Source organism: Coregonus lavaretus, assembly GCF_964263955.1.
Source record: "Coregonus lavaretus genome assembly, contig: HAP1_SCAFFOLD_1077, whole genome shotgun sequence".
Taxonomy (NCBI): domain Eukaryota; kingdom Metazoa; phylum Chordata; class Actinopteri; order Salmoniformes; family Salmonidae; genus Coregonus; species Coregonus lavaretus.
In genome coordinates this window covers 96,065-168,153 of record NW_028157863.1, presented here as the reverse complement: position 1 = coordinate 168,153, position 72,089 = coordinate 96,065, and the positions used below count along the sequence as shown (strand labels likewise).

The window sequence follows — 72,089 nt, the reverse complement described above, 5'->3', positions numbered from 1 at the left end:
TTCGTTTTGTTGTTTGTACCGTGTTGTATAGTACACTATTAAAGTAAGATGTACGCATATCACGCTGCGCCTAGGTCCACTCCTTTCGACAATCGTGACACTGTCTCTGTGTCTTGTCTGGTGTCTCTCTCCATCATATCATATTCTTCTGTTGCTGTCTCTGTGTCTTGTCTGGTGTCTCTCCATCATATCCTATACTTCTGTTGCTGTCTCTGTGTCTTGTCTGGTGTCTCTCTCCATCATATCCTATTCTTCTGTTGTTGTCTCTGTGTCTTGTCTGATGTCTCTCTTTAGTTTTGCAATCCAAATTTGGAGCTATTGGAATTGTAACATGTTGTCCCATGTACATGGTGTAATTTACTGATGGTCCCTAACTAGCCCCATAGGGATATCCAAATTCAAACCAAATTTACCACTGGCATTACGATTGGGTCGGGTGCAGTTGCATTCTGAATTGATTATTACTTGGTGTGGGCATGTGGGCAACCTTCATTTACGTTGTGATGCAGTCACAACCACTAGTCTCACTAAACTCAGTTTTGGAAAAGACTGACTTTATGACCAAAATTATCCAATATTTTTCTGCGGAATTGTGCCATGTTTATTCTGGTGATAACTGGACCACTGGCTGTCTCATGGAGTGTGTGAGGGTGAGTGTCATGGTCGGGATGGCCTGAACTCAGAGCCTGATAGAATACCAAGGAAAACCATAGTAACTGCAGTAGAACATGGTGGAACAAAGCCAGATGGCAGTAACCTCACTTACTGCTGTTTCCTTGGTTTTTACTGGGATTTTGTAGTTACATCAAATTAGACCCTCCGTTTTCTCTGAAACTGAAGATAATTGAACCAGGACACTTTATCACAAGATATAACAGATACTATGAAGCCTGATTTAGGTCTGAACTCATCTTTGACCAAATGTGTAGCAGCAGTTTGCAATTGTACGGCAGAATAGCTGTGCACATACTCTTCTACATTTGAACACTTAAACATTTTCTTCTTTTAGGGCGGGACCTGGTATGGTGTGGTCACATTGCCTAGTGGTTAGAACGTTGGGCCAGTAACTGAAAGGTCGCTGGATCGAATACCCGAGCCTTCAATGTGTAAATCTGTTGATGTGCCCTAAAGCAAGGCACTTAACACTCACTTGCTTCATGGGTGCTGTACTACTATGCCTCCTGAACTACTGCCCTACAAAGGCAAAGAGCAGTCTATGCAAATGTCCGTGCATATCAACCATAACCACTGATCTGACCTATGACCCCTCAAATGCTGATACTGAACTCTGCCTTTGTATGACCTTAAACAAGTATATGGGTAATGCAACGGCAAAGTGCAGCATCAGGAAATCTAAATATGTTGATCCAACTTTCTTGTTGTTTATCTGTTTGATGGAAACGGTTTGATAGTTGTTACTACCTTCCAACTGTATTTAATGGTGTTATGTAGTCGTGTTTTCATGTTGTCAATGTTGTATTATAGTAGGCCTAAGGTTATTTCATCATGGAGAATGTTTATACTTAAGAAATACTTGACATTGTATGACTATCATTATAATGCTGTTTTACCATTATTTACTCTCTCTCTCTCACACACACACACACACAGACACACACACACACACACACACACACTCACACAGACACACACATATCCCCCCCCCCCCCCCCCACTCACTGTGCAGTAATTATAATCTATAGAGCAGCTTTAAGTGATACAGTCTACTGTCTGATCTCCCCTCCTCTGCCTCTCTCCATTACTTTCTCTGTCTTCTGTTGCTGTCTCTCTTGTCTCCCCTCTTCTGTTGCTGTCTCTCTTGTCTCCCCTCTTCTGTTGCTGTCTCTCCTGTCTGCCCTCTTCTGTTGCTGTCTCTCTTGTCTCCCCTCTTCTGTTGCTGTCTCTCTTGTCTCCCCTCTTCTGTTGCTGTCTCTCTTGTCTCCCCTCTTCTGTTGCTGTCTCTCTTGTCTGCCCTCTTCTGTTGCTGTCTCTCTTGTCTCCCCTCTTCTGTTGCTGTCTCTCTTGTCTGCCCTCTTCTGTTGCTGTCTCTCTTGTCTCCCCTCTTCTGTTGCTGTCTCTCTTGTCTCCCCTCTTCTGTTGCTGTCTCTCTTGTCTCCCCTCTTCTGTTGCTGTCTCTCTTGTCTGCCCTCTTCTGTTGCTGTCTCTCTTGTCTCCCCTCTTCTGTTGCTGTCTCTCTTGTCTCCCCTCTTCTGTTGCTGTCTCTCTTGTCTGCCCTCTTCTGTTGCTGTCTCTCTTGTCTGCCCTCTTCTGTTGCTGTCTCTCTTGTCTCCCCCCTTCTGTTGCTGTCTCTCTTGTCTCCCCTCTTCTGTTGCTGTCTCTCTTGTCTGCCTTCTTCTGTTGCTGTCTCTCTTGTCTCCCCTCTTCTGTTACTGTCTCTCTTGTCTCCCCCCTTCTGTTGCTGTCTCTCTTGTTGACCCTCTTCTGTTGCTGTCTCTCTTGTCTGCCTTCTTCTGTTGCTGTCTCTCTTGTCTCCCCTCTTCTGTTGCTGTCTCTCTTGTCTCCCCTCTTCTGTTGCTGTCTCTCTTGTCTCCCCTCTTCTGTTGTTGTCTCTCTTGTCTGCCCTCTTCTGTTGCTGTCTCTTGTCTCCCCTCTTCTGTTGCTGTCTCTTGTCTCCCTCTTCTGGTGCTGTCTCTCTTGTCTGCCCTCTTCTGTTGCTGTCTCTATTGTCTCCCCTCTTCTGTTGCTGTCTCTCTTGTCTCCCCTCTTCTGTTGCTGTCTCTCTTGTCTGCCCTCTTCTGTTGCTGTCTCTCTTGTCTCCCCCCTTCTGTTGCTGTCTCTCTTGTCTCCCCTCTTCTGTTGCTGTCTCTCTTGTCTGCCTTCTTCTGTTGCTGTCTCTCTTGTCTGCCTTCTTCTGTTGCTGTCTCTCTTGTCTGCCCTCTTCTGTTGTTGTCTCTCTTGTCTGCCCTCTTCTGTTGCTGTCTCTTGTCTCCCCTCTTCTGTTGCTGTCTCTTGTCTCCCCTCTTCTGTTGCTGTCTCTCTTGTCTCCCCTCTTCTGTTGCTGTCTCTCTTGTCTCCCCTCTTCTGTTGCTGTCTCTCCTGTCTGCCCTCTTCTGTTGCTGTCTCTCTTGTCTCCCCTCTTCTGTTGCTGTCTCTCTTGTCTCCCCTCTTCTGTTGCTGTCTCTCTTGTCTCCCCTCTTCTGTTGCTGTCTCTTTTGTCTGCCCTCTTCTGTTGCTGTCTCTCTTGTCTCCCCTCTTCTGTTGCTGTCTCTCTTGTCTGCCCTCTTCTGTTGCTGTCTCTCTTGTCTCCCCTCTTCTGTTGCTGTCTCTCTTGTCTCCCCTCTTCTGTTGCTGTCTCTCTTGTCTCCCCTCTTCTGTTGCTGTCTCTCTTGTCTGCCCTCTTCTGTTGCTGTCTCTCTTGTCTGCCCTCTTCTGTTGCTGTCTCTCTTGTCTGCCCTCTTCTGTTGCTGTCTCTCTTGTCTCCCCTCTTCTGTTGCTGTCTCTCTTGTCTGCCCTCTTCTGTTGCTGTCTCTCTTGTCTGCCCTCTTCTGTTGCTGTCTCTCTTGTCTCCCCCCTTCTGTTGCTGTCTCTCTTGTCTCCCCTCTTCTGTTGCTGTCTCTCTTGTCTGCCTTCTTCTGTTGCTGTCTCTCTTGTCTGCCTTCTTCTGTTGCTGTCTCTCTTGTCTCCCCTCTTCTGTTGCTGTCTCTCTTGTCTCCCCTCTTCTGTTGCTGTCTCTCTTGTCTCCCCTCTTCTGTTGTTGTCTCTCTTGTCTGCCCTCTTCTGTTGCTGTCTCTTGTCTCCCCTCTTCTGTTGCTGTCTCTTGTCTCCCCTCTTCTGGTGCTGTCTCTCTTGTCTGCCCTCTTCTGTTGCTGTCTCTATTGTCTCCCCTCTTCTGTTGCTGTCTCTCTTGTCTCCCCCCTTCTGTTGCTGTCTCTCTTGTCTGCCCTCTTCTGTTGCTGTCTCTCTTGTCTGCCCTCTTCTGTTGCTGTCTCTCTTGTCTTTCCTCTTCTGTTGCTGTCTCTCTTGTCTCCCCTCTTATGTTGCTGTCTCTCTTGTCTGCCCTCTTCTGTTGCTGTCTCTCTTGTCTTTCCTCTTTTGTTGCTGTCTCTCTTGTCTCCCCTCTTCTGTTGCTGTCTCTCTTGTCTGCCCTCTTCTGTTGCTGTCTCTTTTGTCTCCCCCCTTCTGTTGCTGTCTCTCTTGTCTCCCCTCTTCTGTTGCTGTCTCTCTTGTCTGCCTTCTTCTGTTGCTGTCTCTCTTGTCTGCCTTCTTCTGTTGCTGTCTCTCTTGTCTGCCCTCTTCTGTTGTTGTCTCTCTTGTCTGCCCTCTTCTGTTGCTGTCTCTTGTCTCCCCTCTTCTGTTGCTGTCTCTTGTCTCCCCTCTTCTGTTGCTGTCTCTCTTGTCTCCCCTCTTCTGTTGCTGTCTCTCTTGTCTCCCCTCTTCTGTTGCTGTCTCTCCTGTCTGCCCTCTTCTGTTGCTGTCTCTCTTGTCTTATCTCTTCTGTTTCTGTCTCTTGTCTGCCCTCTTCTGTTGCTGTCTCTCTTGTCTCCCCCCTTCTGTTGCTGTCTCTCTTGTCTGCCCTCTTCTGTTGCTGTCTCTCTTGTCTGCCCTCTTCTGTTGCTGTCTCTCTTGTCTTTCCTCTTCTGTTGCTGTCTCTCTTGTCTCCCCTCTTATGTTGCTGTCTCTCTTGTCTGCCCTCTTCTGTTGCTGTCTCTCTTGTCTTTCCTCTTTTGTTGCTGTCTCTCTTGTCTCCCCTCTTCTGTTGCTGTCTCTCTTGTCTGCCCTCTTCTGTTGCTGTCTCTTTTGTCTCCCCCCTTCTGTTGCTGTCTCTCTTGTCTCCCCTCTTCTGTTGCTGTCTCTCTTGTCTGCCTTCTTCTGTTGCTGTCTCTCTTGTCTGCCTTCTTCTGTTGCTGTCTCTCTTGTCTGCCCTCTTCTGTTGTTGTCTCTCTTGTCTGCCCTCTTCTGTTGCTGTCTCTTGTCTCCCCTCTTCTGTTGCTGTCTCTTGTCTCCCCTCTTCTGTTGCTGTCTCTCTTGTCTCCCCTCTTCTGTTGCTGTCTCTCTTGTCTCCCCTCTTCTGTTGCTGTCTCTCCTGTCTGCCCTCTTCTGTTGCTGTCTCTCTTGTCTTATCTCTTCTGTTTCTGTCTCTTGTCTGCCCTCTTCTGTTGCTGTCTCTCTTGTCTCCCCTCTTCTGTTGCTGTCTCTCTTGTCTCCCCTCTTCTGTTGCTGTCTCTCTCGTCTGCCCTCTTCTGTTGCTATCTCTCTTGTCTCCCCTCTTATGTTGCTGTCTCTCTTGTCTGCCCTCTTCTGTTGCTGTCTCTCTTGTCTCCCCTCTTCTGTTGCTGTCTCTCTTGTCTCCCCTCTTCTGTTGCTGTCTCTCTTGTCTCCCCTCTTCTGTTGCTGTCTCTCTTGTCTGCCCTCTTCTGTTGCTGTCTCTCTTGTCTGCCCTCTTCTGTTGCTGTCTCTCTTGTCTGCCCCCTTCTGTTGCTGTCTCTCTTGTCTCCCCTCTTCTGTTGCTGTCTCTCTTGTCTGCCCTCTTCTGTTGCTGTCTCTCTTGTCTGCCCTCTTCTGTTGCTGTCTCTCTTGTCTCCCCCCTTCTGTTGCTGTCTCTCTTGTCTCCCCTCTTCTGTTGCTGTCTCTCTTGTCTGCCTTCTTCTGTTGCTGTCTCTCTTGTCTGCCTTCTTCTGTTGCTGTCTCTCTTGTCTCCCCTCTTCTGTTGCTGTCTCTCTTGTCTCCCCTCTTCTGTTGCTGTCTCTCTTGTCTCCCCTCTTCTGTTGTTGTCTCTCTTGTCTGCCCTCTTCTGTTGCTGTCTCTTGTCTCCCCTCTTCTGTTGCTGTCTCTTGTCTCCCCTCTTCTGGTGCTGTCTCTCTTGTCTGCCCTCTTCTGTTGCTGTCTCTATTGTCTCCCCTCTTCTGTTGCTGTCTCTCTTGTCTCCCCCCTTCTGTTGCTGTCTCTCTTGTCTGCCCTTTTCTGTTGCTGTCTCTCTTGTCTGCCCTCTTCTGTTGCTGTCTCTCTTGTCTTTCCTCTTCTGTTGCTGTCTCTCTTGTCTCCCCTCTTATGTTGCTGTCTCTCTTGTCTGCCCTCTTCTGTTGCTGTCTCTCTTGTCTTTCCTCTTTTGTTGCTGTCTCTCTTGTCTCCCCTCTTCTGTTGCTGTCTCTCTTGTCTGCCCTCTTCTGTTGCTGTCTCTTTTGTCTCCCCCCTTCTGTTGCTGTCTCTCTTGTCTCCCCTCTTCTGTTGCTGTCTCTCTTGTCTGCCTTCTTCTGTTGCTGTCTCTCTTGTCTGCCTTCTTCTGTTGCTGTCTCTCTTGTCTGCCCTCTTCTGTTGTTGTCTCTCTTGTCTGCCCTCTTCTGTTGCTGTCTCTTGTCTCCCCTCTTCTGTTGCTGTCTCTTGTCTCCCCTCTTCTGTTGCTGTCTCTCTTGTCTCCCCTCTTCTGTTGCTGTCTCTCTTGTCTCCCCTCTTCTGTTGCTGTCTCTCCTGTCTGCCCTCTTCTGTTGCTGTCTCTCTTGTCTTATCTCTTCTGTTTCTGTCTCTTGTCTGCCCTCTTCTGTTGCTGTCTCTCTTGTCTCCCCTCTTCTGTTGCTGTCTCTCTTGTCTCCCCTCTTCTGTTGCTGTCTCTCTCGTCTGCCCTCTTCTGTTGCTGTCTCTCTTGTCTCCCCTCTTCTGTTGCTGTCTCTCTTGTCTGCCCTCTTCTGTTGCTGTCTCTCTTGTCTCCCCTCTTCTGTTGCTGTCTCTCTTGTCTCCCCTCTTCTGTTGCTGTCTCTCTTGTCTCCCCTCTTCTGTTGCTGTCTCTCTTGTCTGCCCTCTTCTGTTGCTGTCTCTCTTGTCTGCCCTCTTCTGTTGCTGTCTCTCTTGTCTGCCCCCTTCTGTTGCTGTCTCTCTTGTCTCCCCTCTTCTGTTGCTGTCTCTCTTGTCTGCCCTCTTCTGTTGCTGTCTCTCTTGTCTGCCCTCTTCTGTTGCTGTCTCTCTTGTCTCCCCCCTTCTGTTGCTGTCTCTCTTGTCTCCCCTCTTCTGTTGCTGTCTCTCTTGTCTGCCTTCTTCTGTTGCTGTCTCTCTTGTCTGCCTTCTTCTGTTGCTGTCTCTCTTGTCTCCCCTCTTCTGTTGCTGTCTCTCTTGTCTCCCCTCTTCTGTTGCTGTCTCTCTTGTCTCCCCTCTTCTGTTGTTGTCTCTCTTGTCTGCCCTCTTCTGTTGCTGTCTCTTGTCTCCCCTCTTCTGTTGCTGTCTCTTGTCTCCCCTCTTCTGGTGCTGTCTCTCTTGTCTGCCCTCTTCTGTTGCTGTCTCTATTGTCTCCCCTCTTCTGTTGCTGTCTCTCTTGTCTCCCCCCTTCTGTTGCTGTCTCTCTTGTCTGCCCTCTTCTGTTGCTGTCTCTCTTGTCTCCCCCCTTCTGTTGCTGTCTCTCGTCTCCCCTCTTCTGTTGCTGTCTCTCTTGTCTGCCCTCTTCTGTTGCTGTCTCTCTTGTCTTTCCTCTTCTGTTGCTGTCTCTCTTGTCTCCCCTCTTCTGTTGCTGTCTCTCTTGTCTGCCCTCTTCTGTTGCTGTCTCTCTTGTCTTTCCTCTTTTGTTGCTGTCTCTCTTGTCTCCCCTCTTCTGTTGCTGTCTCTCTTGTCTGCCCTCTTCTGTTGCTGTCTCTCTTGTGTCCCCCCTTCTGTTGCTCTCTCTCTTGTCTCCCCTCTTCTGTTGCTGTCTCTCTTGTCTGCCTTCTTCTGTTGCTGTCTCTCTTGTCTGCCTTCTTCTGTTGCTGTCTCTCTTGTCTGCCCTCTTCTGTTGTTGTCTCTCTTGTCTGCCCTCTTCTGTTGCTGTCTCTTGTCTCCCCTCTTCTGTTGCTGTCTCTTGTCTCCCCTCTTCTGGTGCTGTCTCTCTTGTCTGCCCTCTTCTGTTGCTGTCTCTATTGTCTCCCCTCTTCTGTTGCTGTCTCTCTTGTCTCCCCCCTTCTGTTGCTGTCTCTCTTGTCTGCCCTCTTCTGTTGCTGTCTCTCTTGTCTCCCCCCTTCTGTTGCTCTCTCTCTTGTCTCCCCTCTTCTGTTGCTGTCTCTCTTGTCTGCCCTCTTCTGTTGCTGTCTCTCTTGTCTTTCCTCTTCTGTTGCTGTCTCTCTTGTCTCCCCTCTTCTGTTGCTGTCTCTCTTGTCTGCCCTCTTCTGTTGCTGTCTCTCTTGTCTCCCCCCTTCTGTTGCTGTCTCTCTTGTCTCCCCTCTTCTGTTGTTGTCTCTCTTGTCTCCCCTCTTCTGTTGCTGTCTCTCTTGTCTGCCCTCTTCTGTTGCTGCCTCTCTTGTCTCCCCCCTTCTGTTGCTGTCTCTCTTGTATGCCCTCTTTTGTTGCTGTCTCTCTTGTCTGCCCTCTTCTGTTGCTGTCTCTCTTGTCTCCTCTCTTCTGTTGCTGTCTCTCTTGTCTCCCCTCTTCTGTTGCTGTCTCTCTTGTCTCCCCTCTTCTGTTGCTGTCTCTCTTGTCTGCCCTCTTCTGTTACTGTCTCTCTTGTCTCCCCTCTTCTGTTGCTGTCTCTCTTGTCTGTCCTCTTCTGTTGCTGTCTCTCTTGTCTGCCCTCTTCTGTTGCTGTCTCTCTTGTCTTCCCTCTTCTGTTGTTGTCTCTCTTGTCTCCCCTCTTCTGTTGATGTCTCTCTTGTCTCCAGTCACAACCACAAGTCTCACTAAACTCAGTTTTGGACAAGACTGAATATATGACCAAAATTATCCAATATTTTTCCACGGAATTGTGCCATGTTTATTCTGGTGATAACTGGATCACTGGCTGTCTCATGGAGTGTGTGAGGGTGAGTGTCATGGTCGGGATGGCCTGAACTCAGAGCCTGATAGAATACCAAGGAAAACCGTAGTAACTGCAGTAGAACATGGTGGAACAAAGCCAGATGGCAGTAACCTCACTTACTGCTGTTTCCTTGGTTTTTACTGGGATTTTGTAGTTGCATCAAATTTGACCCTCCGTTTTCTCTGAAACTGAAGATAATTGAACCAGGACACATTGTCACAAGATATAACAGATACTATGAAGCCTGATTTAGGTCTGAACTCATCTTTGACCAAATGTGTAGCAGCAGTTTGCAATTGTACGGCAGAATAGCTGTGCACATACTCTTCTACATTTGAACACTTAAACATTGTCTTCTTTTAGGGCGGGACCTGGTATGGTGTGGTCACATTGCCTAGTGGTTAGAACGTTGGGCCAGTAACTTAAAGGTCGCTGGTTCAAATACCCGAGCCTTCAATGTGAAAATCTGTTGATGTGCCCTTAATTAAGGCACTTAACACTAACTTGCTTCATGGGTGCTGTACTACTATGGATGACCCTGTAAAACTGCACCTATCTGGTTTATCTGACAATAAAAACATATATATTTTTTTGCAATTCCAACAGTTAATTTAATAATGCTGGTCATAACTCTTGTTGATGTTGATCCAAGGACAACTTCACTTGCATTACCCTCTTACTGCAGAAAAATATTCTCATGAAATCATGTGACTCATAGTTAGAGAGAACGATTCCTGTAAACGCACGCTGCTACAAGCAGGAAACAAGGTATGGACAAACCAGAAATGTGACATTTCTGTTTGATAGAAACCCTGAATGATGAATGTGTGATCTATCTTGTCATCTTTTTGGCCAACCACATTGGAACATTCTAATCTTTAAGGACATGAAGTATGGAGTCATTGTTTTCAGGAAGGTGTCTCCATGGTGATAGGAGGGACAGGAGGCAGACTAAGGGCAAGGGAAGCCACCTGAACTACTGCCCTACAAAGGCAAAGAGCAGTCTACGCAAATGTCTGTGCATATCAACCATAACCACTGATCTGACCTATGACCCCTAAAATGCTGATACTGAACTCTGCCTTTGTATGACCTTAAACAAGTATATGGGTAATGCAACGGCAAAGTGCAGCATCAAGAAATCTAAATATGTTGATCCAACTTTCTTGTTGTTTATCTGTTTGATGGAAACTGTTTGATAGTTGTTACTACCTTCTAACTGTATTTAATGGTGTTATGTAGTTGTGTTTTCATGTTTTCAATGTTGTATTATAGTAGGCCTAAGGTTATTTCATCATGGAGAATGATTATACTTAAGAAATACTTGACATTGTATGACTGTCATTATAATGCTGTTTTACCATTATTTACTCTCTCTCTCTCTCACACACACACACCCACACACACACACACACACACTCACTGTGCAGTAATTAGAATCTATAGAGCAGCTTTAAGTGATACAGTCTACTGTCTGATCTCCCCTCCTCTGCCTCTCTCCATTACTTTCTCTGTCTTCTGCTGCTGTCTCTCTTGTCTGTCCTCTTCTGTTGTTGTCTCTCTTGTCTCCCCTCTTCTGTTGCTGTCTCCTGTCTCCCCTCTTCTGTTGCTGTCTCCTGTCTCCCCTCTTCTGTTGCTGTCTCTCTTGTCTCCCCCCTTCTGTTGCTGTCTCTCTTGTCTGCCCTCTTCTGTTGCTGTCTCTCTTGTCTGCCCTCTTCTGTTGCTGTCTCTCATGTCTCCCCTCTTCTGTTGCTGTCTCTCTTGTCTCCCCTCTTCTGTTGCTGTCTCTCTTGTCTGCCTTCTTCTGTTGCTGTCTCTCTTGTCTGCCCTCTTCTGCTTAACCAACCTTGGTTCTCTCTCCATCTGCCCTCTTCTGTCACTTTCTCTGTGTCTTGTCTGTTGATGTCTGTGTCTTGTCTGTTGCTGTCTGTGTCTTGTCTGTTGCTGTCTGTGTCTTGTCTGTTGCTGTCTCAGGTTCTAGTTTGTTACTGTCTCCTGCGTCTATTTTCTTCTGTTATGGCCTGTTCTGTCTCTCTCCATCATATCCTGTTCTTCTATTGCTGTCTCTGTGTCTTGTCTGGTGTCTCTCTCCATCATATCCTATTCTTCTGTTGCTGTCTCTGTGTCTTGTCTGGTGTCTCTCTCCATCATATCATATTCTCCTGTTGCTGTCCCTGTGTCTTGTCTGGTGTCTCTCTCCATCATATCATATTCTTCTGTTGCTGTCTCTGTGTCTTGTCTGGTGTCTCTCTCCATCATATCCTATTCTTCTGTTGCTGTCTCTGTGTCTTGTCTGGTGTCTCTCTCCATCATCAGAAATATTGGTGAGGGTTAGGCCTACTCCAATACAACATTGAAAACATGAAAACACGACTACATAACACCATTAAATACAGTTGGAATAGAGTTACAACACTCAAACTGTTTCCATCAAACAGAAAAACAACAAGAAAGATGGATAAACACATTTAGATTTCTACATACTGCACTTTGCTTCTGCATGATCCATACAGCTGTTTAAGGTCATAAAAAGGCAGAGTGCAGTATCAGCATTTAAGGGGTCATAGGTCAGATCAGTGGTCATGGTTGATATGCACGGACCAAAAAACCCAACTTTAAAGCCATTTGTTCTCAAATTCACTGTTTGTGTAGACTGCTTTTTGCCTTTGTAGGGCAGTAGTTCAGCTGGCTTCCCTTGCCCTTAGTCTGCCTCCTGTCCCTCCTATCGCCATGGAGACACCTTCCTGAAAACAATGACTCCATACTTTGCTGAAACCTGTTCTGCCAGTTCATGTCCTTAAAGATTAATGTTGGAATGTTCCAATGTGGTTACCCCAAAAAGATGACAAGACAGATCACACATCCATAACTTGTTTCCTGCTTGTAGCAGGCCACGTTCACAGGAATCCTTTTCTCTAATTATAGGTCATATGATTTCATGAGAATATTTTTCTGGAGTGAGAGTGTAATGCAAGTCAAGGCGTCCTTGGATGAATGTCAACAAGATTTATAACCAGCATTGTTAAATTAACTGTTGTAATAAAGAAATAAAATATTTGTAAATGTATTGTCACAGACACCGGATAGATGCAGTGAAATGTGTTGTTTTACAGGGTCATAGTAGTACGGCGCCCCCTGGAGCAAATCAGGTGTAAGTGCCTTGCTTAAGGGCACAGACAGATTTTTACCTTGACGGCTCAGGTATTTGAACCAGCAACCTTTCAGTTACTGGCCCCACTAGGTAATCTTACCATACCATACCAGTTCACGCCCTAAAAGAAGACACTGTTCAAGTGTTCAAATGTATTCCATGAAGAGGTATTAGGATTATGTGCACAGCTATTCTGCCATACAATTGCAAACTGTTGCTACACATTTGATCAAAGATGAGTTCAGACCTAAATCAGGCTTCGTATTATCTGTTATATCTTGTGACAAAATGTCCTGGTTCAATTATCTTCTGTTTCAGAGAAAATGGAGGGTCAGATTTGATGTAACTACAAAATCCCAGTAAAAACCAAGGAAACAGCAGTAAGTGAGGTTACTGCCATCTGGCTTTGTTCCACCATGTTCTACTGCAGTTACTACGGTTTTCCTTGGTATTCTATCAGGCTCTGAGTTCAGGCCATCCCGACCATGACACTCACCCTCACACACTCCATGAGACAGCCAGTGATCCAGTTATCACCAGAATAAACACGGCCCAATCACGCAGAAACATTATGGTTTAACTCGCATTGAAATGAAAAAATACCCAGATAATGGTAAAAAAGATAGCAAACAAAATATTGAAACGCTCGCTAACATAAAGAAAAGGACAGCATTGATAGTAATACAAAGTCACATAAGGATAAACATTCTCCGTGATGAAATAGTTCTTACCTTATGGATAAAAAAAAGCTTGAGGGTTGCTACAATACAACATTCAAAACATGAAAACACAACTACACAACACCATTAAAAACAACAAGAAAGCTGGATAAACACATTTAGATTTTTTAGATACTGCACTTTGCTTCTGCATGACCCATACAGCTGTTTAAGGTCATACAAAGGCAGAGTGCAGTATCAACATTTTAGGGGTCATAGGTCAGATCAGTGGTCATAATAAGATGATACATCAGTGCATTTACACTTATCTACCTACGACATATTTGGCTGAACAGCAAAAACAACTTTAAAGCCTTTTTGTCTTCAGTTGGACTTTTTTCTAGTTGATGCTCTTTTGCCTTTGTAGGGCCGTTTATTCAAGCGGTCAACGGACAACAACTCTTAATGCAATCACGGGGGAAACACTTTTGAAAGCAGTTTTGACCTTTGTTAAAAAAAGAGGGGGATCCAAGCTTTCCATTGATAACACGTTTATTTCTATGCTCCTACAATTGCGCTAATGCATTGTTTTAAAGATGCAGTTACAACCGGAGTATCAAGCATGGTTTAGGAATATTCACAACAGAGCTCTTAAAGGGGCAACGGCATCTTAAAACCGGAGTATCAAGCATGGTTTAGGAACATTCACAACAGAGCTCTTAAAGGGGCAACGGCATCTTAAAACCGGAGTTTCAAGCATGTTTTAGGAACATTCACAACATAGCTCTTAAAGGGGCAACGGCATCTTAAAAGGGTAACTTTGTAATAGAAACCCCCCCAACAACAATTCTGAGTGAATAATAATAATAATAAATAATAATAATGATCAGGAAGTTGTGTCCAATGGGGTAAATGCAGATGGACAAACCCCATGCTTCATTTATAGCCACTATGCTGCATCCGTTGGGCTACAGGTGATCATGCTTATTGCTAACAAAACATCTGATAATAGACCATGTATACAGGATATATGGTTCAATATGTTAAAATCATTTAACATCATCTTTACCAATATCTTATTGGGCTCATTCATGGAGGTGGAAATGATATTTTAGATGGTGTCAGCATCATTGTATTTCCATTCATTCTGGAGTAGAACGGCCTTTTTCTTGTCACCAGAACTGAGCTTCTTAGAACTGAGCTTCTCAATAAGTTTCCCCAGGAGGACCCTGGGAACCCTGAGCAAGGGGACTGGAATTGGTCACATTTGCAGTTTAATACATTTACAGAAAATGATCCTCTTTTCCTAAAAGCATGACGGTCATGACTTGTTTACGTGAAAGGGGAGATTAATTTAGCACAAGACAATCAATCTGAGATTGACGTAAGGCTTTTTTTTGTTGCTTTAACCCCTGAGATTTACCTGTTCTATGAGTATGAATGGTCTGAGGCAGGCGTTAGATTACAAGCGTTTTCAAGTGTAACGTTAATAACGATGGTTTTGGGGAACTGCTCAGAGATTTAATGATTCTCCTACAAAGGTTCTAGCGATGAACTTAGCCTTAAGATGCTTTTGGGAAACCGGATTCTGGATGAGACCATCTGCTAAATGACTAAAATGTAAAATGTAAGGTTTTAAATACAAATATCATATTACTGTATTTTTTGAAAACATTTTTCAACATTGATTTCGCAAATATAATATTTGTACAGTTCTTTATTTAAAATGAAGTTATTTTTACATTTCACTGTGTAAAACCTAGCAGTACTACTTATTTCTCTGAGAGTTAGGCAGATATATAGCATTTTGCAAAGAAAAACATTATTTGTCTCTCTGAAATGAAACCATCAAGTGATAGATTTTAAACAAATACATGTCTGTCATTGAACAACCCCATACCATGACTAGATAGTGAAAAAACTCACCAATCTCTTTCATAATTTCTTTAAACAATAAATGCTAATATACCAACATTTTTGAAAAGTGATATCAAGCGTTTTGGAATGAAACTCTTCTCATGTTTCCCCATCTGAGCTCAGAGTAGATGAGAGACTGAGGGGCGGTTTCCCAGACAGAGTTTAATTGAAGTCAGGACCAGGTAAATTCTACTTAAGTATCTCCCCAATATCCCCACACGTCTTATTACCTGTTCTGTCTGTGTCCCGTATACTCCCTCTCCGGCGTTCCAGGTCACCAGTCTGCTCATTATTATGCACACCTGTCACCATCGTTACGCCCCCTGCGACCAATCAGACTCACCTGGACTCCATCACCTTCCTGATTACCTCCCCTATATCAGTCCCTTTGGTTCCTTCCCCAGGCGTTATTGATTCTGTTTCAGTGCTTCATGTCTGTACGCTACTCCTGTTTCTTGTTTTGTTCCATCTATTATTAAATTCACTTCCTGTACTTGCTTCCTGACTCCCAGCGTTCACGTTACAGTCTGGCTGTAGCAGGCTGCCTGATAAATGAAATGTCTTTGGCCCCATTACACTAAAACATGTAGGCACAATGTTGTCCTCATTCATGTCATTTGCAAGAACAAAATATTCAAACCATTCTGGATATGAGCTCCACTGCTCAATACTTTCATCAAACTGTCCAATGTTTCCAACAATTCCAGCCATTTTTCATTTCTCAATAGGCTCCTGATTGTCACTCACTTCAGTATTGTCCTCAACCACGGCAATATTTTCCACAGTCATGTGATCTTCATTCACTTCACTCACTGACGTTTCCTCCTAAGTTCGCTCATTTAGCAGATTTAATTAAAAGGTTTGTCTTCATAGTTGAAAAAATGTGCTATCCTATAATCACGTTGTTTTCCCGCTCCAATGTCCATCTCGAGTCCTTTTCTGCCGTCCATGACGATGTTAACTCCAGTGGTGGAAAAAGTACCTAATTGTCATACTTGAGTAAAAGTAAAAATACCTTAATAGAAAATGACTCAACTAAAAGTGAAAGTCACCCAGTAAAATACTACTTGAGTAAAAGTCTAAAAGTATTTGGTTTTAAATATACTTAAGTATCAAAAGTAAATGTAATTGCTAAAATATACTTAAGTATCAAAAGTAAAAGTACAAGTATAAATCATTTCAAATTCCTTACATAAAGCAAACCAGACGATTTTCTTGTTTTTAAAATGTACGTTCAGCCAGAGGCACACTCCAACACTCAGACAATTTACAAACAAAGCATTTGTGTTTAGTGAGTCTGCCAGATCAGAGGCAGTAGGGATGTTCTCTTGATAAGTGTGTGAATTGGACCATTTCCTGTCCTGCTAAGCATTCAAAATGTAACGAGTACTTTTGGGTGTCAGGGAAAATGTATGGAGTAAAACATATATTATTTTCTTTAGGAATGTAGTGAAGTAAAAGTAAAAGTAGTCAAAAATATAAATAGTAAAGTCAAGTACAGATACCCCAAAAAACTACTTAAGTAGTACTTTAAAGTATTTTTACTTAAGTACTTTACACCACTGGTTAACTCTCTTTCTTAGCTAGCTCAACTATGCACTTGCCTCTGCTAGCAATACACTGTGCTAACATTAGCCTATTCTGGACCACAGAAAATAACAGTTTTAAACAGTTGTAAAAACCCACTTCTTCCAGACAGAATAGTTCCTGTAGATTCAGACTTACTCATCACCAATCTGTTGTTATGTCTCGTTGGTTTCATAACTACGTCTGTATAACAATTCAATAATGATGAGACGGGAGACAGGAATCAGTTCAACCATTTATCTGGAACGTGATCATCTCAACACATACAAACCCCCATGATGCTCTGCAGCACAACCCCTATATACAACAAATACATACATAAGTAAATGGACACGAAACAAAACTCATAGAGGAATTTAAATGTTCAGTTGTAGAAAGTAGGGCCATGGGATAGGGTCAGAAAGGTTAGTATGTTTGATAACTGGTTACAGAGGTAACATAACAAGCATAAGGTCCATTATAACACAGTGAAGTAGAGGTGGGAGCTAAAAGCAGACATGGACAGTGAGACGGTGTGAGGAGGTCAGGGGTGAAACACTAGATCAGGACAGGTAGAAATGGCAGGGCTGGAAATAGACACAGAGACACATTCTGATCATGGCTCAGACCTGACCTGAGACACCCAAACAGAAGATGCCATAGCAAAGTCCTGTCCAGTAGGCTATATGGGATTTCCTTTCATCAAAATCCAACACATGGAAATGTGTCCAGTGTGTGTGTGTGTGTGTGTCCAGTGTGTGTGTGTCCAGTGTGTGTATCCAGTGTGTGTGTGTGTGTGTGTCCAGTGTGTGGGTCCAATGTGAGTGTGTGTGTGTGTGTGTGCAGCGTATGTGTGTGCGTCCAGTGTGTGTGTGTGTCCAGTGTGTGTGTGTGTCCTGTGTGTGTGTGTCAGGTGTGTGTGTGTGTGTCCAGTGTGTGTGTGTGTCCAGTGTGTGTGTCCTGTGTGTGTGTGTGTGTGTCCAGTGTGTATGTGTGTGGGTCCAGTGTGTGTGTGTCCAGCGTATGTGTGTGTGTCCAGTGTGTGTGTCCAGTGTGTGTGTCCAGTGTGTGTGTGTGTTGGTGTGTGTCCAGTGTGTGTGTGTGTGTGTGTGTGTGTGTGTCCAGTGTGTGTGTGTGTGTGTGTGTCCAGTGTGTGTGTGTGTGTGTGTGTGTCCAGTTTGTGTGTGTGTCCATTGTGTGTGTGTGTCCAGTGTGTGGGTGTGTGATCAGTGTGTGTGTGTCCTGTGTGTGTGTGTGTGTTTGTGTGTGTCCAGTGTGTGTGAGTGTGTGTGTGTGTGAGTGTGTGTGTCCAGTGTGTGTGTGTGTCATGTGTGTGTGTGTCAGGTGTGTGTGTGTGTGTGTTCCCAGTGTGTTTGTGTGTGTGTGTGTGTGTTATGTTTGACACAGGGACACTGAGGAACCCCAAAGGTCAAAGGGGTCATCCCAAACCCAAAACCCTGGATAGAGGGGCTCAGTGAATGTGGAGTGGAATGTGTTCAGGTGGGTCAGTGTGTCAGAGGAGACTCTGTAGAAGGACAGAGTGCCGGCTGGCCAGTCCAGATACACTCCTACTCTGTGGGAGCTGGAGGAGGGGACGTCTATGGTAGTGAACTTATTATTGTGACAGGCAGAGTAACTGTTGTCAGAGCAGCGCAGACTCCAGGACTTGTCATTCCATCCAATCCTACAGTCCTCACCCCCTCCTCTCCTGTTGATTCCTTTATATGCCACTCCTATACCAGCCCCACTCCCACTCCACTCTACCTCCCAGTAACAGCGCCCAGTCAGACCCTCTCTACACAGCACCTGGTACCAGTCCTCAAATCTCTCTGGGTGATCAGGATACGGCTGCTCCTCTCTCCTCCATGTCACCTTTCTGTTCTCCTCAGACAGAGAGAGGCGTCTGTTTACTGTGTTTGGGTCCAGTGTGAGATCACAGACATCTGATGGATGAAACCAGACACAATATTAGAAATCATCATCATTCACATTAGAATGTTAACTCACTTTTCACTAATTCATTTAATGTAGATGTTTCTAGGTATCAAAAGGAGAAGTTCAGGTAACTTGAGACTTGTTGAATGATCATATGTTATACTGTATGGTAATATAAAACACACTTATTCCCATTAATTACACACACACACACACACACACCCTGAACAAACACAAACACACACACACACTGGACACACATACATATCCTGAACACACACACACACACACACACTTACACTGATCACACACACACACACAGACACACACACACACATTTCTAAAGTAACACAAACACGTCACACACACACACAGACACACACATTGTCAAAGCAACTCTTTGTAAACTTTGGTGTCCCTGATTTGTGCTTCTGTAGAACTACAGCTGATATTTAATATGACCAAGTAAGTAATGATGGTGGTCTTTGACTTTGACTTCACTTGAATTAAGACTTATTCTTAGTCATATTCTTCACAGCAGTCAACACTCACATTTTCTAAGTCCAGGTTTCATTGTGTTCTCTCCACCATGTTCCACACTGTAGCGGTAAGCAGAAGAACAGACAGTCATTGAGGGATACACCTGAACTCTCTCACACACACACACACACACACATACACACACACACACACACACAAACAGTCAGTATATACATTTGTCCAAGTGTGTGTGTGTGTGTGTGTGTGTGTGTGTGTGTGTGTTTGTCCAGTGTGTGTATGTGTGTCCAGTGTGTGTGTATGTCTAGTGTGTGTGTGTGTGTGAGTCTAGTGTGTGTGTGTGTGTCTAGTGTTTGTGTGTGTGTGTGTGTGTGTGTGTGTGTGTCTGTGTGTCCAGTGTGAGTAAGTCTGTGTGTTTCTGTCCTTTGTGTGTAGGTGTCCAGTGTGTGTGTTTACGTTGTGTGTGTGTGTGTCCAGTGTGAGTAAGTCTGTGTGTTTGTGTGTGTCCAGTGTGTTTTTGTGTTTGTGTGTGTGTCCAGTGTGTGTGTGTGTGTGCGTGTCCAGTGTGTGTGTGTGTGTGTGCGTGTGTGTCCAGTGTGCGTGTGTGTGTGTCCAGTGTGTGTGTGTGTGTGTGTGTCCATTGTGTGTGTGTGTCCAGTGTGTGTGTGTGTGTGTCTAGTGTGTGTGTGTGTCCAGTGTGTGTGTGTGTATGTCTAGTGTGTATGTGTGTGTGTCTAGTGTGTGTGTGTGTCCAGTGTGAGTGTGTGTGTGTCCAGTGTGTGTGTTTGTCCAGTGTGTTTGTGTGTGTGTGCGTCCTTTGTGTGTGTGTGTACTTTGTGTGTGTGTGTCCTTTGTGTGTATGTGTGTGTGTCCAGTGTTTGTGTGTGTGTCCAGTGTGTATGTGTGTCCAGTGTGTGTGTGTGTCCAGTGTGTGTGTTCAGTGTGTGTGTGTGTGTGTGTTCAGTGTGTGTTCAGTGTGTGTGTGTCTAGTGTGTGTGTTCAGCGTGTGTGTCCAGAGTGTGTGTGTGTGTGTTAAGTGTGTGTGTTCAGCGTGTGTGTGTCCAGTGTGTGTGTGTACAGTGTGTGTGTGTGTCCAGTGTGTGTGTCCAGGGTGTGTGTGTGTGTGTGTGTGTGTGTGTGTTCAGTGTGTGTGTGTTAAGTGTGTGTGTCCAGTGTGTCCAGTGTGTGTGTTTGTCCAGTGTGTGTGTGTGTGTGTGTGTGTGCGACCTTTGTGTGTGTGTGTCCTTTGTGTGTATGTGTGTGTGTACAGTGTTTGTGTGTGTGTCCAGTGTGTGTACTGATACACGTGCACACACACACACACTGGACACACACACACACACACACACTGGACAAACACACACACACACGACACACACACACACACACACTGGACAAACACACACACACACGACACACACACACACACACACACTGGACACACACAGACACACACACAGGACACACACACACACTGGACACACACACACACTGGACACACACATTCACACACACATTGGACACACACAGACACACTGAACACACACACACAAACAATGGACACACACACACTGGACACACACACACACTGGATACACAAACACACCACACACAAACACACACACAGGACACACACTGGACACACACACACACACACACACACACACACACACACACACACACACACACACACACACACACACACACACACACACACACACACACAGTCTTTATATAACTTAGTCCAAGTGGTGGTCAGAATGTTTGTCTTAACTAGCCTGATAACTCCAACATGTCTGATATGAACATTGACATAAACCCTCTACATACTTGAGTTTCTCCAGTCTGCAGTGTGGATCCTCCAGTCCAGCAGAGAGCAGTCTGACTCCTGAGTCTCCTGGGTGATTGTAGCTCAGGTCCAGCTCTCTCAGGTGTGAGGGGTTTGACTTCAGAGCTGAGACCAGAGAAGCACAGCCTTCCTCTGTGACTAGACAGCCTGACAGCCTGCAAAGAGTCAAATCATATTAAAACCACACTGCTATTCTTTGGTGGTGAAAAACGTGGCAGTATATTTTTTCAACATATTCAGATACATCAGTGTTCTGAAACCTGCCATATCTATTCATAAATGAATGTATCATTATTAGAAATTATCTAAGTTTTGCTTGTAGATAGAACAATGTATAGTACGAATATTTGAGTAAACTGACCAGAGCAGTTTAAAAAGCAGTATCAGTCAAAAGACAGACAGTGAGGTATCAGATTTAGATTGTATTGAGTATACAGTCCACACCATATCTATTTTGATAAAGATAACATTTTAAATGTGGCTCTGTACTCCAGCATTTTGGATTTGAGATCAAATGTTTCATATGAGGTGACAGTATATAATGTCACCTTTTATTTTAGGGTATTTTAATACATATCTGTTTCACCGTTTAGAAATGAAAGCACTTTATGCATCTAGTCCCCCTATTTGAAGAAATCAAAAGTATTCTGACCAATTCACTTATAAGGTATTAAAGTAGTCAAAGGTTTAGTATTTGGTCCCAAACTCGTTGGTTGCATTTGCAGTTTGTTTTGGTTGTGTTTTGTGTTATGTTTTGCCCAATAGTAACTGAATGGTGGATGATGACTTGATTAATCTTCTGTCTAAGTGGGTAATTAACATGTTTCTAAACACTACTAAATTAATCCTGATGATGCCTTGATTAATACAAATCATAAATGAATCATGAAAAATGATGAGTGAGAAAGTTACAGAGGCTACAACAAAACATGCTAACCTCTCACCATTACCAATAACAGAGGGGGTATGATCCTTGTTCCTCTGTAACTTTCTCATTTATCATCATTCACAATTCATTCATGATTATTCATAATCATGGTAGCATCCACATGAATGTAGAAGTGTTCGGAAACATCTTCTATTCTTACTGACAATACAAGTCAAGTGACTCCAAAATGACAGGACATTATTCACCATTCAGTTTCTATTAGGAAAAACATCATCCAAAACAGAACCAAAACAAACTGCAAATGCATTCAACAAGTTTGTAGAATCACAGGCTTGATATAATCACTGCAGGTAAGGAATATGGTACCAAATACTAAACTTATGACTACTTTAATACAATATAAGTGAATATGTCCAAAATATTAAGACTTTTTCAAATGGGAGAACTAGATACATAAAGTGCTTTCATTTCTAAACAGTAAAACAGATATGTATGAAAATACCCTCAAATAAAAGGTGACATTCTGTACTGTTGCCTAATATGAAACATTATATCTCAAATCCAAAATGCTGGAGCATAGCACCAAATGAAAAACTGTAAGCTTCACTGTCCAAACACATATGGTGTGGACTATGTGTGCCCGGTAAACACATGTGGATCTGGTGAACAGTTATCACTTGTTGACCAACTACAGGAATACTGACCTCAGAGTCTCCAGTTTACAGTGGGGATTCCCCAGTCCAGCAGAGAGCAGCTTCACTCCTGAATCCTTCAGGTCATTGTTACTCAGATCCATCTCTCTCAGGTGTGAGGGGTTTGACTTCAGAGCTGAGACCAGAGAAGCACAGCCTTCCTCTGTGACTAGACAGCCTGACAGCCTGCAAAGAGTCAAATCATATTAAAACCACACTGCTATTCTTTGGTGGTGAAAATATATTTTTTCAACATTTTCAGATACATCAGTGTCCTGAAACCTGCTATATCTATTCATATTTAGTAGTGTTTAGAAACATGCTATCTACTGTTAATAATGATACATTAATTTATATACAGTACCAGTCAAAAGTTTGGACACACCTACTCATTAAAGTTTTTGTTTAGTTTTTAGGCATTAACGTTAGGTGGTTGGTAGCTGCTGTACTTAATTACAGCTACTGATTGCAGTCTGCCACCCAGACAGCTGGCGTCGGGTAAGTTTGGCTTTATACATAGCTTGGGCTTAGTCGAGTAAGGCTTAAACTATGTATTTAGATTGTAGTTAGGTATTATAGGTAGGCATCGTGGGCTGTATATTACTAGGTATTATAGGTAGGCATCGTGGGCTGTTGTGGGTAGTTGTTGTATGTAGTTATTGTAGGTTACTTTTGTATTCGGCGGTGCGGCGGTGCCGGGTGTAGCACGAAGCTAGCTAGCTAACTCACCTCCTGGACTAGTTGGAGTAGCTATTAGCAACGGTAGCAACTAAATACAATATCCTTTTAGCCAGCTACATTCGTTCGCAGCGACGCCGTTTTTCAAACAAAGTCAACACAGCAGCCATTGCTAGCTAGCCAACACTACCAGCTAGCTGTACTGTGGTAGCTAAATACAATATCTTTGTGCTAGCTAGCCAACGTTTAATTATTGCTGCATTATGAAAGGAACTAGACACGGACACGAATTATCTGTTTAGTGTGTTAACACACTATTGGTAGTTTGTTGTAACCAAGTATTGGTGCTAAACTGTGTGTTATTGGATGCTAGCATGCTAGTTAGCTATGGCGTCATAGTTAGCTAGCTGAATAAAGTAAGTTGAGTCTATTCCTTGAAACATTGAACCGCTGTAGTTTACAACAATTCTAATTTCTAAAGTAAGTTGGGAGAGTTTTATTCGGGTGGCTCAGTGAAACAATTATAGTTTCTGAGGTGGAAGTTGGGAGAGTTATATTTTTTTGGTGAGGGAGGCCCTGTTCTCTCCTTTCCCAGATGTTTAGTTCATTCCATTCAGATCTCCTCTGCATTATTGTAGCCATCTGCTACAGCCTGTCAACTATGCCTCTGCCTATCCCTGTTCTCTCCTCTCCGCACAGGCTACACAAACGCCTCACACCGCGTGGCTGCTGCCTCTCTAAACTGGTGGTCCCTGCACGCACCACACACCTGGAGTTCCAGGTCTCAGGCAGCCTCTGGAACTGCCGTTCTGCTGCCAACAAGGCTGACTTCATCCCAGCCTATGCTACCCTCCAGTCCCTCGACTTCCTGGCGCTGACGGAAACATGGATTACCACTGAAAACACTGCTACTCCTACTGCTCTCTCCTCGTCTGACCATGTGTTCTCGCATACCCCGAGAGCATCTGGTCAGAGGGGTGGTGGCACAGGAATCCTCATCTCTCCCAAGTGGTCATTCTAAATTTTTCCCCTAACCCATCTGTCTATCTCCTCATTTGAATTCCACACTGTCACAGTCACCAGCCCATTTAAGCTTAATATCCTTGTCATCTATCGCCCTCCAGGTTCCCTTGGAGAGTTCATCAATGAGCTTGACGCCTTGATAAGTTCCTTTCCTGAGGATGGCTCACCCTTCACAGTTTTGGGGGATTTCAACCTCCCTACGTCTACATTTGACTCATTTCTCTCCGCCTCCTTCTTTCCACTCCTCTCCTCTTTTGACCTCACCCTCTCACCATCCCCCCCTACTCACAAGGCAGGCAATACGCTTGACTTCATCTTTACTAGATGTTGCTCTTCTACTAATCTCACTGCAACTCCCCTCCATGTCTCCGACCACTACTTTGTATCCTTTTCTCTCTCGCTCTCCTCCAACACTACTCACTCTGCCCCTACACAGATGGTAACGCACCGCCGCAACCTTCGCTCTCTCTCTCCCACTACTCTCTCCTCATCCATCCTATCATCTCTTCCCTCTGCTCAATCCTTCTCCCTCCTATCTCCTGATTCTGCCTCCTCAACCCTCCTCTCCTCCCTTTCTGCATCCTTTGACTCCCTGTGTCCCCTTTCCTCCCGGCCGGCTCGGTCCTCCCCTCCAGCTCCGTGGCTTGATGACTCATTACGAGCTCACAGAACAGAGCTCCGGGCAGCTGAGCGGAAATGGAAGAAAACTAAACTCCCTGCCGACCTGGCATCTTTTCACTCCCTCCTCTCTACATTTTCTTCATCTGTTTCTGCTGCTAAGGCCACTTTCTACCACTCTAAATTCCAAGCATCTGCCTCTAACCCTAGGAAGCTATTTGCCACATTCTCCTCACTGCTGAATCCTCCCAACCACCCCCCCACCCCCCCACCCCTCCTCCCTCTCTGTGGATGACTTCGTTTGTTAAGTCGAATGACACTGCTGGTCCTGCTCACACTGCCCTACCCTATGCTTTGACTTCTTTCTCCCCTCTCTCTCCAGATAAAATCTTGCGACTAGTGACTGCAGGCCGCCCAACAACCTGCCCGCTTGACCCCATCCCCTCCTCTCTTCTCCAGACCATCTCCGGTGACCTTCTCCCCTACCTCACCTCGCTGATCAACTCATCCTTGATTGCTGGCTATGTCCCTTCCGTCTTCAAGAGAGCGAGAGTTGCACCCTTTCTCAAAAAAACAACACTCGATCCCACTGATGTCAACAACTACAGACCAGTATCCCTTCTTTCTTTTCTTTCCAAAACTATTGAGCGTGCCGTCTTTAGCCAACTCTCTTGCTATCTCTCTCAGAATGACCTTCTTGATCCAAACGAGTCAGTTTTCAGGACTGGTCATTCAACTGAGACTGCTCTTCTCTGTGTCACGGAGGCTCTCCGCACTGCTAAAGCTAACTCTCTCTCCTCTGCTCTTGTCCTTCTAGACCTGTCTGCTGCCTTTGATACTGTGAACCATCAGATCCTCCTCTCCACCCTCTCCGAGCTGGGCATCTCCGGCGCGGCTCACTCCTGGATTGCGTCCTACCTGACCGGTCGCTCCTACCAAGTGGCGTGGCGAGAAGCTGTCTCCTCACCACGTGCTCTCACCACTGGTGTCCCCCAGGGCTCAGTTCTAGGCCCTCTCCTTTTCTCCCTATACACCAAGTCACTTGGCTCTGTCATATCCTCACATGGCCTCTCCTATCCTTGCTACGCTGACGATACACAACTAATCTTCTCCTTTCCCCCTTCTGATAACCAGGTGGCGAATTGCATCTCTGCATGTCTGGCAGACATATCAGTATGGATGACGGATCACCACCTCAAGCTGAACCCTGGCAAGACGGAGCTGCTCTTCCTCCCGGGGAAGGACTGCCCGTTCCATGATCTCGCCATCACGGTTGACAACTCCATTGTGTCCTCCTCCCAGAGTGCGAAGAGCCTTGGCGTGACCCTGGACAACACCCTGTTGTTCTCCGCTAACATCAAGGCGGTGACCCGATCCTGCAGGTTCATGCTCTACAACATTCGGAGAGTACGACCCTGCCTTACACAGGAAGCGGCACAGGTCCTAATCCAGGCACTTGTCATCTCCCGTCTGGATTACTGCAACTCGCTGTTGGCTGGGCTCCCTGCCTGTGCCATTAAACCCCTACAACTCATCCAGAATGCCGCAGCCCGTCTGGTGTTCAACCTTCCCAAGTTCTCTCACATCACCCCCCTCCTCCGCACACTCCACTGGCTTCCAGTTGAAGCTCGCATCCGTTACAAGACCATGGTGCTTGCCTATGGAGCAGTGAGGGGAACGACACCTCCGTACCTTCAGGCTCTGATCAGTCCCTACACCCAAACGAGGGCATTGCGTTCATCCACCTCTGGCCTGCTGGCTCCCCTTCCTCTGCGGAAGCATAGTTCCCGCTCAGCCCAGTCAAAACTGTTCACTGCTCTGGCACCCCAATGGTGGAACAAGCTCCCTCACGACGCCAGGACAGCGGAGTCACTCACCACCGTCCGGAGACATTTGAAACCCCACCTCTTTAAGGAATACCTGGGATAGGATAAAGTAATCTTTCTACCCCCCCCCCCCCCCAAAAAAAATATAATAATAATAATAATTGTAAAGTGGTTATCCCACTGGCTATAGGGTGAATGCACCAATTTGTAAGTCGCTCTGAATAAGAGCGTCTGCTAAATGACGTAAATGTAAAATGTAAATGTATTGTACAAATATTTGAGTAGACTGACCAGAGCAGTTTAAAAAGCAGTATCAGTCAAAAGACAGACAGTGAGGTATCAGATTTAGATTGTATTGAGTATACAGTCCACACCATATCTATTTTGAGAGTGAAGATAACATTTTAAATGTGGCTCTATACTCCAGCATTTTGGATTTAAGATTAAATGTTTCATATGAGGTGACAGTATATAATGTCACCTTTTATTTGAGGGTATTTTAATACATATCTGTTTCACCGTTTAGAAATGAAAGCACTTTATGTATCTAGTCCCCCATTTGACGAAGTCAAAAGTATTCTGACCAATTCACTTATAGTGTATTAAAGTAGTCAAAAGTTGAGTATTTGGTCCCAAACTCGTTGGTTGCATTTGCAGTTTGTTTTGGTTGTGTTTTGGGTTATGTTTTGCCCAATAGTAACTGAATGGTGGATGATGACTGGAGTAATTTTCTGTCTAAGAGAGTAGATAACATGTTTCTAAACACTACTGAATTAATCCTGATGATGCAATGATTAAGAAAAATCATGAATGAATCATGAATAATAATGAGTGAGAAAGTTACAGAGGCTACAACAAAACATGCTAACCTCTCACCATTACCAATAACAGAGGGGGTATGATCCTTGTTCCTCTGTAACTTTCTCATTCATCATCATTCACGATTCATTCATGATTATTCATAATCATGGTAGCATCCACATGAATGTAGAAGTGTTCAGAAACATTTTCTATTCTTACTGACAATACAAGTGAAGTGACTCCAAAATGACAGGACATTATTCACCATTCAGTTTCTATTGGGAAAAACATCATCCAAAACACAACCAAGTCAAACTGCAAATGTATTCAACAAGTTTGTAGAATCACACGCTTGATGTAATCACTGCAGGTAAGGAATATGGGACCAAATACTAAACTTATGACTACTTTAATACAATATAAGTGAATATGACCAAATTATTACAACTTTTTCAAATGGGAGAACAAGACACATTACGTGCTTTCATTTCTAAACGGTAATATATATATATATATATATATATATATATATATATATATATATATATATATATATATATATATATATATATATATGAATACCTTTAAATAATAGGAGACATTCTGTACTGTTGCCTAATATGAAACATTATATCTGAAATCCAAAATGCTGGAGCATAGCACCAAATGTAAAACTGTAAGGTTCAATGTCCAAACACATATGGTGTGGACTATGTGTGCCTGGTAAACACATGTGGATCTGGTGAACAGTTATCACTTGTTGACCAACTACAGGAATACTGACCTCAGAGTCTCCAGTTTACAGTGGGGATTCCCCAGGACAGCAGAGAGCAGCTTCACTCCTGAATCCTTCAGGTCATTGTTACTCAGATCCAGCTCTCTCAGGTGTGAGGGGTTTGACTTCAGAGCAGAGACCAGAGAAGCACAGCCTTTCTCTGTGACTAGACAGCCTGACAGCCTGCAAAGAGTCAAATCATATTAAAACCACACTGCTATTCTTTGGTGGTGAAAATATATTCTTTCAACATTTTCAGATACATCAGAGTCCTGAAACCTGCCATATCTATTCATATATGTATATATACAGTACCAGTCAAAAGTTTGGACACACCTACTCATTCAAATTTTTGTTTAGTTTTTTTAAAACTATTTTTTACATTGTAGAATAATAGTGAAGACATCAAAACTATGAAATAACACATATGGAATCATGTAGTAACCAAAAAAGTGTTAAACAAATGTTCTATATTTTATTTTGTAGATTCTTCAAATAGCCACCCTTTGCCTTGATGACAGCGTTGCACACTCTTGCCATTCTCTCAACCAGCTTCATGAGGTAGTCACCTGGAATGCATTTCAATTAACAGGTGTGCCTTCTTAAAAGTTAATTTGTGGAATTTCTTTCCTTCTTAATGCGTTTGAGCCAATCAGTTGTGTTGTGACAAGGTAGGGGGGGTATACAGAAGATAGCCCTATTTGGTAAAAGACCAAGTACATATTATGGCAAGAACAGCTCAAATAAGCAAAGAGAAACCACAGTCCATCATTACTTTAAGACATGATGGTCATTCAATAAGGAACATTTCAAGAACTTTGAAAGTTTCTTCAAGTGCAGTCGCAAAAAACATCAAGCGCTATGATGAAACTGGCTCTCATGAGGACCGCCACAGGAATGGAAGACCCTGAGTTACCTCTGCTGCAGAGGATAAGTTCATTAGAGTTACCAGCCTCAGAAATTGCAGCCCAAATAAATGCATCACAGAGTTCAAGTCACAGACACAGCTCAACATCAACTGTTCAGAGGTGACTGTGTGAATCAGGCCTTCATGGTCGAATTGCCTCAAATAAATCACTACTAAAGGACACCAATAAGAAGAAGAGACTTGCTTGGGCCAACAAACACGGGCAATGACATTACACAGGTGGACATTTGTCCTTTGGCCTGGAGTCCAAATTGGAGATTTTTGGTTCCAACCGCTGTGTCTTTGTGAGAAGCGGTGTGGGTGAACGGATGATCTCGGCATGTGTAGTTCCCACCGTAAAGCATGGAGGAGGAGGTGTTATGGTGTGGGGGTGCTTTGCTGGTGACACTGTCTGTGATTTATTTAGAATTCAAGGCACACTTAACCAGCATGGCTATCACAGCATTCTGCAGCGATACGCCATCCCATCTGGTTTGGGCTTAGTGGGACTATCATTTGTTTTTTAACAGGACAATGACTAAACACACCTCTATTTGACCAAGAAGGAGAGTGATTGAGTGCTGCATCAGATGACCTGGCCTCCACAATCCCCCGACCTCAACCCAATTGATATGGTTTGGGATGAGTCGGACGGCAGAGTGAAGGAAAAGCAGCCAACAAGTGCTCAGCATATGTGGGAACTCCTTCAAGACTGTTGGAAAAGCATTCCAGGTGAAGCTGGTTGAGAGAATGCCAAGAGTGTGCAAAGCTGTCATCAAGACAAAGGTTGGCTATTTGAAGAATTTCAAATTTCAAATATATTTTCAATTGTTTAACACTTTTTTGTTACTACATGATTCCATATGTGTTATTTCATAGTTTTGATGTCTTCACTATTATTTTACAATGTAAAAAATTGTAAAAATAAAGAAAAAAACTTGAATGAGTAGGTGTGTCCAAACTTTTGACTGATACTGTATATAAATGAATTAATGTATCATTATTAACAGGAGATAACATATTTCTAAACACTACTAAATTAATCTTTGCGTGTGTGTGTGTCCAGTGTGTGTGTGTGTGTGTGTGTGTGTGTGTGTGTGTGTGTGTGTGTGTGTGTGTGTCCGTCCAGTGTGTGTGTGTGTGTGTGTGTGTGAGTGTCCAGTGTGTGTGTCCTGTGTGTGTGTGTCCAGTGTGTGTGTGTGTGTGTGTGTGTGTGTGTGTTTGTGTGTGTGTCCGTCCAGTGTGTGTGTGTGTGTGTGTGTGTGTGAGTGTCCAGTGTGTGTGTCCTGTGTGTGTGTGTCCAGTGTGTGTGTTCATTGAGTGATACCGGAATACTGACCTCAGAGTCTCCAGTTTACAGTGGGGATTCCCCAGTCCAGCAGAGAGCAGCTTCACTCCTGAATCCTTCAGGTCATTGTTACTCAGATCCAGCTCTCTCAGGTGTGAGGGGTTTGACTTCAGAGCTGAGACCAGAGAAGTACAGCCTTTCTCTGTGACTAGACAGCCTGACAGCCTGCAAAGAGTCAAATCATATTAAAACCACACTGCTATTCTTTGGTGGTGAAAATATATTCTTTCAACATTTTCAGATACATCAGAGTCCTGAAACCTGCCATATCTATTCATATATGTATATATACAGTACCAGTCAAAAGTTTGGACACACCTACTCATTCAAATTTTTGTTTAGTTTTTTTAAAACTATTTTTTACATTGTAGAATAATAGTGAAGACATCAAAACTATGAAATAACACATATGGAATCATGTAGTAACCAAAAAAGTGTTAAACAAATGTTCTATATTTTATTTTGTAGATTCTTCAAATAGCCACCCTTTGCCTTGATGACAGCGTTGCACACTCTTGCCATTCTCTCAACCAGCTTCATGAGGTAGTCACCTGGAATGCATTTCAATTAACAGATGTGCCTTCTTAAAAGTTAATTTGTGGAATTTCTTTCCTTCTTAATGCGTTTGAGCCAATCAGTTGTGCTGTGACAAGGTAGGGGGGGTATACAGAAGATAGCCCTATTTGGTAAAAGACCAAGTACATATTATGGCAAGAACAGCTCAAATAAGCAAAGAGAAACCACAGTCCATCATTACTTTAAGACATGATGGTCATTCAATAAGGAACATTTCAAGAACTTTGAAAGTTTCTTCAAGTGCAGTCGCAAAAAACATCAAGCGCTATGATGAAACTGGCTCTCATGAGGACCGCCACAGGAATGGAAGACCCTGAGTTACCTCTGCTGCAGAGGATAAGTTCATTAGAGTTACCAGCCTCAGAAATTGCAGCCCAAATAAATGCATCACAGAGTTCAAGTCACATACACAGCTCAACATCAACTGTTCAGAGGTCACTGTGTGAATCAGGCCTTCATGGTCGAATTGCCTCAAATAAATCACTACTAAAGGACACCAATAAGAAGAAGAGACTTGCTTGGGCCAACAAACACGGGCAATGACATTACACAGGTGGACATTTGTCATTTGGCCTGGAGTCCAAATTGGAGATTTTTGGTTCCAACCGCTGTGTCTTTGTGAGAAGCGGTGTGGGTGAACGGATGATCTCGGCATGTGTAGTTCCCACCGTAAAGCATGGAGGAGGAGGTGTTATAGTGTGGGGGTGCTTTGCTGGTGACACTGTCTGTGATTTATTTAGAATTCAAGGCACACTTAACCAGCATGGCTACCACAGCATTCTGCAGCAATACGCCATCCCATCTGGTTTGGACTTAGTGGGACTATCATTTGTTTTTCAACAGGACAATGACCCAACACACTTCCAGGCTGTGTAAGGGCTATTTGACCAAGAAGGAGAGTGATTGAGTGCTGCATCAGATGACCTGGCCTCCACAATCCCCCGACCTCAACCCAATTGATATGGTTTGGGATGAGTCGGACGGCAGAGTGAAGGAAAAGCAGCCAACAAGTGCTCAGCATATGTGGGAACTCCTTCAAGACTGTTGGAAAAGCATTCCAGGTGAAGCTGGTTGAGAGAATGCCAAGAGTGTGCAAAGCTGTCATCAAGACAAAGGTTGGCTATTTGAAGAATTTCAAATTTCAAATATATTTTCAATTGTTTAACACTTTTTTGTTACTACATGATTCCATATGTGTTATTTCATAGTTTTGATGTCTTCACTATTATTTTACAATGTAAAAAATTGTAAAAATAAAGAAAAAAACTTGAATGAGTAGGTGTGTCCAAACTTTTGACTGATACTGTATATAAATGAATTAATGTATCATTATTAACAGGAGATAACATATTTCTAAACACTACTAAATTAATCTTTGCGTGTGTGTGTGTCCAGTGTGTGTGTGTGTGTGTGTGTGTGTGTGTGTGTGTGTGTGTCCGTCCAGTGTGTGTGTGTGTGTGTGTGTGTGAGTGTCCAGTGTGTGTGTCCTGTGTGTGTGTGTCCAGTGTGTGTGTGTGTGTGTGTGTGTGTGTGTGTGTGTGTGTCCGTCCAGTGTGTGTGTGTGTGTGTGTGTGTGTGTGTGAGTGTCCAGTGTGTGTGTCCTGTGTGTGTGTGTCCAGTGTGTGTGTTCATTGAGTGATACCGGAATACTGACCTCAGAGTCTCCAGTTTACAGTGGGGATTCCCCAGGACAGCAGAGAGCAGCTTCACTCCTGTATCCTTCAGGTCATTGTTACTCAGGTCCAGCTCTCTCAGGTGTGAGGGGTTTGACTTCAGAGCTGAGACCAGAGAAGCACAGCCTTCCTCTGTGACTAGACAGCCTGACAGCCTGCAAAGAGTCAAATCATATTAAAACACACCGCTATTCTTTGGTGTTGAGTCATTTTCTTTCTAAGTGAGTAGACAACATGTTTCTAAACACTACTAAAGTAATCCTGATGATGCCATGATTGAGAAATATCATGAATGAATCATGAATAATAATGAGTGAGAGAGTTACAGACTCTACAACAAAACATGCTAACCTCTCACTATTAACATCAAATAAACGGTGACATTCTGTACTGTTGCCTAATATGATTTTTTTTAACTGAAATCCAAAATGCTGGAGCATAGCACCAAATGTAAAACTGTAAACTTCACTGTCCAAACACATATGGTGTGGACTATGTGTACCTGGTAAACACATGTGGATCTGGTGAACAGTTATCACTTGTTGACCAACTGCAGGAATACTGACCTCAGAGTCTCCAGTTTACAGTGGGGATTCCCCAGTCCAGCAGAGAGCAGCTTCACTCCTGAATCCTTCAGGTCATTGTTACTCAGATCCAGCTCTCTCAGGTGTGAGGGGTTTGACTTCAGAGCTGAGACCAGAGAAGCACAGCCTTTCCCTGTGACTCCACAGCCTGACAGCCTGCAAAGAGTCAAATCATATTAAAACCACACTGCTATTCTTTGGTGGTGAAAATTGTGGCAGTATATTTTTACAACATATTCAGATATATCAGTGTCCTGAAACCTGCCATATCCATTCATTAATGAATGTATCATTATTAGAAATGATCATAATATTGCTTGTAGAGAGAAACATGTATAGTACGAATATTTGAGTAGACTGACCAGAGCAGTTTAAAAAGCAGTATCAGTCAAAAGACAGACAGTGAGGTATCAGATTTACTGTATTTTCCGCACTATAAGGTGCACCGGAGCATAAGCCGCAGCAGCTAAATTGAATGATGTGTACATATATAAGCCGCACTGGACTATAAGCCGCAGGTGTTTTAATGTTTAATTACCATATGTAAGGGTTCGTGCACAAAGGGGATTGTCGGGAAAGAGATGGCTGCTTGAGGAAGCTCCCATTTATTAACATTTCAACAAACAAGTTGCAGATTTGCATAACGTATTTCAGCAAAATTAGTTAATAGCGTCACAATCATTTAACCACTTAACTTTGGTTATTTTTGAAAAACCTTGAAAAAGTGTGCACATCTTTGAATATGTATCTACATTATAGCCTACAGTAGTACCATAACAAAAAATTAAGCTTACAGCGCTTGACGAGGCAATATCAATGGCTAAATTAAATGTGTTTTTTTTAAAGTGCAAAATAAAGTGCCTGTAACACGACAGTAAACCGAAAGTTGCAGCAACACGGCTGCTTAAAATATACGGTAATCAGCCTACCAGAAAAGTCATTAATCCTCGTCTTCATCTTTTAGGCTAAGGTGCAGTACACGGCTGTAACCAGAAAAGTCAAGTCATTAATCCTCATCTCCGTCTTCTTCCTGCGTACTAAAACCACCAAAGTCCTCATCTTCAGTGTCGGAAACGAACAGGCTCAGGGTGGCTTCGTCAGCCACTCTCCTCTCTCCTTCGTTGACGCTCTCAAAACCAACGAACTCCTCTTCGTCACTGTCGGAATCGAACAGCCTCTGAAGGGCCTCAGCTGTGGCGGCGTCCTCCTCTTCATCACGCAGCAGTCCAGCCTTTCGGAACCCGTTAATGATCGTGGATGTTTTGACACTCCTCCACGCTATCAGGATCCACTCGCAAACTTGAGCGAAAGTTGCTTTTCGCATGCGACCAGTTTTGGTGAATGATTTATCGCCGCTAGTCATCCACGCCTCCCACTGTCCAAAACGAGCAAAGCTTTTTTTTGGCGAAAGAATCCTCCAGGGCGCTTGACGTAGCACTCATTCAACCACTCATTCAGCTACTCATTCAGCCACTCATTCAGCCACTCATTCAGCCACTCATTCAGCCACTCATTCATTACGCTTTCCATCATCCACCCTTTCTTGTTGACTTTAAAGGAGATGCCGTTCAGGATCTTTTCTTTTGGCATTGTAATCCGCTTAAAAATCACCATTGGCGGAAGCTTTAATCCAGATGCTGTGCAGCCAAGAACACAAGTGAAATTCGTTCTCTCGTGGCCAGTGGTTCTCAACGTGATGGATGATTCACCTTTCTTGTTAACAGTCCTAGGGAGAGGCAGGTCAAACGTCAAAGGCACTTCATCCATATTTATGATCTGGTCCGGTCCGATGCAATATTCCTCTATCATTCTTTGTGTGAATTCGCCGAAGTTTGTTATTTTTTCCTGGTAGTCGGGAGGGAGTTGCTGACACACAGTCGTCCGCGCCCTGATGGAGAGTCCCTTTCGTCTCATAAATCTGAAACACCAGGATGGTCCACCTCTAAAATTTTCAATTTTCATTTAGGTGGCGACTGTTTCAGCTTTCAGTCGGATCTGCACGGTGGAAACACCTCGGCCGTCTGCTCTCTGTGTGTTCACCCAATCTTCAAGAAAGTCTTCAAATTCGGGCCATCTGCTTTTATTACCTCTGAAAGCTTTTTTTGACTTTTTGCATTGAGACAGTTCTTCCCGCTGGCGTCTCCAACGTCTCACCATTGACTCATTGATGCCAAGGCTACGTGCAGCAGCTCTATTTCCTTCTTTTACAGCCAGATTGACTGCCTTTAACTTAAAAGCTGCATCATATGCATTTCTACGTTTGTTTTCCATAATGAGGGTTTGTGCATGAAAACTTCCTTTGCACAAACTGTCTCGCTCTCGTAATGTCTGTCTGTCTTGCTCTCGTTCTGTCTCTCGTTCTGTCTCTCGTACCACTCTCGGTTCCACTTTTACTTTTGCGCGCTACCTGTCTCACTCTTTTCCGGCCTCCAGCTTTTCCTGCTGGAGCCCGCCGCTTAAAGGTGGAGGGCACGGACCGGTCATAGAGCCCATAGAGTTAAAGTTGGTGGACTGTAACCTGTAAAATCCATAGATTTAGGAGGTCTTCTAGGGGCCGTTAGCTGTAAAAATCCATAGATTAGCCGCACCGTTATATAAGCCTCAGGGGTCGAAAAATTGGAAAAAAGGCGCGGCTTATAGTCCGAAAATGACGGTTGATTGTATTGAGTATACAGTCCACACCATATCTATTTTGACAGTGAAGCAAACATTTTAAATGTGGCTCTATACTCCAGCATTTTGGATTTGAGATCAAATGTTTCATATGAGGTGACAGTATATAATGTCACCTTTTATTTGAGGGTATTTTCATACATATCTGTTTCACCGTTTAGAAATGAAAGCACTTTATGTATCTAGTCCCCCCATTTGAAGAAGTCATAAGTATTCTGACCAATTCACTTATAGTGTATTAAAGTAGTCAGAAGTTTAGTATTTGGTCCCAAACTCGTTGGTTGCATTTGCAGTTTGTTTTGGTTGTGTTTTGGGTTATGTTTTGCCCGTTAGTAACTGAATGGTGGATGATGATAACTTTCTCATTCATCATCATTCACGATTCATTCATGATTATTCATAATCATGGTAGCATCCACATGAATGTAGAAGTGTTCAGAAACATATTCTATTCTTACTGACAATACAAGTGAAGTGACTCCAAAATGACAGGACATTATTCACCATTCAGTTTCTATTGGGGAAAACATCATCCAAAACACAACCAAAACAAACTGCAAATGCATTCAACAAGATTGTAGAATCACAAGCTTGATGTAATCACTGCAGGTAAGGAATATGAGCCAAATACTAAACTTTTGACTAAATTAATTTGTCTAAATAATTATGACTTTTTCAAATGGGAGAACTACATAATAAAGTACTTTCATTTCTAAACGGTAAAAAAATACAGTGAGGGAAAAAAGTATTTGATCCCCTGCTGATTTTGTACGTTTGCCCACTGACAAAGACATGATCAGTCTAGAATTTTAATGGTAGCTTTATTTGAACAGTGAGAGACAGAATAACAACAAAAAAATCCAGAAAAACGCATGTCAAAAATGTTATAAATGTATTTGCATTTTAATGAGGGAAATAAGTATTTGACCCCTCTGCAAAACATGACTTAGTACTTGGTGGCAAAACCCTTGTTGGCAATCACAGAGGTCAGACGTTTCTTGTAGTTGGCCACCAGGTTTGCACACATCTCAGGAGGGATTTTGTCCCACTCCTCTTTGCAGATCTTCTCCAAGTCATTAAGGTTTCGAGGCTGACGTTTGGCAACTCGAACCTTCAGCTCCCTCCACAGATTTTCTATGGGATTAAGGTCTGGAGACTGGCTAGGCCACTCCAGGACCTTAATGGGCTTCTTCTTGAGCCACTCCTTTGTTGCCTTGGCCGTGAGTTTTGGGTCATTGTCATGCTGGAATACCCATTCACGACCCATTTTCAATGCCCTGGCTGAGGGAAGGAGGTTCTCACTCAAGATTTGATGGTACATGGCCCCGTCCATCGTCCCTTTGATGTGGTGAAGTTGTCCTGTCCCCTTAGCAGAAAAACACCCCCAAAGCATAATGTTTCCACCTCCATGTTTGACGGTGGGGATGGTGTTCTTGGGGTCATAGGCAGTATTCCTCCTCCTCCAAACACGGCGAGTTGAGTTGATGCCAAAGAGCTCGATTTTGGTCTCATCTGACCACAACACTTTCATCCAGTTCTACTCTGAATCATTCAGATGTTCATTGGCAAACTTCAGACGGGCATGTATATGTGCTTTCTTGAGCAGGGGGAACTTGCGGGCACTGCAGGATTTCAGTCCTTCACGGCGTAGTGTGTTACCAATTGTTTTCTTGGTGACTATGGTCCCAGCTGCCTTGAGATCATTGACAAGATCCTCCCGTGTAGTTCTGGGCTGATTCCTCACCGTTCTCATGATCATTGCAACTCCACGAGGTGAGACCTTGCATGGAGCCCCAGGCCAAGGGAGATTGACAGTTCTTTTGTGTTTCTTCCATTTGCGAATAATCGCACCAACTGTTGTCACCTTCTCACCAAGCTGCTTGGCGATGGTCTTGTAGCCCATTCCAGCCTTGTGTAGGTCTACAATCTTGTCCCTGACATCCTTGGAGAGCTCTTTGGTCTTGGCCATGGTGGAGAGTTTGGAATCTGATTGATTGATTGCTTCTGTGGACAGGTGTCTTTTATACAGGTAACAAACTGAGATTAGGAGAACTCCCTTTAAGAGTGTGCTCCTAATCTCAGCTCGTTACCTGTATAAAAGACACCTGGAAGCCAGAAATCTTTCTGATTGAGAGGGGGTCAAATACTTATTTCCCTCATTAAAATGCAAATCAATTTATAACATTTCTGACATGCTTTTTTCTGGATTTTTTTGTTGTTATTCTGTCTCTCACTGTTCAAATAAACCTACCATTAAAATTATAGACTGATAATTTCTTTGTCAGTGGGCAAATGTACAAAATCAGCAGGGGATCAAATACTTTTTTCCCTCACTGTAAATGTATGAAAATATTTAAATAAAAGGTGACATTCTGTACTGTTGCATAATATGAAACATTGTATCTAAAAACCAAATGTAAAACTGTAAGCTTCACTGCCCAAACACATATGGTGTGGACTATGTGTGCCTGGTAAACACATGTGGATCTGGTGAACAGTTATCACTTGTTGACCAACTACAGGAATACTGACCTCAGAGTCTCCAGTTTACAGTGGGGATTCCCCAGTCCAGCAGAGAGCAGCTTCACTCCTGAATCCTTCAGGTCATTGTTACTCAGATCCAGCTCTCTCAGGTGTGAGGGGTTTGACTTCAGAGCTGAGACCAGAGAAGCACAGCCTTTCCCTGTGACTCCACAGCCTGACAGCCTGCAAAGAGATCATCATGATTTCACAAACACAGTTAATTTAACACCAGTAGTGTAGAAGGACAACGGCTGATGCATTTGGTTTATTCTCTTAAACAACATATAGATTCATCTTCCATCTCCTAGAATTGTATGGTCATATTGTTATACTAATGTGAACATCAATGCATTTATTCAATATGTTTTTCAATAGAATATTATATACATTTTATAATACATATTTTACTCTAAACTTAATATTTCTTGCTGATGATTTTATGTACTCACAGAGCAGCTCTGGAGGCTTTGACCACTGGCAGCAGCCTCAGAAGACCTTCCTCTGATCTGGAGTATTTCTTCAGGTCAAAAACATCCAGCTCCTTTTCTGAAGTCAGCAACACAAAGACCAGAGCTGACCACTGTGCAGGTGACAGTTCTTCTTCTGAGAGACTTCCTGATCTCAGGTAGCGTTGGATCTCCTCCACTAGAGAATGGTCATTCAGTTCATTCAGACAGTGGAACAGATTGATGCACCTCTCTGGAGAGGGATTCTCCCTGATCTTCTCCTTGATGTACTTGACTGTTTCTTCATGGCTCTGTGAGCTGCTTCTTGTCTTTGTCAGTAGACCTCGTAAGTGCTTCTGATTGGACTCCAGTGAGAGGCCCAGAAGGAATCGGAGGAACAGGTCCAGGTTTCCTGTCTCACTTTGTAAGGCTTTATCCACAGCACTCTTGTAGAAAGTAACTTTACGCTTGTGTCTGATCCTCACAGAAAAGTTACTGGACGTTGATTGAGGTTTGGCCATTAGATTCTCATTGTTGTTGATGAATGAGAGGAACACATATACAGCAGCCAGAAACTCCTGAATGCTCAGATGCACGAAGCAGTACACCTTGTCCTGGTGCAGCACACATTCCTCTTTAAAGAGCTGTGTGCACAATCCTGAGTACACTGATGCTTCATTGACATCAATGCCAGCCTCTTTCAGGTCTTCTTCATAGAAAATTAGATTGCCCTCAACAAGCTGTTGAAAAGCCAGTTTTCCCAGTGACAGAATGCTCTCTTTATTCCAGTGTGGACCTGTCTCTTCTTTCCCAAGATACTTTTCATTCTTCTGTTTGGTCTGAAACACCACAAGGTGTGAGTACATCTCAGTCAGAGTCTTGGGCATCTCTTCTCTCTTGTCTGTACTCAACGTGTGTTCAAGGACTGTTGCAGAAATCCAACAGAAGACTGGAATGTGGCACATGATGTGGAGGCTCCTTGATGTCTTTATGTGTGAGATGATTCTGCTGGCCAGGTCCTCATCACTGAATCTCTTCCTGAAGTACTCCTCCTTCTGTGGGTCATTGAACCCTCGTACCTCTGTCACCTGGTCAACACACACTGAAGGGATCTGATTGGCTGCTGCAGGTCGGGTGGTTATCCAGAGGAGAGCAGAGGGAAGCAGATTTCCCTTGATGAGATTTGTCAGCAGAACATCCACTGAGGTTGACTCTGTGACGTCACAACAGATCTTGTTCTTCTGGAAGTCTAGGGGCAGTCGGCACTCATCCAGACCATCAAAGATGAACAGAACTTTGTACTTGTCATAGTTGGAGATTCTTGATTCTTTGGTTTCCATTGAGAAGTGATTGAGAAGTTCAATGAAAGTGTGTTTTTCCCCTTTCATAAAATTCAGCTCCCGAAAAGGGAATGAAAATACAAATTGGACATCCTGATTTGCTTTTCCTTCAGCCCAGTCTAGAATGAACTTCTGCACAGAGACTGTTTTTCCAATGCCAGCGACTCCCTTTGTCAGCACAGTTCTGATAAGTTTGTCTTGTCCAGTTAAGGGTTTGAAGATGTCGTTACATTTGATTGCAGTCTCTGGTCTTGCTTGTTTCCTGGTTGTTGTCTCAATCTGTCTCAGCTCATGTTCATTATTGACCTCTCCTGTTCCACCCTCTGTGATGTAGAGCTCTGTGTAGATCTTATTGAGAAGTGTTGGGTTTCCTTGTTTAGCGATCCCCTCAAATACACATTGAAACTTCTTCTTTAGATTAGATTTGAGTTCACGTTGGCAAATCACAGCAAGCTCATCTGAATGAAGAAATAACACAGAGGATATTAACATTACGTCTGTTTTAATGCCTACAGTATTGTAAGACTGTGTTATAAAGTTTAAATTGTAATAATGTATTCTCTTAACTGTCTGTATAAATGTGTAAATGTTTTCATAATGCATTACAGACTGGTGTGACTGATATATATCATTATTATTATATATTCGTATTAATGATGGTATCTCTCTCTCTCTCTCTCTCTCTCTCTCTCTCTCTCTCTCTCTCTCTCTCTCTCTCTCTCTCTCTCTCTCTCTCTCTCTCTCTCTCTCTAAATTAATCACCACAACACATCCCTGCTGCTACTTGATGAGGTCACTAGGTGTTGTGTTAAGGCTGCTACAATATCATTGAGTTACACAGCTACTTTAGCTGTACTTTAGCTACAGCTTTTAAATGTTCTAAAACAGCATTCAACATGAGGCAGACAGCTCTTACTTTTCTCCAGTGTGTCAGCAAGCTCCTTCTGGTTCATTTTCCTCAGGACGTGCAGTGTGATCTTCAGAGCCCCCTCTCTGGCACTGCTCTCCTGCTTCTCATCTTCAGCATCCACCACTTCCTTATCCTGCTTCTGACTCCCAAAGCCTTCTGGGAGTTCTGGACTAAGAATCCTCTTGAACATCTTCAGCTCCTTCTTCACAAATGTCATAATATTCTCTTCAAGCAACTGAAATAAATCAAGCAAATCAGTTAAGCAAGAGACTAAATGCTTTCTCATTAACACATTAATGAATGATTGACAGATCAACTTTACTTGAGGTAAACAAAAACAAATGTACATAACAGGACCACATACACTGAATATGGAGGCCAGGTCTGTTTGATGACTCTGGGAAGACTGACCACTGAGAATCTCTGACTCTGATCTCTCCTGTTGGTTTCTGTGGACAAAACACCAGATTACATCTCCTCATCCAGGGAGTACACACACATACACACACACACACACACACACACACACACACACACACACACACACACACACACACACACACACACACACACACAGGGAGGGAATGTAGTGTTTGTTTAATATTGTTTCAGGACTATGAAAATGGAAAAAAGGATTAGCCTATGGATTATGAAAACAACAAAAAGAAATGGGAAAATGGGAGATGAGAAATGACAAGAGACAGTGTTGTTTAACTCACTGACCATGACCCATGAGTTCTTCTTACCTTTGTTCACTAGAAAAGTCTCCCTCTCTAAACCATATAGGATGTTTCATAGACCGGTCACTCTTCATAGACACACAGCTGGGTACAGGGGAAGCTGGTCTCTCCTGCTTGATTGGGCTTCAACACAACAGAGACAAACATCACATCTCTCATCTACTCTGAGATCAGATGGGGAAACAAGAGTTTCATTCCAAAACGCTATATATCCATTTTCAGAAATGTTGGTAAATTAGCTTTTATTGTTTGAATAAATTATGAAAGAGATTGGTGTGATTTTTCACTATCTAATCATGGCATGGGGTTGTTCAATGACAGACATGTATTTGTTTAAAATCTATCAGAGAGACAAATAATCATGTTTTTTTTGCAAAATGCTATATGCTATATATCTGCCTCACTCACAGAGAAATAACTAGTACTGCTAGGTTTTACACAGTAATAATATATCTGCCTCACTCTCAGAGAAATAAGTAGTACTGCTAGGTTTTACACAGTAATAATATATTTCCACCTCACTCTCAGAGAAATAAGTAGTACTGCTAGGTTTTACACAGTCAAATGTGGCCGACCGGCTCGATTCGGTCTTATGTAGCAAAATTTGAAATTGTGTTTTTTACATTGGATAAAAGTAGAGACTCAGCTAGAAAAAGGTATATCATACACTACAGTTGAGGAACAATGGGAAAGTAATTCTGCTTTGAAAGATGATAAACTTGTAACCTCAATTTTGAGAAAATGGTCTTTAAATGTTTTGGTTCACCTACTGGAGAGCTCTTCTTTATCTCCAGTGGTGTTACTTTGGCAGATAATGTCACCCATCTAAATAAATAGTATGTATATATATATAGTTAACTAAATGTATGGTGTTTTTGGTTTATGTCAGTTTCATTGTTTGTTATGCTATAAATTGTTATTTTATGGTTGTAAGTGGTAAAATTAACTAATTAATTAATTACTACTTTAGTAAGGATATACTTTATTCAGTACTACTGCAGTTACTAAATAATTCCAATAGATGGCAGCATAAGACCACAAATGACATTTCAAAAGATCAGTTTTAGTTTTCTCCCTGGATACACCACCACTCCCCCTCACAGGAAAACTCCTGCACACGCTTTTTACTGTCCCTTTCCACACTGCTAACGCAAGAGGAACGACTGAAAAACCATTTAACAGATTACTGTGAAATAATATAATGATGATTCATGTTTATTATTACCTGTTTTTATGGTCATGTTTTGAAATTATACTTCATTAATATAACAATTATCAATAAGCCTGAACAGTAATTTAGTCACCTCTGGTCGAGAAAAACTTATTTTCCTAGTACATTCATTGTCAGATTCATCAACCAGCAGCGAGCACTCTGCCTTCTAGCACAAGCGAGGGGCATGTTGAGGTACATTTGCTAACCGGGAGGGTTGCATGATGTAATTCATTGGTGGGCTGGAAGACGCACTCTTGTCTTATCTATTCCGAGGTTGTTTAATCGATATATTAGTTATTTTTAAATGCATGTATACTAGGGTTGAGGTTGGAGCATCTGACTAGTGATTATTTACCCGGGGTTCAACACCTGCTATAGTCACTATTTAATTGCTCTTCCAAAACCATCACAGGCCTAATAGAAGATATATAGCTAACTAAAGTAATGAGTGACCATTTTAGAAAATCATGGGACATATAGTATTTGGTTGCATGCTATTTTATGTCAATCATATTGCTGCTTGTAGCCTATAACTGATGCTTCGTGGTCTTATGCTGCCATCTATTGGAAATATGTAGCTATTAAAAGTTATTAATTCACGTACAGACATTGGTGAGGCAGCTGAGAAATAAAGTGTATTAGATCAGTCTCAAACCTGCCCCACGCCAATTGCTGGACTTTCACACAGAGGTTATGGTCCTTTGTAGCTCAGCTGGTAGAGCACGGCGCTAGTAACGCCAAGGTAGTGGGTTCGATCCCCGGGACCGCCCATACACAAAAATGTATGCACGCATGACTGTAAGTCGCTTTGGATAAAAGCGTCTGCTAAATGGCATATTATATTATATTATTATTATTAGGTCACCCAATTCAAACCACATTTGAAAAATAAAACAAATGTGTCTTATTTATCAAGTGTTCTGTCTTGCAATTATACATGTAATAAAATAACAACAAAATAATCAAAACGCTATTTAATACTATGATTGTATTTACTAAGATCATATTATTACTAAAATAGTTTCTAAAAGTGTTCTAGGCTACCCTACCCTAGAATTAGGGGTTAGGGTTACGGCTAAAATAGGTTATAAGTAGGGTAAGAGTTTCTGTATAGCACTTTGTGACATCTGCTGGTGTAAAAAGGGCTTTATAAATACATTTGATTGATTGTTAGGTTTAGGGTTTTTATGGCAAAAAACAGTATGGGTTTATGGCACTCTTGCTCCTCCCTTTGGCCATATGTGGGTACTAAATAACTAATTCATGACATTTTTTACATTTACATTTTACATATTTAGCAGATGCTCTTATCCAGAGCGACTTACAGTTAGTGAGTGCATACATTTTCATACTGGCCCCCCGTGGGAAACGAACCCACAACCCTGGCGTTGCAAGCGCCATGCTGGTAGCCATAACCTTGTTAATAATAAGTTACCTGAGGTAAACCTACAGGGTTAACGCTCACCAAGTAGCATTTACCTTGTTAATAATAAGTTACCTGAGGTAAACCTACAGGGTTAACGCTCACCAAGTAGCCGTAACCTTGTTAATAATAAGTTACCTGAGGTAAACCTACAGGGTTAACGCTCACCAAGTAGCCGTAACCTTGGTAATAATAAGTTACCTGAGGTAAACCTACAGGGTTAACGCTCACCAAGTAGTCGTAACCTTGTTAATAATAAGTTACCTGAGGTAAACCTACAGGGTTAACGCTCACCAAGTAGCTGTAACCTTGTTAATAATAAGTTACCTGAGGTAAACCAACAGGGTTAACGCTCACCAAGTAGCTGTAACCTTGTTAATAATAAGTTACCTGAGGTAAACCTACAGGGTTAACGCTCACCAAGTAGCATTTACCTTGTTAATAATAAGTTACCTGAGGTAAACCTACAGGGTTAACGCTCACCAAGTAGCCGTAACCTTGTTAATAATAAGTTACCTGAGGTAAACCTACAGGGTTAACGCTCACCAAGTAGCCGTAACCTTGGTAATAATAAGTTACCTGAGGTAAACCTACAGGGTTAACGCTCACCAAGTAGTCGTAACCTTGTTAATAATAAGTTACCTGAGGTAAACCTACAGGGTTAACGCTCACCAAGTAGCCGTAACTTTGTTAATAATCAGTTACCTGAGGTAAACCTACAGGGTTAACGCAGGCAGGTCTCATTGATAACAATAGTGAAGCTGGCATTGTGACGCAGAACAATGGGCTGGGAATAGAACGTTCTGAAGGCGAGTCGGTGTCACGGAGCTCAATGGAACTAATTGGAGCTGGTAGGGTGAAAAATGCCCAAACATAAGGCCTGTTGTTTCGAGATTACTTCATAACCAGGGACAGAAGGTAATATTATGAAACTGGGCTCCATGGCGGATGCAATGAACTAATTTTATCCGAAATAAACGTTGTAAAAAATGTCACTTGATGCGGCCCAAAAATAATATTAAAAAGTTCAGTCCTTGGACACAGAGGGGTTAAACACTAAAGTTACCGTCCATCTAGTGAAGAGAGGAGAACCGGACAGAGGGATGGTAGGTAGCCAGCATCCGTCAACCAGAGAGGGAGAAGCCCTCCACGGTATTTAACAGGTGGAAGAAACAACCCGGGAGCTCCATCGGTCCACAAGAAATGCAGGCAGCCGGTGATGATGTAGTGGTAGCTAGGATAACTAGGATGCTGCTGGTAAAGAGTAGCTAGCTTAGCTAGCTGTACCGACTAGCTTGGCTAACTAGCAGGTCGTTCGTCTGTCCCTCGAGGATGATGACGAACCCGTTGAACCACACAATTAAACAAGACTAGCGAGTGAAAAGGATCTGGCTACGAGTGAAAAGGATCTGGCTACACTCATACTGTCACTGACCATTACGCAAAAAACTAATTGAACAATAAACTTCGGCGTCTCAACACTGTAACGAACTCCGTCGTTGTTCCCCAACATCACCTCAGTCCACTCAGCGCGTAACTGGACAATATGCTTGGCGCCAAACCGTACGTGGACGCGGACAGTTCTGTACGGGGACGCGGACAGTTCCAGAACGCGGACATGAGCACTGCCACACAATAAACTAAAAGCAGTCTTTAAAGTCGGGTACATTAGTAATATTCTTTTTTTATTATGTCAAACAAAAGAAAATCGTTTTTTAAAACAATATTTTGAGATCTGGGCACGTATCCAAAAAGCGTCTCAGAGTAGTAAAATTGGTCCTCTCTCTCCCCAGATAGACTCATTTAATACTGGGTCGTTACAATATTTTGAGATCTGGGCCCATATCCAAAAAGCGTCTCAGAGTAGAAAATGTGTCGTATAAGTGCTGAGAATAAAGCAGTTTTAGTCCTACTCTTATGGGTATAAATTAAAGCTATGCATGAAGCCTCTTTATTCATAAGTGTCCCACCTAGTTGGCAGATATTTAGGACACCTCATGAGCTGTCCTAACCAGTTAAGAGGTACCAGCAGGTGTCTTGATAATAGAAACATGCAGCGAGTCAGTGGTTCCTGTGCAACATGTAATTGCTTTGGAGCAGTGGTGACCTGTCATTCAGGGCAGAGCCCCACCTGTTTAGCAGATGCTCTTACCCAGAATGATTTACAGTAATTGCATTCATCTTAAGATAGCTAGGTGAGACAACCAGATAATACAGTCAAATATACAGGATACGAACATTCAATTTCAGCTAAACAATGGATATATAGCGTTTTGCAATAAAAATAATAATAATTATATACATCTAAAATCTATTAATTAAACATCTGAGAACAGTAAAATTGAAGGTACCCATAAGCAACCATTTCTGATTATTGTGGAAATAGCATTTAGGAAATAAACTCTTAATGATTCTTAAACAAAATTGTCATCTCACCTCTTAGCTTTGGTGTCATGTTCCCCAGAGAGACTCATTTTAGAGGCAGGGCCCCCCTCCTCTCTCTCCCCAGAGAGACTCATTTTAGAGGCAGGGCCCCCCTCCTCTCTCTCCCCAGAGAGACTCATTTTAGAGCACTGACCCCTAAAAAGAGATCCAACATGTTGGTTGTAGTTAACACAGTAATTCTTGAATGTGAATTGTTATCATTTATTAATTATCTCTTACAAAACATTTACTAACAGACATATTGAAACAGTCAGGCTATTTAATGCAATCAAATGAACATCTGGTTGTGACATCTCTTCTCCATGTTAACTGTCAAGTTACTGTTTGTTAAGGTAGTTATAGACAGTGCAGCAACACAAGGCCATGTCTCACACTTATTTGTATTCATTAAAAGTCAGCCAATTATTATCTTTCAATCTGTTCTTTTCTAAACGTATCTGAGAATGTAGACAGAAGGGCTAAAACGGGCTTGATTGATCTGCAGGGGGATCAGTGATCTATACAGAAAGGTTTTTTGCAACAATTAAGATATGTTTTATTATTTAAAGTAGGCTAGGTTATAATGTATAACAGTATTTTTTGTGTAAAGCAGATCAAGGTCTATACCTCAGCCAGTGGTGACCCGTCATTCAGGGCAGGTGGCCTTTCCTGTTTTGCATGTTATTTTGGCATTAATACGTGTCACATATCAGTTTGCAAAAAATGTAAAAAATAATATATATATAATTGAGTTAATAAAGCCGCAAGAAAACATGGTCTCTTTTTTGTTTTCTTGAGTAAGGCAGCTCCAAAATGCAGGTGTTTCAGCCTAGCTCAGTGCTTTCTGTGGTGGTGGGTCAAGCCAGAAGACAATACAGAGCATTGCTTCGTGATTGGCTCAGTGTTATGTCACTCATGGGGACACTACGTCACCGCCAAGTCTAAGGGTAGAGCTAGAAAATTCAAGCCCATTGGGTGCTGCCACAGAGTTACATTAGAAGTGCCCATTCAAGAAGGTCATTGGCCACAGATAAAATGACGTCAAATCACATTATATCTACAGTAGCTTTGATTGAACTGATCAGGTCAACATCATACTTTCAAAATCTTAGCCAGCAGTCATCATCATGAATCAGGTCGACAATCTACAGGCAAATCCTTTTTAATCCTTGTCATATGAAGAGAAATAATGAAGAGAAATGATAGGACAGCTGTTGGGACTCTGCTGTCGGGACTCTGCTGTTGGGACTCTGCTGTTGGGACTCTGCTGTTGGGACTCTGCTGTTGGGACTCTGCTTTATGTAGGCCCTAACAGTTTGTGGGCACCGTTTCTCACCGTTATAGTGCAATGAATGTATTGTTTAGTGTTGTGTTGTGGAGTGGCTTTGCTGGCATGCATCCCCCTTTATTTATGTTTTGCCCCACCAAGATTGACATGCTAAAATCACCACTGACCTCAGCTATAGCCTAGATGACCAGCCTAAACCTGTTCAGATCAGTTCCCATAACGTTATAACAGTAACAGTAGCAGGAGCCTAGTCCTGATACAGATGGAGGTCTATACCTCAGCTATAGCCTACATATCCTAGATGACCAGCCTAAACCTGTTCAGATCAGTTCCCATAACGTTATAGACCTAACAGTAGCAGGACAGAGCTTGTAGCCTAGGCATGGTATTTTACACACCATTTCAAACGGAGACAATCATGTTGGTCAGCATGATAAGTGATCATAGCTCAAACCTACTCTGACTATTGAATGTCTGACGTCGACCTAACCTTATAATAGTTTGTAGTTTAGCCTAGACCTACGAGAGTCTGCCCGTCTTTCCTACATATCAACACATTCATCCGACTTCTAATGTTACAGAGAAATACGTGCCACAGTTTCAACAGCCATTGTGTAACTGCGTAGGCTACACACTTACTTTCACGTTCATATGAGGAAATCACATAACTTTTTACAGTTGCTGGTGCAGCCGCCTGTTCTCTTGCAGATGAAGTAGCTTTTATAGGCGACTCATTCAACCAGCCTTAACAACAGTAAATAAAAGATGTCAAATGGTCAAAAGTCAATCCTGATATAGCCATGTACATCAAAGAGAGGTGTATTGCTACAGATGTAGGATCTTAATTTTAGCCAGTTTGCTACAGCAGGAAAATAATCCTGCAGCAACAGGACATTTGAATTATTATGGGAATGGCCGGCAGGGATGTAGCTCAGTTGGTAGAGTATGGCATTTGCAACGCCAGGGTTGTGGGTTCGATTCCAGTATAAAAAAATAAAATGTATGCACTCGCAATGTATGTAAGTCGCTCTGGATAAGAGCGTCTGCTAAATGACAAAAATTTTAAAAATCACCATGTAGAATTATGTGTACAGATATAGGATCTTAATTTGATCACCCCCCACTGTAGAATAACTTTCCCTCAACGCAGTAAATGTAAAACTTGTAATGTATTTGAGGTTTTAAAAGGCTTCTGAAGTTTGTAATTTCCACTTAGAAATGGCAGACTTGAGTTTCCCTTACTAAAAATCTATCAACCGATACAAACATTTCCATTAATTATAAATCACATTTACTGTTGCTGCAGGAATATTTTCCTGCTGTAGCAAACTGGCTCAAATTAAGATCCTACATATGTACATGCAAATGTACTTGGCGAATAAAGGTGATTCTGATTCTGCAAAGGTTGAGTCTCTAGATTCCCTTGCTGCTCTGGGGAAATAATGAAATGGTTGTCATAGTGATTTAAACTGGGACTCGTTATCTCCAAACTCTGAGACCATGTCATTTGTTATATTTCACCCAATTGATAAAGGAAGCTAGAAGGCTGAACCCAGAAGACAACTCTAAATAAACACTTACTGATATTATCCTCAAATACTTTCACGCATATTATTGTGTCTCTTTGTTCAACGGACGTCGGGTAGCCTGTGATATTAATATTGTAGCAAACAGCGGGGCAGGGCAGTGAACCCAGGTCGCTGGCCCAAACTAGGTTAACCCTATTGCTGCGATGGGAATTGTAACCTGTCTCACACTGCCCCCTATAAAAGCAAGTCCTGTGCTTCGACTACTCAGACCCCTCACACATCCGGGCCGTGCAATCTGATGGCCTCACAGACACCATACTACTTCTGACACCAATGTAGCAAACAGCGGGGCAGGGAAGTGAACCCAGGTTGCACTTGTAAAAAGGCAAACAACCTACGCATCGCGCCATTGGCGCCAATTGGGTTACTTGGTTGGAATTGCATCATAGTACATGGGAATAATGATGCATATTATTTAGAAAAGTGGTTTCTTGCATCAACCACAACAACATTTTCAGTCACCTCCTCCTTGTGTGAAGGACAAGTAGATAAACAGGTTAATGTCAAGCTCTGCAAGTTTTTTGGAATGTCTCATGCAATGTAGGCTTACATTGAACACTACACATTGGCTGCTACTGTAGGCTGAATGATAGAACAGCTATTTCCATGTTAAATGTTATTGGAGGCCTTTTTTACATTATGATCAAATAGCCTACTTGGTCTCTGTTAAAACTGTAACTTAAAGTGGGTACAGCCTCAGTGTTCACAGTAAACTCACGCCAGAAGTTGCACAGATCGCTACACTATAGTAGAACTATGATACAATTACATTTATCATACGAAATGTGAAATGTAGAACTATGACGAATGAATATTGATGTATTGAATTCACAGGAGGTTGGTGGCACCTTAATTGGGGAGGACGGGCTTGTGGTAATGGCTGGAGCGGAATAGGTGGAATGGTATCATTAATATGAGCCGTCCTCCCCTCAGCAACCTCCACTGATTGAATTTGACTTGCCCACGTCCAGTTAGCGCCATTTTGTATGATTAAACTGTCAAGTCATTATATTTTTTCCGTTCTGAGAGCACCTTCCTGATGACTGGCACTCTGTACATTCCTATGGATGAGGCCTGAGCTGGAATGTGAAGATAACTGAAGCTAGCTAACTTTAGAAAACCAGTATATCTAGCTAGCATCATAGTCCACCCCTCAGGCTAAGTTCAGGTTACAGCATCAGGCAGACATCAACAGCTGAGTTGTAGGCTACTACCTGGGTCGTATTCATTAGTTTACACAGCAGCCAACAGTTTTGCAACAATGCATAAACAGTTTACTCCAAAATCTGTACAACGTGACCTAAACGGTTTCTGCTGCCAAATGTTTTTCTACGGTGGGCACTAATGAACACACACAACCTGTTTTGAGGAAGTGTAAGTTGTTGTTAGTCTTTCCACAGTATTTATTTGTCTCTCTTTCACACAACATACCTTCCTGAGTGAAAATAGTTAACAGTAGATTAGAAAGAGAAAATGTTGTTGCTTGTTGTGTTTTAAACCTGTTTTGAGAAGACAAGTCTATAGACCTTTGATACAGTACACTCTTAGAAAAAAGAGTTCCAAAAGGGTCCTCTAGCTGTCCCCACAGGAGAACGCTTTTGGGTTCCAGGTAAAACCCTTCTGGCTTCCATGTAGGACCCTCGGTGGAAAGGATTCTACCTAGGACCAAAAAGGGTTCTACAAAGGGTTCTCCTATGGGGACAGCCAAAGAACCCTTTTATATTCTAGATAGTGTATGAGCGATCACCCTGGGGCACACAGATGGAAACAGAACGAATTCACCCCACGCATCTAATTTATATCGAAAACGTTTTAAGGAGAGTAGGCCTATTATAACACTGTCCACAAAACATATCATCAACTATATTAATACACATAATAATATCATCAACTATATGAATACACATAACAATATCATCAACTATATTAATACACATAACAATATCATCAACTATATGAATACACATAACAATATCATCAACTATATGAATACACAACAATATCATCAACTATATTAATACACATAACAATATCATCAACTATATGAATACTCATAACAATATCATCAACTATATTAATACACATAACAATATCATCAACTATATTAATTCACATAACATTATCATCAACTATATTAATACACAGAACAATATCATCAACTATATGAATACACATAACAATATAATCAACTATATGAATACACATAACAATATCATCAACTATATTAATACACATAACAATATCATCAACTATATAAATACACATAACAATATCATCAACTATATTAATACACATAACAATCGTCGTCTTACCTTTTATATGTCTCTCAATAGAAGTAGAGTCTGGAATGATCATTCGGTGGTGGAAAGTTCCTTTAGTTTGTTCTGCTCATTTCCATATCAGGTTCTACCTGTTCTCTCTCCCACTCCCTGTCTCTTTATAGCTCTTACAATGTGCCTTGGCATACATTCTACAAGTGTCTGGAACTCCAAATGTAGTTCTGATTTAGTGTTCCAAATGAAAACAATTTGATTAAACTGGTTAATATGGTTAAAATACATTAAGACTGAGTAATGCTGTGATTGTTTTTATTATTTTGTAATGAAATGTTTGACTTTATTTTCCCTATGTCCTTTCAATATAGGAAAAATTTGTGAAATGACAGCATTCTGTAAATATGGACAAAAGTCTATGGATTCATTTGATGGTATGTGTCTTGCAACATTATGTAAAATGACAGGTTGAGAAACACTGCATCTTCCTAGGTGCATATGTGAGAAGGAACGCAAACTGTCTCCTTATGTGTGTGCCATCCCTAAACATCAAGTGTTTGTGGTTCATTAAAATGTTTATTGTCAAGGTAAAATAAAAAATAAAATAAAAAAGTGTCTTGAACTCTATTGGAGGGATGTGACATCATTCTTCCACAAAAAATTCCATAATTTAGTGTTTTGTTGATGGTTGTCTTCAATTGGGATGAGACTTGGTGACTGAGACGGCCATGGCATATTGTGAAACATCAGCAAGTTCCTCTCTCCCCAGGGGTACCAGCTCCTCTCTCCCCAGGGGTAGCAGCTCCTCTCTCCCCAGGGGTAACAGCTCCTCTCTCCCCAGGGGTAACAGCTCCTCTCTCCCCAGGGGTAGCAGCTCCTCTCTCCCCAGGGGTAACAGCTCCTCTCTCCCCAGGGGTAGCAGCTCCTCTCTCCCCAGGGGTAACAGCTCCTCTCTCCCCAGGGGTAGCAGCTCCTCTCTCCCCAGGGGTAGCAGCTCCTCTCTCCCCAGGGGTACCAGCTCCTCTCTCCCCAGGGGTAGCAGCTCCTCTCTCCCCAGGGGTAACAGCTCCTCTCTCCCCAGGGGTAACAGCTCCTCTCTCCCCAGGGGTAACAGCTCCTCTCTCCCCAGGGGTAACAGCTCCTCTCTCCCCAGGGGTAACAGCTCCTCTCTCCCCAGGGGTATCAGCTCCTCTCTCCCCAGGGGTATCAGCTCCTCTCTCCCCAAGGGTAGCAGCTCCTCTCTCCCCAGGGGTAACAGCTCCTCTCTCCCCAGGGGTAACAGCCCCTCTCTCCCCAGGGGTATCAGCTCCTCTCTCCCCAGGGGTAACAGCTCCTCTCTCCCCAGGGGTAACAGCTCCTCTCTCCCCAGGGGTAACAGCTCCTCTCTCCCCAGGGGTAACAGCTCCTCTCTCCCCATGGGTAGCAGCTCCTCTCTCCCCAGGGGTAACAGCTCCTCTCTCCCCAGGGGTATCAGCTCCTCTCTCCCCAGGGGTAGCAGCTCCTCTCTCCCCAGGGGTAACAGCTCCTCCCTCCCCAGGGGTAGCAGCTCCTCTCTCCCCAGGGGTAACAGCTCCTCTCTCCCCAGGGGTAACAGCTCCTCTCTCCCCAGGGGTAGCAGCTCCTCTCTCCCCAGGGGTAACAGCTCCTCTCTCCCCAGGGGTAGCAGCTCCTCTCTCCCCAGTGGTAACAGCTCCTCTCTACCCTAGAATGTGAAGACATCGGTGGCTTAGCCCACAGCCAGTAGGAGGGTCCGGGAAGGAATTTCAACAGCTAAATCTATGAATACATCACTAGTGTATTGCCAAAAACCACTCAAGAACTTCAAACATATACTCTGACCTGTCCAATGGGCCAAACTGATTAAAGAATCCCACAATACCTAAACCTCCTCTCTCTCTCTCTCTCTCTCTCTCTCTCTCTCTCTCTCTCTCTCTCTCTCTCTCTCTCTCTCTCTCTCTCTCTCTCTCTCTCTCTCTCTCTCTCTCTCTCTCTCTCTCTCTCTCTCTCTCTCACACACACACACAGTGCAGTAATTAGAATCCCTATATCAGCTTTTAGTGATAGTCTACTGTGTGTTCTCCCCTCCTCCGTCTCTCTCCATCTCTTTCTCTGTGTCGTCTATTGATGTCTTTCATCTTGTCTGGTGTCTCTCTCCATCATATCATATTCTTCTGTTGCTGTCTCTGTGTCATGTCTGGTGTCTCTCTCCATCATATCCTATTATTCTGTTGCTGTCTCTGTGTCTTGTCTGGTGTCTCTCTCCATCATATCATATTCTTCTGTTGCTGTCTCTGTGTCTTGTCTGGTGTCTCTCTCCATCATATCATATTCTTCTGTTGCTGTCTCTGTGTCATGTCTGGTGTCTCTCTCCATCATATCCTATTCTTCTGTTGCTGTCTCTGTGTCTTGTCTGGTGTCTCTCTCCATCATATCCTATTCTTCTGTTGCTGTCTCTGTGTCTTGTCTGGTGTCTCTCTCCATCATATCATATTCTTCTGTTGCTGTCTCTGTGTCATGTCTGGTGTCTCTCTCCATCATATCCTATTATTCTGTTGCTGTCTCTGTGTCTTGTCTGGTGTCTCTCTCCATCATATCTATTCTTCTGTTGCTGTCTCTGTGTCTTGTCTGATGTCTCTATCCATCATATCCTATTCTTCTGTTGCTGTGTCTGTGTCTTGTCTGATGTCTCTCTCCATCATATCCTATTCTTCTGTTGTTGTCTCTGTGTCTTGTCTGATGTCTCTCTCCATCATATCCTATTCTTCTGTTGCTGTCTCTGTGTCTTGTCTGGTGTCTCTCTCCATCATATCCTATTCTTCTGTTGCTGTCTCTGTGTCTTGTCTGGTGTCTCTCTCCATCATATCCTATTCTTCTGTTGCTGTCTCTGTGTCTTGTCTGATGTCTCTCTTTAGTTTTGCAATCCAAATTCGGAGCTATTGGAATTGTAACATGTTGTCCCATGTACATGGTGTAATTTACTGATGGTCCCTAACTAGCCCCATAGGGATATCCAAATTCAACCCAAATTTACCCCAGGTATTACGATTGGGTCGCGTGCAGTTGCATTCTGAATTGATTATTACTTGGTGTGGGCATGTGGGCAACCTTCATTTACGTTGTGATGCAGTCACAACCACAAGTCTCACTAAACTCAGTTTTGGACAAGACTGACATTATGACCAAAATTATCCAACATTTTTCAGCGGAATTTTGCCATGTTTATTCTGGTGATAACTGGATCACTGGCTGTCTCATGGAGTGTGTGAGGGTGAGTGTCATGGTCGGGATGGCCTGAACTCAGAGCCTGATAGAATACCAAGGAAAACCATAGTAACTGCAGTAGAACATGGTGGAACAAAGCCAGATGGCAGTAACTTCACTTACTGCTGTTTCCTTGGTTTTTACTGGGATTTTGTAGTTACATCAAATTAGACCCTCCGTTTTCTCTGAAACTGAAGATAATTGAACCAGGACACTTTGTCACAAGATATAACAGATACTATGAAGCCTGATTTAGGTCTGAACTCATCTTTGACCAAATGTGTAGCAGCAGTTTGCAATTGTACGGCAGAATAGCTGTGCACATAATCCTAATACCTCTTCATGGACTACATTTGAACACTTAAACATTGTCTTCTTTTAGGGCGGGACCTGGTATGGTATGGTCACATTGCCTAGTGGTTAGAAAGTTGGGCCAGTAACTGAAAGGTTGCTGGTTCGAATACCCGAGCCATCAATGTGAAAATCTGTTGATGTGCCCTTAAGCAAGGCACTTAACACTAACTTGCTTCATGGGTGCTGTACTACTATGCCTTACCCTGTAACACAACACATTTCATTGCACCTATCCGGTGCATCTGACAATAAAAACACGTATATTTTTTGCAATTACAACAGTTAATTTAACAATGCTGGTTATAACTCTTGTTGACGTTGCATTAGCCTCTTACTGCAGAAAAATATTCTCAGGAAATCATGTGACTTATAGTTAGAGAGAAGGATTCCTGTAAACGCACGCTGCTACAAGCAGGAAACAAGGTATGGACAAACCAGAAATGTGACATTTCTGTTTGATAGTAACCCTGAATGATGAATGTGTGATCTATCTTGTCATCTTTTTGGCCAACCACATTGGAACATTCTAATCTTTAAGGACATGAAGTATGGAGTCATTGTTTTCAGGAAGGTGTCTCCATGGTGATAGGAGGGACAGGAGGCAGACTAAAGGGCAAGGGAAGCCACCTGAACTACTGCCCTACAAAGGCAAAGAGCAGTCCACGCAAATGTCCGTGCATATCAACCATAACCACTGATCTGACCTATGACCCCTAAAATGCTGATACTGAACTCTGCCTTTGTATGACCTTAAACGAGTATATGGGTAATGCAACGGCAAAGTGCAGCATCAAGAAATCTAAATATGTTGATCCAACTTTCTTGTTGTTTATCTGTTTGATGGAAACTGTTTGATAGTTGTTACTACCTTCCAACTGTATTTAATGGTGTTATGTAGTCGTGTTTTCATGTTTTCAATGTTGTATTATAGTAGGCCTAAGGTTATTTCATCATGGAGAATGTTTATTCTTAAGAAATATTTGACATTGTATGACTATCATTATAATGCTGTTTTACCATTATTTACTCTCTCTCTCTCACACACACACACACACACACACTCACAGACACACACACACACACACACACATACATATCCCCCCCCCACACACACACACACTCACACACACACACACATACCCCCCCCCCCCCCCCCCCACTCACTGTGCAGTAATTATAATCTATAGAGCAGCTTTAAGTGATACAGTCTACTGTCTGATCTCCACTCCTCTGCCTCTCTCCATTACTTTCTCTGTCTTCTGTTGCTGTCTCTCTTGTCTCCCCTCTTCTGTTGCTGTCTCTCTTGTCTCCCCTCTTCTGTTGCTGTCTCTCTTGTCTCCCCTCTTCTGTTGCTGTCTCTCTTGTCTACCCTCTTCTGTTGCTGTCTCTCTTGTCTCCCCTCTTCTGCTGCTGTCTCTCCTGTCTCCCCTCTTCTGTTGCTGTCTCTCTTGTCTGCCCTCTTCTGTTGCTGTCTCTCTTGTCTCCACTCTTCTGTTGCTGTCTCTAATGTCTCCCCTCTTCTGTTGCTGTCTCTCTCCATTACTTTCTCTGTCTTCTGTTGCTGTCTCTCTTGTCTCCCCTCTTCTGTTGCTGTCTCTCTTGTCTCCCCTCTTCTGTTGCTGTCTCTCTTGTCTCCACTCTTCTGTTGCTGTCTCTAATGTCTCCCCTCTTCTGTTGCTGTCTCTCTCCATTACTTTCTCTGTCTTCTGTTGCTGTCTCTCTTGTCTCCCCTCTTCTGTTGCTGTCTCTCTTGTCTCCACTCTTCTGTTGCTGTCTCTAATGTCTCCCCTCTTCTGTTGCTGTCTCTCTCCATTACTTTCTCTGTCTTCTGTTGCTGTCTCTCTTGTCTCCCCCCTTCTGTTGCTGTCTCTCTTGTCTCCCCTCTTCTGTTGCTGTCTCTCTCCATTACTTTCTCTGTCTTCTGTTGCTGTCTCTCTTGTCTGCCCCCTTCTGTTGCTGTCTCTCTTGTCTCCCCCCTTCTGTTGCTGTCTCTCTTGTTTGCCCTCTTCTGTTGCTGTCTCTCTTGTCTACCCTCTTCTGTTGCTGTCTCTCTTGTCTCCCCTCTTCTGTTGCTGTCTCTCTTGTCTCCCCTCTTCTGTTGCTGTCTCTCTTGTCTCCCCTCTTCTGTTGCTGTCTCTCTTGTCTGCCGTCTTCTGTTGCTGTCTCTCTTGTCTGCCTTCTTCTGTTGCTGTCTCTCTTGTCTGCCTTCTTCTGTTGCTGTCTCTCTTGTCTCCCCTCTTCTGTTGCTGTCTCTCTTGTCTAACCTCTTCTGTTGCTGTCTCTCCTGTCTCCCCTCTTCTGTTGCTGTCTCTCCTGTCTACCCTCTTCTGTTGCTGTCTCTCTTGTCTCCCCTCTTCTCTTAATGTCTCTCTTGTCTCCCCTCTTCTGTTGCTGTCTCTCTTGTCTTCCCTCTTCTGTTGCTGTCTCTCCTGTCTCCCCTCTTCTGTTGCTGTCTCTCTTGTCTCCCCTCTTCTGTTGCTGTCTCTCTTGTCTCCCCTCTTCTGTTGCTGTCTCTCTTGTCTCCCCTCTTCTGTTGCTGTCTCTCTTGTCTCCCCTCTTCTGTTGCTGTCTCTCTTGTATCCCCTCTTCTGTTGCTATTCTCTCTTGTCTACGCTCTTCTGTAAATTGTATTTTGCTGTCTGTGTCTTGTCTGTTGTCTGTGTCTTGTCTGTTGTTGTCTGTGTCTTGACTGTTGCTGTCTGTGTCTTGTCTGTTGCTGTCTGTGTCTTGTCTGTTGCTATCTGTGTCTTGTCTGTTGCTGTCTCAGGTTCTAGTTTGTTACTGTCTCCTGTGTCTATTTTCTTCTGTTATGGCCTGTTTTGTCTCTCTCCATCATATCCTGTTCTTCTATTGCTGTCTCTGTGTCTTGTCTGGTGTCTCTCTCCATCATATCCTATTCTTCTGTTGCTGTCTCTGTGTCTTGTCTGGTGTCTCTCTCCATCATATCCTATTCTTCTGTTGCTGTCTCTGTGTCTTGTCTGGTGTCTCTCTCCATCATATCCTATTCTTCTGTTGCTGTCTCTGTGTCTTGTCTGGTGTCTCTCTCCATCAACAGAAATATTGGTGAGGGTTAGGCCTACTCCAATACAACATTGAAAACATGAAAACACGACTACATAACAGCATTAAATACAGTTGGAATATAGTTACAACTCTCAAACTGTTTCCATCAAACAGAAAAACAACAAGAAAGCTGGATAAACACATTTAGATTTCTACATACTGCACTTTGCTTGTGCATTACCCATATAGCTGTTTAAGGTCATACAAAGGCTGAGTGCAGTATCAGCATTTAAGGGGTCATAGGTCAGATCAGTGGTCATGGTTGATATGATTGGGAAAAAAAAAAACTTTAAAGTCATTTTTCTCAGAGTCACTGTTTGCGTGGACTGCTCTTTGCCTTTGTAGGGCAGTAGTTCAGGTGGCTTCCCTTGCCCTTAGTCTGCCTCCTGTCCCTCCTATCGCCATGGAGACACCCTCCTGAAAACAATGACTCCATACTTTGCTGAAACCTGTTCTGCCAGTTCATGTCCTTAAAGATGAATGTTGGAATGTTCCAATGTGGTTACCCCAAAAAGATGCCAAGATAGATCACACATCCATAACTGGTTTCCTGCTTGTAGCAGGCCACGTTCACAGGAATCCTTTTCTCTAGCAATGAGTCATATGATTTCATGAGAATATTTTTCTGGAGTGAGAGTGTAATGCAAGTCAAGGTGTCCTTGGATGAATGTCAACAAGATTTATAACCAGCATTGTTAAATTAACTGTTGTAATAAATAAATAAAATATTTTTAAATGTATTGTCACAGACACCGGATAGATGCAGTGAAATTTGTTGTTTTACAGGGTCAGCCACAGTAGTACAGCGCCCCTGGAGCAAATCAGGTGTAAGTGCCTTGCTTAAGGGCACAGACAGATATTTACCTTGACTGCTCAGGATTTTGTTCCAGCAACCTTTCAGTTACTGGCCCCACTAGGTAATCTTACCATACCAGTTCACACCCTAACAGACGACACTGTTCAAGTGTTCAAATGTAGTCCGTGAAGAGGTATTAGGATTATGTACACAGCTATTCTGCCGTACAATTGCAAACTGCTGCTACACATTTGGTCAAAGATGAGTTCAGACCTAAATCAGGCTTCATAGTATCTGTTATATCTTGTGACAAAGTGTCCTGGTTCAATTATCTTCTGTTTCAGAGAAAATGGAGGGTCTAATTTGATGTAACTACAAAATCCCAGTAAAAACCAAGGAAACAGCAGTAAGTGAGGTTACTGCCATCTGGCTTTGTTCCACCATGTTCTACTGCAGTTACTAAGGTTTTCCTTGGTATTTTATCAGGCTCTGAGTTCAGGCCATCCCGACCATCACACTCACCCTCACACACTCCATGAGACAGCCAGTGATCCAGTTATCACCAGAATAAACATGGCACAATCCCGCGGAAACATTATGGTTTAACTCGCATTGAAATGCAAAATACCCAGATAATGGTAAGAAATTTAGCAAACAAAATATTGAAACGCTGGCTAACATAAAGAAAAGGACAGCATTGATATTAATACAAAGTCACATAAGGATAAACATTCTCCGTGATGAAATAGTTCTTACCTTATGGATAAAAACAGCTTGAGGGTTGCTACAATACAACATTCAAAACATGAAAACACAACTACACAACACCATTAAAAACCACAAGAAAGCTGGATAAACACATTTAGATTTTTTAGATACTGCACTCTGCTTTTGCATGACCCATACAGCTGTTTAAGGTCATACAAAGGCAGAGTGCAGTATCAGCATTTTAGGGGTCATAGGTCAGATCAGTGGTCATAATAAGATGATACATCAGTGCATTTACACTTATCTACCTACGACATATTTGGCTGGACAGCAAAAACAACTTTAAAGCGTTTTTTGTCTTCAGTTGGACTGTTTTCTAGTTGATGCTCTTTGCCTTTGTAGGGCCGTTTATTCAAGCAGTCAACGGACAACAACTCTTAATGCAATCACGGGGAAAATACTTTTGAAAGCAGTTTTGACCTTTGTTAAAAAAAGAGGGGGATCCAATCTTTCCATTGATAACACGTTTATTTCTATACTCCTACAATCGCGGTAATGCATTGTTTTAAAAATGCAGTTACAACCGGAGTATCAAGCATGGTTTAGGAACATTCACAACAGAGCTCTTAAAGGGGCAATGGCATCTTAAAAGGGCAACTTTGTAATAGAAACCCCCCCAACAACAATTCTGAGTAAATAATAATAATAATAATAATAATAATAATAATAATAATAATAATAATAATAATAATAATAATAATAAATAATAATAATAATCAGGAAGTTGTGTCCAATGGGGTAAATGCAGATGGACAAACCCCATGCTTCATTTATAGCCACTATGCTGCATCCGTTGGGCTACAGGGGATCATGCTTATTGCTAATAGAACATCTGATAATAGACCATGAATACAGGATATATGGTTCAATATGTTAAAATCATTTACCATCTGATAATAGACCATGAATATAGGCTCTATGGTTCAATATGTTAAAATCATTTAACATCTGATAATAGACCATGAATACAGGATATATGGTTCAATATGTTAAAATCATTTACCATCTGATAATAGACCATGAATACAGAATATATGGTTCAATATGTTAAAATCATTTAACATCTGATAATAGACCATGAATATAGGATATATGGTTCAATATGTTAAAATCATTTAACATCATCTTTACCAATATCTTATTGGGCTCATTCATGGAGGTGGAAATGATATTTTAGATGGTGTCAGCATCATTGTATTTCCATTCATTCTGGAGTAGAACGGCCTTTTTCTTGTCACCAGAACTGAGCATCTTAGAGCTGAGCTTCTCAAGAAGTTTCCCCAGGAGGACCCTGGGAACCCTGAGCAAGGGGACTGGAATTGGTCAAATTTGCAGTTTAATACATTTACAAAAATGATCCTCTTTTCCTAAAAGCACGACGGTCATGACTTGTTTACATGAAAGGGGAGATTAATTTAGCACAAGACAATCAATCTGAGGTCGACGTAAGGATTTTTTTCTTTTCTTTAACCCCTGAGATTAAGCTGTTCTACGAGTATGAATGGTCTGAGGCAGGCGTTAGATTACAAGCGTTATCAAGTGTAACGTTAATAACGATGGTTTTGGGGAACTGCTCAGAGATTTAACGATGCTCCTACAAAGGTTCTAATGATTAACTTGGCCTTAAGATGCTTTTGGGAAACCGGATCCTGGATGAGACCATCTGCTAAATGACTAAAATGTCAAATGTAAGGTTTTATATGCAAATATCATATTACTGTATTTTTTGAACACATTTTTCAACATTGATTTCACAAATATAATATTTGTACAGATCTTTATTAAAAAGGTAGTTATTTTTACATTTCACTGTGTAAAACCTAGCAGTACTACTTATTTCTCTGAGAGTTAGGCAGATATGTATTATTACTGTGTAAAACCTAGCAGTACTACTTATTTATCTGATAGTGAGGCAGATATATATTATTACTGTGTAAAACCTAGCTGTACTACTTATTTCTCAGAGAGTTAGGCAGATATATATATTATTACTGTGTAAAACCTAGCAGTACTACTTATTTCTCTGATTTCTGAATGCAATGTAATTCAACAAAATAGGAAAATCAGCAAGGAGGATGAATACTTTTGCAAGGCACTGTAGGCAGATATATAGCATTTTGCAACAAAAAAAAACATGATTATTTGTCTATCTGAAATGAAAGCATCAAGTGATCAAATACATGTCTGTCATTGAATAACCCCATACCATGATTAGATAGTGAAAGAACGCACCAATCTCTTTCATAATTAATTTAAACAATAAATGCTAATATACCAACATTTCTGAAAAGTGATATTAAGCGTTTTGGAATGAGACTCTTCTCATGTTTCCCCATCTGAGCTCAGAGTAGATGAGAGACTGAGGGGCGGTTTCCCAGACAGAGTTTAATTGAAGTCAGGACCAGGTAAATTCTACTTAAGTATCTCCCCAATATCCCCACATGTCTTATTACCTGTTCTGTCTGTGTCCCGTATACTCCCTCTCTGGCGTTCCAGGTCACCAGTCTGCTCATTATTATGCACACCTGTCACCATCGTTACGCCCCCTGCGCCCAATCAGACTCACCTGGACTCCATCACCTTCCTGATTACCTCCCCTATATCTGTCACTCCCTTTGGTTCCTTCCCCAGGCGTTATTGATTCTGTTTCAGGGCTTCATGTCTGTACGCTACTCCTTTTTCTCGTTTTGTTCTATGTATTATTAAATTAACTTCCTGTACTTGCTTCCTGACTCCCAGCATACACGTTGCAGTCTGGCTGTAGCAGGCTGCCTAGTAAATTAAATGTCTTTGGCCCCATTACACTAAAACATGTAGGCACAATGTTGTCCTCATCCATGTCATTTACAAGAACAAAATATTCAAACCGTTCTGTATATGAGCTCCACTGCTCAATACTTTCATCAAACTGTCCAATGTTTCCAACAATTCCAATAATTTTTCGTATCTCAATAAGCTCCTGATTGTCACTCACTTCAGTATTGTCCTCAACCAAAGCAATATTTTCCTCAGTCAGGTGATCTTCATTCACTTCACTGACTGACGTTTCCTCCTAAGTTCGCTCATTTAGCAGATTTAATTAAAAGGTTTGTCTTCATAGTTGAAAAAATGTCCTTTCCTTTAATCACTGTATATTCCACCTTTTTTATCAAGTTGTTTTCCCGCTCCGACATCCGTCTCGTGTCCTTTTCTGCCGTCCATGACGATGTTAACTCTTTCTTAGCTAGCTAGACTATGCACTTGCCTCTGCTATCAATACACTGTGCTAACATTAGCCTAGACTGGACCACAGAAAATAACAGTTTTAAACAGTTGTAAAAACCCACTTCTTCCAGACAGAATAGTTCCTGTAGATTCAGACTTACTCATCACCAATCTTGTGTTATGTCTCGTGGGTTTCATAACCACGTCTGTATAACAATTCAATAATGATGAGACGGGAGACAGGAATCAGTTCAACCATTTATCTGGAACGTGATCATCTCAACACATACAAACCCCCATGATGCTCTGCAGCACAACCCCAATATACAACAAATACATAGATAAGTAAATGGACACGAAACAAAACTCATAGAGGAATTTAAATGTTCAGTTGTAGAAAGTAGGGCCATGGGATAGGGTCAGAAAGGTCAGTATGTTTGATAACTGGTTACAGAGGTAACATAACAAGCATAAGGTCCATTATAACACAGTGAAGTAGAGGTGGGAGCTAAAAGCAGACATGGACAGTGAGACGGTGTGAGGAGGTCAGGGGTGAAACACTAGATCAGGACAGGTAGAAACGGCAGGGCTGGAAATAGACACAGAGACACATTCTGATCATGGCTCAGACCTGACCTGAGACACCCAAACAGAAGATGCCATAGCAAAGTCCTGTCCAGTAGGCTATATGGGATTTCCTTTCATCAAAATACAACACATGGAAATGTGTCCAGTGTGTGTGTGTGTGTGTGTGTCCAGTGTGTGTCCAGTGTGTGTGAGTGTGTGTGTCCAGTGTGTGTGTTTGTGTCCAGTGTGTGTGTGTGTGTCCAGTGTGTGTGTCCTGTGTGTTTGTGTCAGGTGTGTGTCCAGTGTGTATGTGTGTGTGTCGTGTGTGTGTGTGTGTCCATTGTGTATGCGTGTGGGTCCAGTGTGAGTGTGTGTGTGTGTCCAGTGTGTGTGTGTCCAGCGTATGTGTGTGTGTCCAGTGTGTGCGTCCAGTGTGTGTATGTGTTTGTTTGTGTCCAGTGTGTGTGAGTGTGTGTGTCCAGTGTGTGTGTGTGTGTGTGTGTAAGTGTGTATGTGTGTGTGTCCAGTGTGTGTCTGTGTCCAGTGTGTGTGAGTGTGTGTGTCCAGTGTGTGTGTGTGTGTGAGTGTGTCCAGTGTGTGTGTTTGTGTCCAGTGTGTGTGTGTGTGTGTCCTGTGTGTGTGTCCTATGTGTGTGTGTGTTAGGTGTGTGTGAGTCCAGCGTATGTGTGTGTGTCCAGTGTGTGTGAGTGTGTGTGTCCAGTGTGTGTGTGTCCAGTGTGTGTGTGTGTGTCCAGTGTGTGTGAGTGTGTGTGTGTGTAAGTGTGTATGTGTGTGTGTCCAGTGTGTGTGAGTGTGTGTGTCCAGTGTGTGTGTGTGTGTGTGTGTCCATTGTGTTTGTGTGTGTCCTGTGTGTATGTGTGTTTGTGTTTTTGTGTGTTCAGTGTGTGTGTGTGTGTCCAGTGTGTGTGTGTGTCCAGTGTGTATGTGTGTGGGTCCATGTGTGAGTGTGTGTGTGTGTGTGTCCAGCGTATGTGTGTGTGTCCAGTGTGTGTGTCCAGTGTTTGTGTGTGTCCAGTGTGTGTGTCCAGTGTGTGTGTGTGTGTGTCCAGTGTGTGTGTCCAGTGTGTGTGTCCAGTGTTTGTGTGTGTGTGTCCTGTGTGTGTGTCAGGTGTGTGTGTGTTTGTCCAGTGTGTGTGAGTGTGTGTGTCCAGTGTGTGTGTGTGTGTGTCCAGTGTGTGTGTGTGTGTCCTGTGTGTGTGTGTGTGTGTGTGTCAGGTGTGTGTGTGTCCAGTTTGTGTGAGTGTGTGTGTCCAGTGTGTGTGTGTGTGTGTGTGTGTGTGTCCTGTGTGTGTGTTTGTGTGTCAGGTGTGTGTGTTTCCAGTGTGTATGTGTGTGTCCTGTGTGTGTTTCCAGTGTGTATTTGTGTGTGTCCAGTGTGTATGAGTGTGTGTCCTGTGTGTGTGTGTGTTTGTCCAGTGTGTGTGTGTGTGTGTGTGTGTGTGTGTGTGTGTATGTGTCCAGTGTGTGTGTCCAGTGTGTATGTGTCCAGTGTGTGTGTGTTCAGTGTGTGTGTGTGTGTGTCCAGTGTGTGTGTGTGTGTGTCCAGAGTGTGTGTGTGTCCATTGTGTGTGTGTGTGTCCAGTGTGTGGGTGTGTTTGTCCTGTGTGTGTCCAGTGTGTGTGTGTGTCCAGTGTGTATGTGTGTGGGTCCATGTGTGAGTGTGTGTGTGTGTGTGTCCAGCGTATGTGTGTGTGTCCAGTGTGTGTGTCCAGTGTTTGTGTGTGTCCAGTGTTTGTGTCCAGTGTGTGTGTGTGTGTCCAGTGTGTGTGTCCTGTGTGTTTGTGTCAGGTGTGTGTCCAGTGTGTATGTGTGTGTGTCGTGTGTGTGTGTGTGTCCATTGTGTATGCGTGTGGGTCCAGTGTGAGTGTGTGTGTGTGTCCAGTGTGTGTGTGTCCAGCGTATGTGTGTGTGTCCAGTGTGTGCGTCCAGTGTGTGTATGTGTTTGTTTGTGTCCAGTGTGTGTGAGTGTGTGTGTCCAGTGTGTGTGTGTGTGTGTGTGTAAGTGTGTATGTGTGTGTGTCCAGTATGTGTCTGTGTCCAGTGTGTGTGAGTGTGTGTGTCCAGTGTGTGTGTGTGTGTGAGTGTGTCCAGTGTGTGTGTTTGTGTCCAGTGTGTGTGTGTGTGTGTCCTGTGTGTGTGTCCTATGTGTGTGTGTGTTAGGTGTGTGTGAGTCCAGCGTATGTGTGTGTGTCCAGTGTGTGTGAGTGTGTGTGTCCAGTGTGTGTGTGTCCAGTGTGTGTGTGTGTGTCCAGTGTGTGTGAGTGTGTGTGTGTGTAAGTGTGTATGTGTGTGTGTCCAGTGTGTGTGAGTGTGTGTGTCCAGTGTGTGTGTGTGTGTGTGTGTCCATTGTGTTTGTGTGTGTCCTGTGTGTATGTGTGTTTGTGTTTTTGTGTGTTCAGTGTGTGTGTGTGTGTCCAGTGTGTGTGTGTGTCCAGTGTGTATGTGTGTGGGTCCATGTGTGAGTGTGTGTGTGTGTGTGTCCAGCGTATGTGTGTGTGTCCAGTGTGTGTGTCCAGTGTTTGTGTGTGTCCAGTGTGTGTGTCCAGTGTGTGTGTGTGTGTGTCCAGTGTGTGTGTCCAGTGTGTGTGTGTGTGTGTCCTGTGTGTGTGTCAGGTGTGTGTGTGTGTTTGTCCAGTGTGTGTGAGTGTGTGTGTCCAGTGTGTGTGTGTGTGTGTCCAGTGTGTGTGTGTGTGTCCTGTGTGTGTGTGTGTGTGTGTGTCAGGTGTGTGTGTGTCCAGTTTGTGTGAGTGTGTGTGTCCAGTGTGTGTGTGTGTGTGTGTGTGTGTGTCCTGTGTGTGTGTGTGTGTGTCAGGTGTGTGTGTTTCCAGTGTGTATGTGTGTGTCCTGTGTGTGTTTCCAGTGTGTATTTGTGTGTGTCCAGTGTGTATGAGTGTGTGTCCTGTGTGTGTGTGTGTTTGTCCAGTGTGTGTGTGTGTGTGTGTGTGTGTGTGTGTGTGTGTGTGTATGTGTCCAGTGTGTGTGTCCAGTGTGTATGTGTCCAGTGTGTGTGTGTTCAGTGTGTGTGTGTGTGTGTCAAGTGTGTGTGTGTGTGTGTCCAGAGTGTGTGTGTGTCCATTGTGTGTGTGTGTGTCCAGTGTGTGGGTGTGTTTGTCCTGTGTGTGTCCAGTGTGTGTGTGATCAGTGTGTGTGTGTCCTGTGTGTGTGTGTGTGTATCCAGTGTGTGTTTGTCCGGTGTGTGTGTGTTCAGTGTGTGTGTGTGAGTGTGTACAGTGTGTGTGTATCAAGTGTGTTTGTGTTTCCAGTGTGTGTCATTGTGTTTCCAGTGTGTGTGTGTGTGTTCAGTATGTGTGTGTGTGTGTCCAGTGTGTGTGTGTGTGTGTGTGTGTGTGTGTCCAGTGTTTGTGTGTGTCCAGTGGGTGTGTGTGTCCAGTGTGTGTGTGTGTGTGTGTGTGTGTGTGTGTGTCCAGTGTGTGTGTGTGTCCAGTGTGTGTGTCCAGTGTGTGTATGTGTCCAGTGTGTGTGTGTGTGTGTGTGTGTCCAGTGTGTGTGTGTCCAATGTGTGTGTCCAGTGTGTGTGTGTGTCCAGTGTGTGTGTGTGTGTGGCCAGTGTGTGTGTGTGTCCAGTGTGTGTGTGTGTCTAGTGTGTGTGTGTGTGTCCAGTGTGTGTGTGTCCAGTGTGTGTGTGTGTGTCCAGTGTATGTGTGTGTTTGTCCAGTGTGTGTGTGTGTCCAGTGTGTGTGTGTGTGTGTGTGTCAGTGTTACCATGGTTATTATTTACAGGGACACTGAGGAGTCAAACCCTAAACCCTGGATAGAGGGGCTCAGTGAATGTGGAGTGGAATGTGTTCAGGTGGGTCAGTGTGTCAGAGGAGACTCTGTAGAAGGACAGAGTGCCGGCTGGCCAGTCCAGATACACTCCTACTCTGTGGGAGCTGGAGGAGGGGACGTCTATGGTAGTGGACTTATTATTGTGACAGGCAGAGTAACTGTTGTCAGAGCAGAACAGACTCCAGGACTTGTCATTGAATCCAAGCCAACAGTCATCACCCCCTCCTCTCCTGCTGATTCCTTCATATGTCACTCCTATATCAGCCCCTCTCCCACTCCACTCTACCTCCCAGTAACAGCGCCCAGTCAGACCCTCTCTACACAGCACCTGTTCCCAGACCTCAAATCTCTCTGGGTGATCAGGATACGGCTGCTCCTCTCTCCTCCATGTCACCTTTCTGTTCTCCTCAGATCAGTTCTGATCATATGTTATGCTGTATGGTAAAATAAAGCACACTTATTCCCATTAATTACACACACACACACATTGAACACACACACATCCTGAACACACACACACACACACACACACACTGAACACACACAGACACAAACACACACATCCTGAACACACACACACACACACACAATGGACACACATACACTTTCTGAACACACACACACACACATTTCTAACTTAAGACGAACATGCCACCCACAAACACAGACACACACATTGTCAAAGCAACTCTTTGTAAACTTTCCTGATTTGTGCTTCTGTAGAACTACAGCTGATATTTAATATGACCAAGTAAGTAATGATGGTGGTCTTTGACTTTGACTTCACTTGAATTAAGACTTATTCTTAGTCATATTCTTCACAGCAGTCAACACTCACATTTTCTAAGTCCAGGTTTCATTGTGTTCTCTCCACCATGTTCCACACTGTAGCGGTAAGCAGAAGAACAGACAGTCATTGAGGGATACACCTGAACTCACACACACACACACACACACACACACACACACACACACACACTGGACACACACACTGGACACACACACACACACACACAGTCAGCATATAACTTTGTCCAAGCGGTGGTAAGAATGCTTGTCTGTGTGTGTGTCCAGTGTGTGTGTGTGTGTCCAGTACGTGTGTGTGTGTGTCGAGTGTGTGTGTGTGTGTGTGTGTCTAGTCTGTGTGTGACTTGTGTGTGTGTGTGTTTGTCGAGTGTCCAGTGTGTGTGTGTGTCTGTGTGTGTGTCCAGTGTGTGTGTGTGTGTGTCCAGTGTGTGTGTGTGTGTCCAGTATGTGTGTGTGTGTCCAGTGTGTGTGTGTCTGTGTGTCCAGTGCCTGTGTGTGTGTGTGTCCTGTGTGTCCACTGTGTGTGTCCAGTTTGTGTGTGTGTGTCCAGTGTGTGTGTGTCTGTGTGTCCAGTGCCTGTGTGTGTGTGTGTCCTGTGTGTCCAGTGTGTGTGTGACCTGTGTGTGTGTGTGTCCTGTGTGTGTCCAGTGTGTGTCCAGTGTGTGTGTGTGTGTGTGTGTGTGTTTGTCTCTGGTGTGTGTGTATGTGTGTGTGTGTGTGTGAAGTGTGTGTGTGCAGTGTGTGTGTCCAGTGTGTGTGTCTAGTGTGTGAGTGTGTCCTGTGTGTGTGTCCAGTGTGTTTGTGTGTGTGTCCAGTGTGTGTGTGTGTCCAGTGTGTGTGTGTGTCCAGTGTGTGTGTGTGTGTTTGTGTTTGTGTTTCCACAAACTGAACACACACTCACCCTGGACACACACGCACTTGACACATACACTAGACACACACACACACACACACACACACACACACACACACACACACACACACACACACACACACACACACACACACACACACACACACACACACACACACACACACACACACACACACACACACACACACACACACACACACACACACACACACACACACCGGACAAACTCACATATACACACACACTGGACACACACACACATACACACTGGACACACACACACACACACACACATACTGGACACACACACACACTGGACACACACACACACACACACACACACACTGGACACACACACACAGGACACAAACACGACACACACACTGGACACACACACTGCACACACACACACACACACACACACTGGACACACACACACATACACACAGGATACACACACACACACACCGGACACACACACATACACACACTGGACACACACACACACAGGACACACACTGGACACACACACACACACACACACTGGACACACACACCCCCACACACACACACACACACACAAACCACTGGATCCACAGCAACTCAAAAGCTTTTTCTGGGAGTGTGAGTGAGGAAGGATCTTTGGGTTCTCTGCCTCTCCTAGCAGCCTGTCATTCATCACTCAAGCTGTTTGCTAACTCTGCTTCATGCGTTGCCAAAATAAGTAGCTCTGTTTGTGCTCAGACAATCCTACATTTCACACATACACACACGCACACCATTCACCTGCACTGCACAGGCCCCAGAAGCACTGAGAATACTGGGCCTCAATTGGCTCTCAGTCACTGCAGCAAATAGCTATCGCCATAATGAAAGGTTTTTAATACGAGTAGCTGTTTTCCCCTGATGTGTCTATGTCAAACTGTGGAAGTTTATTTAGTGGTGAAAGTCATTCTCAATCATTTTAACGTTCAACTGTCTCGGTAATTAGCAGGTTCAATGCAGCGAAGGGGTATTTTGGAATGACACCCTCCATTATATGGTGTGCAAGGACTGAACACTCGTTGGTGCAACACAGAATGTACCGAGATAGAAGGAGAGATTGTGGGTGTCTTTATGCCAACAAAGTGTGATTCCAGAGTTTCTACAGTGTTAAGTAGCCTTAGTTATGTTATTTTAAGGACCTATCTTGTGCCTCCTCGCCACAGCGCTACCGTGTCCTCAAGCAACTCAGCGAGAAGAAGCTGAAGGGTTTTTAAAGTGGACAACTTAAACGAAAACCATTCTCTTTTTTCATGAGTGTTCCAGAAGACAGACCTTCATTGCCAGGACAAATAGTGATGTTGTTTCCAAACCAAACTTCAAGGTCTTTAAGTGAGTGTGTGTTTGTGTGTGTGTGGGGGGGGGGGGGGGGGGGGTCGGTCACATATTAACAGAGCTCTCTGCCTAGGCTTCCTCACGGCACCATGACAATCAATACTTACAAAGTAATCCTTATTTTGAATATTTTTGAAATAGACCAAATTTATTTTGGGCTGAGAATATAAGACTTATAACTCTGAGAGAGCATCCAAGGGCTAGAATGATGTATATAGAATGTATGACAAACAATAATTTTTAAATATAATTCTAAAATCTTCAGAATTCTGAGATTTTTGTCCATAATACAGAATTCAAGCCAACATTCCAATCTCATTATGACTCAACAATTAAGCTAGGCTACAACCATAGAATTTGGAATTAGAACTTGGCTACAACAAGTTCCAAACCAAAGAAAACAACCAGCATATCCATTCACCACACCATAACTACTCAAGTGTATATCTTTTTAAATCTTCATAAGTGGACAGACATCGCGGAGGAGAGGTGAGTTAGAACATAATAATGTGTAAAAGTGTTTGACTTCTAAGGAAATCAGTGAAGGTAGGCCTACTTATTACCATTTAATAAATTATACCAGTTAGCCTGAAGGTAACTGAAGTTGGAAAACTGGCATGGGCAGACAGTTTTAAGAAAATGAAATGGAAAAGATTCACACAAAATAAAAATAAATAAGGAATACATGTTTCTCCATACATATTGATGCAGAGAGAAGTCATTGAGATAGAGAAAGAGATGACTGAAAGTGAGGAGATGGAGAAAGGCAACAAGATGAGGGGGGAACGAGAGATAGAAAGACAAAGAGAAATGGAGGGGCTGCTGAGAATGAGAAAGGAGATTGAGACTTGTAACAAGGTAGACCACTACCGGTGGAAGCTGCAGAGAGAGGTGTTGGAGGAAGTCAACAAGGTGAGGGTGGAACCAGAGCAAGAAAGAGAAAGGCTAATTGAAGAGTTGCTGAGACAGATAAGGGAGACTGAGGCTTCTATTGAGGTAAACTGCTACCAATGGAAGCTGGAGAGAGAGTTGTTTGAGAAACAGAGAGAAAGTGCAGTGTCAGACAGAAAAAATATGGAGCTCAAGATGGCAAAGCTGAAGGTGCAGAACATACTGCACTTGGCCAAGATAGGGAAGTTGACCGTGGAGAACACGAGGCTGTTAGCTGAGAATGAAAGGCAGCGAGAGGTGATGGACAAACAGAGAGAAAGCGCAGTGTCAGACAGAAATAATATGGAGCTCAAGATGGCAAAGCTGAAGATGCAGAACATACTGCACTTGGCCAAGATAGGGAAGTTGACCGTGGAGAACACGAGGCTGTTAGCTGAGAATGAAAGGCAGCGAGAGGTGATGGACAAACAGAGAGAAAGCGCAGCGACCGACAAACAAACAATGGTGGACAAGATATCAAAGGTGAAGATGTCCTTGGCCAAGTTATGGAAGGTGACAGTGGAGAACAAGAAGAGACTGTTAGCTGAGAATGAAAGGGTGGGGAAGGAGAGGGTGAGAGAGAGGAATGGATGGAACCTCGTAAGAAATGGTTTGGAGACAGCTTTGGCCAAAGCAGACCAGGAGAGGAATCAGACCCTAGTAGCCTGGAAGGAGGACAGGGGGAGATGGGCCAAGGCCAAGGCTGGCCTACGAAGCCTCTTGGATCAACGGGGGGAAAGATGGATGAAGGAGAAGGAGGAGAT

The 72,089-nt window shown here is 43.2% G+C and overlaps 1 protein-coding gene across 1 annotated transcript; it reads right to left on the bottom strand.

Moving 5' to 3' along the window:
* Positions 1-17,340: 17,340 nt before the first annotated feature.
* Positions 17,341-62,291, bottom strand: LOC311124801 (NACHT, LRR and PYD domains-containing protein 3-like; the record flags this gene model as incomplete). Its single annotated transcript, XM_084198897.1, has 11 exons — positions 17,341-17,943; positions 18,488-18,590; positions 20,320-20,437; positions 21,876-22,045; positions 27,602-27,767; positions 29,831-30,004; positions 32,070-32,243; positions 32,655-32,828; positions 37,878-38,051; positions 38,318-40,112; positions 62,282-62,291. The coding sequence occupies 11 exons, from the start codon at positions 62,289-62,291 to the stop codon at positions 17,393-17,395; spliced, it is 3,609 nt and encodes a 1,202-aa protein (XP_084055023.1). The 3' UTR covers positions 17,341-17,392.
* Between the last annotated feature and the right edge of the window lie 9,798 nt (positions 62,292-72,089).